The sequence below is a fragment of the Hyla sarda genome, chromosome 1, assembly GCF_029499605.1.
Source record: "Hyla sarda isolate aHylSar1 chromosome 1, aHylSar1.hap1, whole genome shotgun sequence".
Lineage (NCBI taxonomy): Eukaryota > Metazoa > Chordata > Amphibia > Anura > Hylidae > Hyla > Hyla sarda.
Genome location: NC_079189.1, coordinates 474,065,550 through 474,137,638, shown reverse-complemented (window position 1 = coordinate 474,137,638; position 72,089 = coordinate 474,065,550).

The window sequence follows — 72,089 nt, the reverse complement described above, 5'->3', positions numbered from 1 at the left end:
TGCTGATCGCAGCCAGGGACCCGTCGGCAATGGCCGACGCCCGCGATCTCGCGGGCGTCCGCCATTAACCCCTCAGGTGCCAGGATCAATACAGATCCCGGCATCTGCGGCAGTGCGCGATTTGAATGAATGATCGGATCGCCCGCAGCGCTGCTGCGGGGATCCGATCATTCATAACGCCGCACGGAGGTCCCCTCTCCTTCCTCCGTCCGGCTCCCGGCGTCTCCTGCTCTGGTCTGTGATCGAGCAGACCAGAGCAGAAGATCGCCAATAACACTGATCTGTTCTATGTCCTATACATAGAACAGATCAATATTAGCAATCATGGTATTGCTATGAATAGTCCTCTATGGGGACTATTCAAATGTAAAATAAAATTAAAAAAAATGTAAAAGTAAAAAAAAAGTGAAAAATCCCCTCCCCCAATAAAAAAGTAAAACATCCGTTTTTTCCTATTTTACCCCCAAAAAGCGTAAAAATTGTTTTTTATAGACATATTTGGTATCGCAGCGTGCGTAAATGTCCGAACTATTAAAATAAAATGTTAATGATCCCGTACGGTTAACAGCGTGAACGAAAAAAAAAATAAAAGTCCAAAATTCCTACTTTTTTAATACATTTTATTAAAAAAAAAAATATACAAAATGTATTAAAAGTTTTTTATATGCATATGTGGTATCAAAAGAAAGTACAGATCATGGCGCAAAAAATGAGCCCCCATACCGCCGCTTATACGGAAAAATAAAAAAGTTATAGGTCATCAAAATAAAGGGATTATAAACGTACTAATTTGGTTAAAAAGTTTGTGATTTTTTTTAAGCGCAACAATAATATAAAAGTATGTAATAATGGGTAACATTTTAATCGTATTGACCCTCAGAATAAAGAACACATGTCATTTTTACCATAAATTGTACGGCGTGAAAACGAAACCTTCCAAAATTAGCAAAATTGCGTTTTTCGTTTTAATTTCCCCACAAAAATAGTGTTTTTTGGTTGCGCCATACATTTTATGATATAATGAGTTATGTCATTACAAAGGTCAACTGGTCGCGCAAAAAACAAGCCCTCATACTAGTCTGTGGATGAAAATATAAAAGAGTTATGATTTTTAGAAGGCGAGGAGGAAAAAATTAAAACGTAAAAATTTAATTGTCTGAGTCCTTAAGGCCAAAATGGGCTGAGTCCTTAAGGGGTTAAAATGGTTTTGTTGGCCAAAATTTTTTTTTATTTTTTCACAATTTGCCAATTGCTATATCTATGCGGTATATTAATGAATTGCAAAGATTATTTTTACAGTTTTTGTGGATTGGAATGAATGCTCAGTTGTTATATCATTCAGTGGAAGATGGGAAATGGGGGTACCCTGTTTACGTTTGTATCACTATGCAGTAATACTGGATCAGTTGAAAAAATGGTGGTGGCAGGAGGATCCACCACATTGGGCAGAGATAGAATCTGACTTATTGGGTTTTTCATCTTTACAAAATTTCTTATGTGCTTTATGGTTTAATCCAGGTTGCTCGGTGCCCATTATGTATCCCACACTTACAGCAGCCCAAAGAGTTTGGAATAAATTGGAATGTATTAAAGATATATGTCCACTGCGAGTATCAGATATTCCTCTTTCTGCAATAAGCGACTTTGTAGCTGACTTAGACTTTACCTCGTGGATAAAACTACGGATAACCCATTTATCCCAGATCATGGATCAGATAGGGCTGCTTTCATTCTCGGCCATAAGGAATAAGTATCTATTTCCTAATAAGGAATTTTATAAATATTTAAGAATACGCCACTTTATGAGCTCTCTTAGGTTGCCTCAGAGTGAAAGTAGAACAAGATACGAGAGGTTTTTTTTAATGGTAAGAGGTTTAATTAAGGAATTTCTATAGCTTATAGGGAGAGGGTCCGAATTAAAAAAAAACCTTTGTACTACCTATTCCCAACACGCTGGGAAGAGAATTTGGGGAAAATATTTACAGAGGAGCAGTGGAGGTTCACCTTTGAAATCCATAAGAAGTTGTCTAGGTGTGTTAACCATTTTGAATCTTCTCGTAAACTACTCCACAGGTGGTATTACACACCTGACAAGTTAGCGAAAATGTATCCATTAGCTCCAAGACATTGTTGGAGGTGTAGTAAGGCAGCTGGTACATTACTCCATATTTGGTGGGAATGTGAACTTAATCACCCTTTTTGGTCCAATGTCAGGGCTTACTTGGAATACCTGGTCCCTTCTCCTTTGAGTTGGGGGCCAGAAGTGGCTTTACTTTTCTTAAATATAGATAGGATACCAATATCGCATCTCACTATTATATATCATGTTTTAACAGTAGCTAGAATCTCCATTGCTCAGCGGTGGAAATCCGCTGAGGTGCCCGATCTATCAGTTATAAAGATTATTGTACACCATAACCTCATGATGGAGCAGCATATAAACAGACGATTAGGAGTTCGAGAGAAGCAATTTGAAAAATGGAGTATTGAAATAGAGGAGCATAATTAACTTTGGATATATTTTGGTGTTCAGTATGTACTAATTATGAACTAAATTAATTACGGTTCTGAAGAATCTTGGTAAACGATGGATCTGTGCTTAGGTGTTTGTGTGTGTTTGTGAGTGTTCGTGCTTGTCTATATAGAAATGGGTATGATGGGGAGTGTTTGAAGATACGGTTATTGTGATTATTATAATTATTATGATTATACTGATAGAATGAGGATAAGCTCCTGGTTAGGAGCAAAAGTATATGGTATTTTCTTTTTTTTCTGTATGTATGAAAAATTGAATGAAGATTTTAAAAAAATGGTACACTTATTAGATGTACGTATGTGGTATGCATGTATGAGGGCAAAAAAATGCGCAACAATACGGGTAAAAAACTCTGTATTTTTGTAAAACACCAGCCGGTGAGTGCTATTGCTTGGACTTTCACAGTATGTAGGCCCTTGACAGATTAACAGGTACAAAATGGTACACTTATGAAATGTACGTATGCGTTATGCCCTTAGGAGGGCAGAAAAATGCCGTACAATGAGCTTAAAAACTCTGTAATTTTTCTAAAACAGCAGTCGGTGAGTACTATTGTTTGGACTTTCACAGTATGTAGGCCCTTGACAGTTTAACAGGTACAAAATGGTACACTACTTAGATGTACGTATGTGGTATGCACGTATGAGGGCAAAATAATGCGCAACAATACGCAGAAAAACTCAGTATTTTTGTAAAACACCAGCCAGTGAGCACTATTGTTTGGACTTTCACAGTATGTAGGCCCTTGACAGATTAACCGGTACAAAATGGTACACTTATTTGATGTACATATGCGTTATGCCCTTAGGAGGGCAGAAAAATGCCGTACAATGAGCCTAAAAACTCTGTAATTTTTGTAAAACACCAGCCGGTGAGTACTATTATTTGGACTTTCACAGTATGTAGGCCCTTGACAGATTAACAGGTACGAAATGGTACACTTATCAGATGTACGTATGTGGTATGCACGTATGAGGGGAAAAAATGTGCAACAATACGCAAAAAAACTCTATTTTTGTAAAACAACAGCTGGTGAGTACTGTTGCTTGGACTTTCACAGTATGTAGGCCCTTGAGAGATTAACAGGTACAAAATGGTACACTACTTAGATGTACGTATGCAGTATGCACTGTTGAGGGCAGACAAATGTGCTACAATGATCCTAAAAACGATGTCATTTTTGTAAAACACCAGCCGGTGACTACTGTTGCTTGGACTTTCATAGTATTTAGGCCCTTGACAGATTAACAGGTACAAAGTGGTACACTGCTTAGATGTATGTATGCGTTATGCCCTTAGGATGGCAAAAAAAATGCCCTACAATGAGCCTAGAAACTCTGTAATTTTTGTAAAACACCAGCCGGTGAGTACTATTGTTTGGACTTTCACAGTATGTAGCCCTTGACAGATTATCAGGTACAAAAGGGTACACTACTTAGATGTGCATATGTGGTATGCACTTATGAGGGCAAAAGAATGCGCAACAATATGCAGAAAAACTTTGTATTTTTTAAAACACCAGCCGGTGAGTACTATTGCTTGGACTTTCACAGTATGTAGGCCCATGACAGATTAACAGGTACAAAATGGTATACTTATCACGTATGTGGTATGCACGTATGAGGGAAAAAAATGCGAAACAATACGCAAAATAACTCTATTTTTGGAAAACAACAGCTGGTGAGTACTATTGTTTGGACTTTCACAGTATTTCACAGTATTTAGGCCCTTGACAGATTAACAGGTACAAAATGGTACACTTATTAGATGTACGTATGTGGTATGCACGTATGAGGGCAAAAAATGTGCAACAATACGCAAAAAAAATCAGTATTTTTGTAAAACACCAGCCGGTGAGTACTATTGCTTGAACTTTCACAGTATGTAGGCTCTTGACAGATTAAGAGGTACAAAATGGTACACTTATTAAATGTACGTAGGCGTTATGCCCTTAGGAGGGCAGAAAAATGCCCTACAATGAGCCTAAAAACTCTGTAATTTTTGCAAAACAACAGCCAGTGAGTACTATTGCTTGGACTTTCACAGTATGTAGGCCCTTGACAGATTAACAGGTTCAAAATGGTACACTACTTACATGTACGTATGTGGTATGCACGTATGAGGGCAAAAAAATGTGCAACAATACGCAGAAAAACTCTGTATTTTTGTAAAACACCAGCCGGTGAGTACTATTGTTTGGACTTTCACAGTATGTAGGCCCTTGACAGATTAACAGGTACAAAATGGTACACTAATTAGATGTACGTATGTGGTAGGCACGTAAGAGGGCAAAAAAATATGCAACAATACGCCAAAAAACTCAGTATTTTTGTAAAACTAAAGTATTACTTTTGCCAGGACTTTCCCTGTATCTAGACTTGTTACAGATACAAAATAGTAGACTGCTTTGATGTAGGTATGTGGTATGCACGTATGAGGGCAGACAAATGCACTACAGTCCGCTGAAAAAACGTATTTTTGCACAGCAGCAGGACACAACAGTGCAGCACCACAAAAAAAAAAAAAACAAACAGGGATTAAATCCAAAATTGCACTCTGTCACAGAGTGTTAAGAATGGTGTCTACACACAATTATAAGCAGCACATGATTTCATGTGGAAATAAAGCATAGAATTGCGCTGAAAAATAAAGTGATAAAGTGGTTCAGAAAGTTCAGGCAGCTTGTTGATATGTATGAGGCAACGAAAAGCTATCTGCCCCTCTCTGATGAAATGCTCAATAACGTGAATAGGAGGTTTATGACATAAGATCCTTCTCAGTGAGAACAAGCAAAGCACTGCACTTCTGTCTGTCCACAATGCTGATGTGACTAGCAGTTGCCAGTGGTACGCTATGGTATAAGCAATTCACACACACGCAGTCCGTCCTCTCTCTCTGAGTGCATGGATGAAATTAGCAGCAGCAAGATGGCTGCCGATTATATAGGGCTGTGACATCACAGGGGTCAATGAATGCTGATAGGCTGCATCTCGCATGTGATTCAGGGTCATCCTGCCTACCTCCCTTCCCGCCGTACTTTCCTGCTCTCCCATAATCCCCTGCCCCATGTAGTGACATGTGGATCCGCCATTTTAGGTCTACTTTAGCCTGGAACACTGTAAAATGGAGTTTAATGAAGCAATTTGTGCGATAGAATCGTGGCGATATTCGCATTCGTTGCAAATCGAATATTTCATGAATTCGGGTTTGTCAACTTCGATTCGCTCATCTCTAATGACAATTTTAAAGGAATAAATTTTCCTGCATGTATGATTTTTTCCAGAAGTACAACAAAATCAAACCTATATAAGTATGGGCCTGTTACGCCGAGCGCTCCGGGTCCCCGCTCCTCCCCGGAGCGCTCGCTTCACTCTCCCCGCGGCAGCGCTCCGGTCACGTCCTCTGACCCGGGGCGCTGCGATTCCGCTGCCAGCCGGGATGCGATTCGCGATGCGGGTAGCGCCCGCTCGCGATGCGCACCCCGGCTCCCCTACCTGACTCGCTCTCCGTCTGTTCTGTCCCGGCGCGCGCGGCCCCGCTCCCTAGGGCGCGCGCGCGCCGGGTCTCTGCGATTTAAAGGGCCACTGCGCCGCTGATTGGCGCAGTGGTTCCAATCAGTGTGTTCACCTGTGCACTTCCCTATATCACCTCACTTCCCCTGCACTCCCTTGCCGGATCTTGTTGCCTTAGTGCCAGTGAAAGCGTTCCTTGTGTGTTCCTTGCCTGTGTTTCCAGACCTTCTGCTGTTGCCCCTGACTACGATCCTTGCTGCCTGCCCCGACCTTCTGCTACGTCCGACCTTGCTTTTGCCTACTCCCTTGTACCGCGCCTATCTTCAGCAGCCAGAGAGGTGAGCCGTTGCTAGTGGATACGACCTGGTCACTACCGCCGCAGCAAGACCATCCCGCTTTGCGGCGGGCTCTGGTGAAAACCAGTAGTGGCTTAGAACCGGTCCACTAGCACGGTCCACGCCAATCCCTCTCTGGCACAGAGGATCCACTACCTGCCAGCCGGCATCGTGACAGTAGATCCGGCCATGGATCCCGCTGAAGTTCCTCTGCCAGTTGTCGCTGACCTCACCACGGTGGTCGCCCAGCAGTCACAACAGATAGCGCAACAAGGCCAACAGCTGTCTCAACTGACCGTTATGCTACAACAGTTACTACCACAGCTTCAGCAGTCATCTCCTCCGCCAGTTCCTGCACCTCCTCCGCAGCGAGTGGCCGCTCCTGGGATACGCTTATCCTTGCCGGATAAATTTGATGGGGACTCTAAGTTTTGCCGTGGCTTTCTTTCCCAATGTTCCCTGCATCTGGAGATGATGTCGGACCTGTTTCCCACTGAAAGGTCTAAGGTGGCTTTCGTAGTCAGCCTTCTGTCCGGAAAAGCCCTGTCATGGGCCACACCGCTCTGGGACCGCAATGACCCCGTCACTGCCTCTGTACACTCCTTCTTCTCGGAAATCCGAAGTGTCTTTGAGGAACCTGCCCGAGCCTCTTCTGCTGAGACTGCCCTGTTGAACCTGGTCCAGGGTAATTCTTCCGTTGGCGAGTATGCCGTACAATTCCGTACTCTTGCTTCAGAATTGTCCTGGAATAATGAGGCCCTCTGCGCGACCTTCAAAAAAGGCCTATCCAGCAACATTAAAGATGTTCTGGCCGCACGAGAAATTCCTGCTAATCTACATGAACTTATTCACCTAGCCACTCGCATTGACATGCGTTTTTCCGAAAGGCGTCAGGAACTCCGCCAAGATACGGACTCTGTTCGCACGAGGCGTTTCTTCTCCTCGGCTCCTCTCTCCTCTGGTCCCCTGCAATCTGTTCCTGTGCCTCCCGCCGTGGAGGCTATGCAGGTCGACCGGTCTCGCCTGACACCTCAAGAGAGGACACGACGCCGTATGGAGAACCTCTGCCTGTACTGTGCTAGTACCGAACACTTCCTGAGAGATTGTCCTATCCGTCCTCCCCGCCTGGAAAGACGTACGCTGACTCCGCACAAAGGTGAGACAGTCCTTGATGTCTACTCTGCTTCTCCACGTCTTACTGTGCCTGTGCGGATGTCTGCCTCTGCCTTCTCCTTCTCTACAGTGGCCTTCTTGGACTCTGGATCTGCAGGAAATTTTATTTTGGCCTCTCTCGTCAACAGGTTCAACATCCCGGTGACCAGTCTCGCCAGACCCCTCTACATCAATTGTGTAAATAATGAAAGATTGGACTGTACCATACGTTTCCGCACGGAGCCCCTTCTTATGAGCATCGGATCTCATCATGAGAGGATTGAACTTTTGGTCCTCCCCAATTGCACCTCGGAAATTCTCCTTGGACTTCCCTGGCTTCAACTTCATTCCCCTACCCTGGATTGGTCCACTGGGGAGATCAAGAGTTGGGGGTCCTCTTGTTCCAAGAACTGTCTAAAACCGGTTCCCAGTAACCCTTGCCGTAACTCTGTGGTTCCTCCAGTAACCGGTCTCCCTAAGGCCTATATGGACTTCGCGGATGTTTTCTGCAAAAAACAAGCTGAGACTCTACCTCCTCACAGGCCTTATGATTGCCCTATCGACCTCCTCCCGGGCACTACTCCACCCCGGGGCAGAATTTATCCTCTCTCTGCCCCAGAGACTCTTGCCATGTCCGAATACGTCCAGGAGAATCTAAAAAAGGGCTTTATCCGTAAATCCTCCTCTCCTGCCGGAGCCGGATTTTTCTTTGTGTCCAAAAAAGATGGCTCCCTACGTCCTTGCATTGACTACCGCGGTCTTAATAAAATCACGGTTAAGAACCGCTACCCCTTACCCCTCATCTCTGAACTCTTTGATCGCCTCCAAGGTGCCCACATCTTCACTAAATTGGACTTAAGAGGCGCCTATAACCTCATCCGCATCAGAGAGGGGGACGAGTGGAAAACGGCATTTAACACCAGAGATGGACACTTTGAGTATCTGGTCATGCCCTTTGGACTGTGCAACGCCCCTGCCGTCTTCCAAGACTTTGTCAATGAAATTTTTCGTGATCTGTTATACTCCTGTGTTGTTGTATATCTGGACGATATCCTAATTTTTTCTGCCAATCTAGAAGAACACCGCCAGCATGTCCGTATGGTTCTTCAGAGACTTCGTGACAACCAACTCTATGCCAAGATTGAGAAATGTCTGTTTGAATGCCAATCTCTTCCTTTTCTAGGATATTTGGTCTCTGGCCAGGGACTACAGATGGATCCAGACAAACTCTCTGCCGTCTTAGATTGGCCACGCCCCTCCGGACTCCGTGCTATCCAACGCTTTTTGGGGTTCGCCAATTATTACAGGCAATTTATTCCACATTTTTCTACCATTGTGGCTCCTATCGTGGCTTTAACCAAAAAAAATGCTGATCCCAAGTCCTGGCCTCCTCAAGCAGAAGACGCCTTTAAACGACTCAAGTCTGCCTTTTCTTCGGCTCCCGTCCTCTCCAGACCTGACCCTTCCAAACCCTTCCTGTTGGAGGTTGATGCCTCCTCAGTGGGAGCTGGAGCTGTTCTTCTACAAAAAAATTCTTCCGGGCATGCTGTCACTTGTGGTTTTTTCTCTAGGACCTTCTCTCCAGCGGAGAGGAACTACTCCATCGGGGATCGAGAGCTTCTAGCCATTAAATTAGCACTTGAGGAATGGAGGCATCTGCTGGAGGGATCAAGTTCTCCTGTTATTATCTACACCGACCACAAGAACCTCTCCTACCTCCAGTCTGCCCAACGGCTGAATCCTCGCCAGGCCCGGTGGTCTCTGTTCTTTGCCCGATTTAATTTTGAGATTCACTTTCGTCCTGCCGATAAGAACATTAGGGCCGATGCTCTCTCTCGTTCCTCGGATGCCTCAGAAGTTGAACTCTCTCCGCAACACATCATTCCACCTGACTGCCTGATCTCCACTTCTCCTGCCTCCATCAGGCAGACTCCTCCAGGAAAGACCTTTGTTTCTCCTCGCCAACGCCTCGGAATCCTCAAATGGGGTCACTCCTCCCATCTCGCAGGTCATGCGGGTATCAAGAAATCTGTGCAACTCATCTCCCGCTTCTATTGGTGGCCGACTCTGGAGACGGATGTTGTGGACTTTGTGCGAGCCTGCACTATCTGTGCCCGGGATAAGACTCCTCGCCAGAAGCCCGCTGGTTTTCTTCATCCTCTGCCTGTCCCCGAACAGCCTTGGTCTCTGATTGGTATGGATTTTATTACTGATTTACCCCCTTCCCGTGGCAACACTGTTATTTGGGTGGTCGTTGATCGATTCTCCAAAATGGCACATTTCATCCCTCTTCCTGGTCTTCCTTCTGCGCCTCAGTTGGCTAAACAATTTTTTGTACACATTTTTCGCCTTCACGGGTTGCCTACGCAGATTGTCTCGGATAGAGGCGTCCAATTCGTGTCTAAATTCTGGAGGGCTCTCTGTAAACAACTCAAGATTAAATTAAATTTTTCTTCTGCATATCATCCCCAGTCCAATGGACAAGTAGAAAGGATTAACCAGATCTTGGGTGATTATTTGCGACATTTTGTTTCCTCCCGCCAGGATGACTGGGCAGATCTCCTCCCATGGGCCGAATTCTCGTATAACTTCAGGGTCTCTGAGTCTTCCTCCAAATCCCCATTTTTCGTGGTGTACGGCCGTCACCCTCTTCCCCCCCTCCCTACTCCCTTGCCCTCTGGTCTGCCCGCTGTGGATGAAATTTCTCGTGACCTTTCCATCATATGGAGAGAGACCCAAAATTCTCTCTTACAGGCTTCATCACGCATGAAGAAGTTCGCGGATAAGAAAAGAAGAGCTCCCCCCGTTTTTTCCCCTGGAGACAAGGTATGGCTCTCCGCTAAATATGTCCGCTTCCGTGTCCCTAGCTACAAGTTGGGACCACGCTATCTTGGTCCTTTCAAAATTTTGTGTCAAATTAATCCTGTCTCTTATAAACTTCTTCTTCCTCCCTCTCTTCGTATCCCTAATGCCTTTCACGTCTCTCTTCTCAAACCACTCATCCTCAACCGTTTTTCTCCCAAATCTGTTCCTCCCACTCCTGTTTCCGGCTCCTCGGACATCTTCTCGGTCAAAGAAATTTTAGCTGCCAAAAAGGTCAGAGGGAAAAATTTTTTTTTAGTGGACTGGGAGGGTTGTGGTCCTGAAGAGAGATCCTGGGAACCTGAGGACAACATCCTAGACAAAAGTCTGCTCCTCAGGTTCTCAGGCTCTAAGAAGAGGGGGAGACCCAAGGGGGGGGGTACTGTTACGCCGAGCGCTCCGGGTCCCCGCTCCTCCCCGGAGCGCTCGCTTCACTCTCCCCGCGGCAGCGCTCCGGTCACGTTCTCTGACCCGGGGCGCTGCGATTCCGCTGCCAGCCGGGATGCGATTCGCGATGCGGGTAGCGCCCGCTCGCGATGCGCACCCCGGCTCCCCTACCTGACTCGCTCTCCGTCTGTTCTGTCCCGGCGCGCGCGGCCCCGCTCCCTAGGGCGCGCGCGCGCCGGGTCTCTGCGATTTAAAGGGCCACTGCGCCGCTGATTGGCGCAGTGGTTCCAATCAGTGTGTTCACCTGTGCACTTCCCTATATCACCTCACTTCCCCTGCACTCCCTTGCCGGATCTTGTTGCCTTAGTGCCAGTGAAAGCGTTCCTTGTGTGTTCCTTGCCTGTGTTTCCAGACCTTCTGCCGTTGCCCCTGACTACGATCCTTGCTGCCTGCCCCGACCTTCTGCTACGTCCGACCTTGCTTTTGCCTACTCCCTTGTACCGCGCCTATCTTCAGCAGCCAGAGAGGTGAGCCGTTGCTAGTGGATACGACCTGGTCACTACCGCCGCAGCAAGACCATCCCGCTTTGCGGCGGGCTCTGGTGAAAACCAGTAGTGGCTTAGAACCGGTCCACTAGCACGGTCCACGCCAATCCCTCTCTGGCACAGAGGATCCACTACCTGCCAGCCGGCATCGTGACAGGGCCTACAGAATAAAGATAAGGTGATATTTTTATGAAAATGTACTTCGTAGAAACAGAAGCCCCCAAAAGTAAAAATTTTTTATTTTTTCTTCAATTTTGTTGCACAATGATGTTTTTTTCTGTTTTGCCACAGATTTTTGGGTAAAATGACTGATGTCATTACAAAGTAGAATTGGTGGCGCAAAAAATAAGCCATCATGTGGATTTTTAAGTGCAAAATTAAAAGGGTTATGGTTTTTCAAAGGTAAAGTGCAAAGGTAAAACGGAAGTGCAAAAACAGAAAAACGCTTAGTACTTAAGGGGTTCATTTATGATCTTATTTGTTTTGGTTTCTTTGTATGTATGGATTACTTGATTGTTACCAGCATCTGGTTATATCACTTGCACCTTTAGAAATATATTTAGTAAGAAAAATGGTGACATGGTCAATACTCCTTTCACCTGCTGTGAAAGGATAATAAAAACACGGGATAATAAAACTTTCTGTAAACAAACTTGAGTTGGAATGAAGAAACATTTTGGCAGCCTAAAACAATCAGTGCAAATTCAAAAAGCAAACACTAATGATATACTAATATAACCGATGAAGAAGAAATACATAAAATTGCTTTAAAAGAGTCAGAACACAAGTCCAGGAAAGTTTTAAATAAGGAAGAAAGGATAAGTTAGTATACATATGGCATGAGAAAATGTGACACAAATCAAATAAACCCTGTGTTGTTTCACAGTAATCCTTACAAGCATGTATTCTTAAGAACAATTACCCATCCTGATTGTAACATAAACAAGCAGCTGGAGGTAAGGCGTTGAGGACATGGAGAGCTAGCACCGAGTTGGTGGCAAGACAAATGACACTCATTTGAATGAAGAATTTGTCCTTATCTAGAGCAAATGCAACAAATTACTACAGGCTGTGCTCTGATATCGAATGTCTCCAAATCTCTGTTGCTGATGTGGATCTTTTCGGGCATGATAAACATTCTCTATCAGAGGGACATGATTTATTTTGCTGTTATTACCTTCTTGGGATGTCCAGATGTTGCTAGAGTATCTTTTATCAAGCCCTCTGAGGCTTTTCCCCTGACTACAGTCCCATCTGGTTGTCAGAATGAATGGCCTCCAGTACCTGCATTCCCAATCCCTCTTCAATAGCTCTGGAATATATAGGCCGATCACTACAAGACAGCAAATAAATAGGCTGCTCGTGTTAAAGAAACCATAGTGCTGGATTCGGCACATCCATCTATTTTCTCTGTCTACTATTTGAGACCACAGGCAATGTTCTTTGTTTTGAACTGTCTCAGAATGCTCATTTCTTAGAACATGTTATGCTATGTTTTACTTTCTAGCTACATCCATGGAGGGAAACCACACCTAACACTATATTCCAATTAACCATACAGGACATCGATATCGATTGTATATGTTTACTTAACCTGATAACGACCATGGACGAGTATAGATGTCCAGTTTGGCGGCCGTTCCTGCAAATGGACGTCTATACTCGTCCATTATTCTCGTGGGTGCTGCCCAGTGCACCCACGAGATCGCGGCAGGGACTCGGCTGTATCACACAGCTGGGTCCCTGCTGCAAACTTCAGTCCCGGCAGTTTTAACCCTTACAGCCGCGGTCGGAAGTGACCGCGGGCTGTAAGTGTTATGACAGAGGGAGGGGGCTCCCTCTGTCTCCTCTGCAGCACCCGGCATCGCGATCGTGGGGTGCTGTGTGTAATACGCGGCTGGCCGAGGCCTGCCGCACTGCCGGGAGTGAAGTTCACTCCCGACAGTTTAACCCTTACAGCCGCGGTCAGAAGTGACCGCGCGCTGTAAGGAGTTCTGACAGAGGGAGGGGGCTCCCTCTGTCTCTCCTGCAGCACCCTGGAGCATCGCGGGGTGCTGCTGCATACCTGGGCAGCCGGGGGTCCTAAAAAGACCCCCAGGTCTGCCCTGGGTATTGCCTGTAGGACATGCTAGTGAAAACTGGCAGGCAGCATATAACTGCAATGCTTTGGAATACTAAGTATTCCAAAGCATTAAAAAGTGTAAAAATAAATAAATAAAATAAAAGTGTAAAAATAAATAAAAATTTGATAAAAGTGTAAAAAAAAGTATAAAAAAAAAGAAAAATAAAGAATAAAAATACATTTATTAAATTAATCTAATAAAAAAAATGCATAATGTGTAGGATCGCATTGGCGGACATCCGCAGCATGTAATATGCTGCGGATGTCCACCATGTGATCCTACACATTATGCAGCAGTCACGGTAATGAGCTCCCTGCTGCGGCTGGGTAGCTTTGTGTGTCCACTCATAGCGGCGGATTTCCCGCCGGCAGTCATGAGCGGACACACTGAGCTACCCAGCCGCAGCAGTGATAGATATATCCGCCATGAACGGGTGCTTATTCCCACAACATGGCGGATATATCCACCAGGAGCCTTAACTGTCACAGACAGACGTGTTATACTGCTAGCCGACCAAGGACCAATCAGAGAGGTCCAGCCAATAACTTGTAGGGATGCGGTATATAAATGGGGTCACTTGTGGGGGTGGGGGTACTGTTCTGCCCTGAAAGCCAAATGGCGCTCCTCTCCTTCTGAGTCCTACCACGCGGCCAGGGAACCATATATGGCCTAAGCGGGGGTATTTCCGAACATGGGACAAGCAGCTAAATAAAATATAGGGTGCATTTCTTTCAATATCAGAAGTGATGTACAAAAAAAATGTCCTACAAATGATGCATTTGTAAAAAAAAAAAAAAAAGATAGTTTCGATTTTTTAACACTGATTTTGTAATAATTCCTGCCAAAAAACTCACTGTAGCCCCTAGCGAATACTCACTGTACCCCCTAGCGAATACCTTGAGAGGTCTAGTTTTTAAAATGGTGTCATTCGGGGGGGGGAGGGGGGTTCCCATGTTCTATTACTTCTCAGTTGCTGCAATCCTTGCTTAGCACATAAAAATAAGATGTACTTTTCAAATTTTCAAAAAGTCAAGTAAATTTGTTAGGCCTCTAATACATCTAAAATGTGAATAATAATTTTAAAAAAGTTGAGAAAATAAAGTAGACATATGAAATTATAATTTTTGATAAAAAAAACATTATGTATAAATATATGCAACCTATTAACGTCAAAATAGCAAAAAATCGTCTTTTTTTCAAAAATTTCATGGTTTCTTGCATTGTAAATAAAAAAAATACAAATGATATCGATTAACTTTTACTATTTTCATGTAGTACAACTTGTGACAAAAAAACAATGTCAGAATTGTTTTCATTGGCAAAACATTACAGAGTTATTCTCAAATAAAGACATACATCCCAGATTTGAAAAAACAGGCCTGGTCTTTGAGGGGCATACAGGCTTAATTAGCTTGGTCCTTAACCCCGTATATTTACGTCCTGCGCCGGCTCCCGCCATATGTCCCGGCGCTCATCAAATGCCGGGACCTGTGGCTAATACCACACATCGCCGATCGCGGCAATGTGCGGTATTAACCCTTTAGAAGCGGCGGTCAAAGCTGACCGCCGCTTCTAAAGTGAAACTATCCCGGCTAGTCAGTCGGGCTGTTTGGGACCGTAGCGGTGAAATTGCAGCATACCGAACAGCTGACTGGACACCGGGAGGGCCCTTACCTGCCTCCTCAGTGTCCGATCGGCAAATGACTGCTCCGTGCCTGAGATCCAGGCAGGAGCAGTCAAGCGCCGATAACACTGATCACAGGCGTGTTAATACACGCCAGTGATCTGCGTAAGAGATCAGTGTGCGCAGTGTAATGGGTCCCTATGGGATCTATAACACTGCAAAAAAAAGATTTAAAAAAGTGTTAATAAAGGTAATTTAACCCCTTCCCTAATAAAATTTTGAATCACCCCCCCTTTCCCATAAAAAAATAAAACAGTGTAAATAAAAATAAACGTATGTCGTATCACCGCGTGCGTAAATGTCCGAAATATAAAAATATATAATTAATTAAACCGCACGGTCAATGGCGTACACGTAAAAAAAAAAAAGTCCAAAAAAGCGTATTTTGGTCACTTTTTAAACCATTAAAAATTAATAAAAAGTGATCAAAACATCCGATCAAAACAAAAATCATACTGATAAAAACTTCAGAACACGGCGCAAAAAATGAGTCCTCATACTGCCCTGTACGGGGAAAAATAAAAAAGTTATAGGGGTCAGAAGATCGCATTTTTAAACGTATAAATTTTACTGCATGTAGTTATGATTTTTTCCAGAAGTACGACAAAATCAAACCTATATAAGTAGGGTATTATTTTAACCGTATGGACCTACAGAATAATGATAAGGTGTCATTTTTACCGAAATATGCACTGCGTAGAAACGAAAGCCCCCAAAAGTTACAAAATGGCGTTTTTTCTTCGATTTTGTCGCACAATGATTTTTTTTTTCGTTTCGCCGTGATCGAAAGCATAGGGGATAAGATGTCTGATCTTGGGGGGCCTGCCGCTGGCCCCGATCTCCCTGCAGCAGCCCATATTCTATGCGTAGCTGCGTCTGAAGTATCAGAAACCTCCGGGCTTCCGAGACGGGGACATGATGTCACACCGCACCCCCTCCATTCCTGTCTGCAGGGAGATCGCGGGGGGTCCCAGCGGCAGGCCCCCCGCGATCAGACATCTTTCGATAGGGGATAAGATGTTTTTGCCCGGAATACCCCATTAACCCCTTCCCGCTATTGGACGTATGCATACGTCCAGGCGAATTACACGTTCGCGCAAATGGACGTATGCATACGTCCAAGCGATCTCCTGCTCTGCCGCGGGCAGCGCAGGAGATCGCGGGTGGGACTCAGCTGTCAATCACAGCCGGAGTCCCACCGCAGCTGCCGGGGCCGCGATCACGCCGGTCCCGGCAGCATTAACCCCATAGATGCCGTGATCAGTCTGATCACGGCATCTATGGTGTTTGCAGGGGGAGCGCTCTCCCCCTGCCCATCAACGGCGGCGCCGCGATAAAATAAGGGGGATCGGGGGTGTCCAAGACACCCTCGATCCCCCTTGAAGAGATAGGAGTGAGGTGGCAGGGTTGCCACCCCTCCTATCCCTGCTATTGATCGGCGGAGCGGCCGACCAATAGCAGACTGGGGGCGGGGGGGTTAAAGTTCGGTTCCCCGCGCTATGCCCGCCCATCAGTGTCCGGGCACAGCGGGGGGAACCGTGTAGTAGCGGCGGCAGCGGCGGTCACTTACCCGGCGGCGGAGCTCCAGATGACGGCGGCGGCTGTGATCACGGCGGCGGTGGAGGTGAGTATGACGCCGCGTGTCCAGGAGTCTGTTGCCTAGCAACATCTACAGGGCGACAGTTTAGAGAGTGGTCTCTAAACTGTCGCCCTCCAGATGTTGCAAAACTACAACTCCCACCATGCCTTGACAGCTGTTTGCTGTGTTGGCATGCTGGGAGTTGTAGTTTTGCAAGATTTAGAGGGGTTCAGGCTAGAGATCACTGACAGTGGTCTCTAAACTGTAGCCCTCCAGATATTACAAAACTACAACTCCCAGCATGCTCAGACAGCAGTTTGCTGTCTTAGCATGCTGAGATTTGTAGTTTTGCAACATCTGGAGGGCCACAGTTTAGAGACCACTGTCAGTGATCTCCAGCCTGAACCCCTCTAAATCTTGCAAAACTACAACTCCCAGCATTCAGGAACAGCAAATGGCTGTCTCGGCATGCTGGGAGTTGTACTTGCGTGCCTCCAGCTGTTGCATAACTACATCTCCCAGCATTCCCTTTGGCAATCAGTAAATGCTGAGAGTTGTAGTTCTGCAACAGCTGGAGGCACACTGGTTGGGAAATACCGAGTTAGGTTCTATTACCTAACTCAGTATTTTCCAACCAGTGTGCCTCCAGCTGTTGCAAAACTACAACTCCCAGCATGCACGTTCTGTCAGTGCATGCTGGGAGTTGTAGTTTTGCCCCCCCCCCCCCCTCCCATGTGAATGTACAGGTTACATTCACACTGGCGGCGGATTACAGTGAATTCCCTGCTTCAGGTTTGAGCTGCAGCAGCCGCAGCTCAAACTCCTAGCGGGGGACTCAGTGTAATCCGCCGTCAGTGTGAATGTAACCTAAAAACACTACACTAACATAAAATAAAGAGTAAAACACTACATATACACACGTACACTGCCCCCCCCCCACCCCTTCCCCCCCAATAAAAATGAAAAACGTATCCTACAGCAGTGTTTCCAAAACGGAGCCTCCAGCTGTTGCAAAACAAAAACTCCCAGCATTTCCGGACAGCCATTGACTGTCCAAGCATGCTGGGAGTTTAGCAACAGCTGGAGGCACCCTGTTTGAGAATCACTGGTGTAAAATACCCCTATGTCCACCCCTATGCAAATCCCTAATTTAGGCCTAAAATGCGCATGGCGCTCTCACTTTGGAGCCCTGTCGTATTTCAAGGCAAAGTTTAGGGCCACATATGGGGTATCGCCGTACTCGGGAGAAATTGCCTAACAAATTTTGGGGGGCTTTTTCTCCTTTTACCCCTTATGAAAAGGTAAAGTTGGGGTCTACACCAGCATGTTAGTGTAAAAAAAAAACATTTTTGTACACTAACATACTGGTGTTGCCCCATACTTTAAAATTTCACAAGCGGTAAAAGAAAAAAAGCCTCCAAAATTTGTAACGCAATTTCTCCTGAGGACGGAGATACCCCATATGTGGACGCAAAGTGTTCTGGGGACGCACAACAAGGCTCAGAAGGGAGAGTGCACCATGTAAATTTGAGGTCTAAATTGGTGATTTGCACAGGGGTGGCTGATTTTACAGCGGTTCTGACATAAGTGCAAAACAATAAATACCCACATGTGACCCCATTTTGGAAACTACACCCCTCACGGAATGTAACAAGGTGTACAGTGAGCATTTACGCCTCACAGGTGTCTGACAGATCTTTGAAACAGGGGTCTGTGAAAATGAAAAATAAAATTTTTAATTTGCACAGCCCACTGTTCCAAAGATCCGTCAAATGCCAGTGGGGTGTAAATTCTCCCTGCACCCCTTATTACCTTCCGTGAGGGGTGTAGTTTTAAAAATGGGGTCACATGTGGGGGGTCCACTGTTCTGGCACCACGGGGGGCTTTGGAAATGCACATGGCCAAATTCTCTCTCCAAAAGCTCAATGATGCTCCTTCTCTTCTGAGCATTGTAGTTCGCCCCCAGTGCACTTCACGTCCACTTATTGGGTATTTCCATACTCAGAAGAGATGGGGTTACAAATTTTTGGGGGTATTTTCTGCTATTATCCCTTGTAAAAATGTAAAATTTGGGGGAAAACAAGCATTTTAGTGTAAAAAAAATATATTTTTTTTTACATATGCAAAAGTCGTGAAACACCTGTGGGGTATTAAGGTTCACTTTACCCCTTGTTACGTTCCCCAAGGGGTCTAGTTTCCAAAATGGTATGCCATGTGGTTTTTTTTTTCTGTCCTAGCACCATAGGTGCTTCCTAAATGCGGCATGCCCCCAGAGCAAAATTTGCTTCCAAAAAGCCAAATGTGACTCCTTCTCTTCTGAGACCTGTAGTGCGCCAGCAGAGCACTTTTCATCCCCATATTGGGTGTCTTCTGAATCGGGAGAAATTGGGCTTCAAATGTTGGGGGGTATTTTCTGCTATTACCTTTTTTAAAAATGTAAAATTTTTGCTAAACCAAGCATTTTTGGTAAAAATTTTTTTTTTTTTTACATATGCAAAAGTCGTGAAACACCAGTGGGGTATTAAGGTTCACTTTATCCCTTGTTACGTTCCTCAAGGAGTCTAGTTTCCAAAATGGTATGCCATGTCATTTTTTTTTGCTGTCCTGGCACCATAGGGGCTTCCTAAATGCGACATGCCCCCCGAGCAAAATTTGCTCTCAAAAAGCCAAATATGACTCCTTCTCTTCTGAGCATTGTAGTTCGCCCGTAATGCACTTCAGGTCAACTTATGGGGTACCTCCATACTCAGAAGAGATGGGGTTACAAATTTTGGGGGGTATTTTCTGCTATTAACCCTTGCAAAAATGTGAAATTTGGGGGGAAACACACATTTTAGTGACATTTTTTTTTTTTTTTTACATATGCAAAAGTCATGAAACACCTGTGGGGTATTAAGGCTCACTTAATTCCTTTTTACGTTCCTCAAGGGGTCTAGTTTCCAAAATGGTATGCCATGTTTTTTTTATTTGCTGTTTTGGCACCATAGGGGCTTCCTAAAGGCAACATGCCCCCAAAAAACCATTTCAGAAAAACGTTCTCTCCAAAATCCCCTTGTCGCTCCTTCGCTTCTGAGCCCTCTACTGCGCCCGCCGAACAATTTACATAGACATATGAGGTATGTGCTTACTCGAGAGAAATTGGGCTACAAAAGCAAGTATAAATTTTATCCTTTTACCCCTTGTAAAAATTCAAAAATTGGGTCTACAAGAACATGCAAGTGTAAAAAATGAAGATTTTGAATTTTCTCCTTCACTTTGCTGCTTTTCCTGTGAAACACCTAAAGGGTTAAAACACTTACTGAATGTCATTTTGAATACTTTGGGGGGTGCAGTTTTTGTAATGGGGTCATTTATGGGGTATTTCTAATTTGAAGACCTTTCAAATCCACTTCAAACCTGAACTGGTCCATGAAAAATAGCGAGTTTGAAAATTTTGTGAAAAATTGTAAAATTGCTGCTGAACTTTGAAGCCCTCTGGTGTCTTCCAAAAGTAAACACTTGTCAATTTTATGATGAAAATATAAAGTAGACATATTGTATATGTGAATCCAAAAAAAATAATATTTGGAATATCCATTTTCCTTACAAACAGAGAGCTTCAAAGTTAGAAAAATGCTAAATTTTCAATTTTTTCATCAAATTTTGGGATTTTTCACCAAGAAAGGATGCAAGTTACCACCAAAATTTACCACTATGTTAAAGTAGAATATGTCACGAAAAAACAATCTCGGAATCAGATTGATAAGTAAAAGCATTCCAGAGTTATTAATGTTTAAAGTGACAGTGGTCAGATGTGCAAAAAAGGGCTGCGTCCTAGAGGTGAAAATGGGCTGTGTCCTTAAGGGGTTAAGTGAGAGAGGTGTGGTGATCACAATAATATTTGTAGGTCATGGCCATGGAATGGGAAGTAGATGCTGGGCAATAAGAGGCATTATAACTTTAGACTCTTCAATATTTCACTTGTTTAAAGTAAATATGACATCATATTGGGTTTTTATTCTATCTATGGATAATCTTACATTAAAGGGGTACTCCGGTGGAAATTTTTTTTTTTTTTAAATAACTGGTGCCAGAAAGTTAAACAGCTTTGCAAATTACTTCTATTTAAAAATCTTAATCCTTTCAGTCGTTATTAGCAGCTGTATGCTACTGAGGAAATTCTTTTCTTTTTGAATTTCTTTTTTTTCTGTCCACAGTGCTCTCTGCTGACACCTCTGTCCATGTCAGGAACTGTCCAGAGCAGCATAGGTTTGCTATAGGGATTTTCTCCTGCTCTGGACAGTTCCTGATATGGGCATGAGGTGTCAGCAGAGAGCACTATGGACAAGACAAAAAAGAAATTCAAAACATAAAATACTTTCCTCTGTAGCATGCTAATAAGTACTGGAAGGACAAATATTTTTTTACAGAAGTAATTTACAATTCTGTTTAATTTTCTGGCACCAGTTGATTAAAAAAAATTTTTATACACCGGAGTACCCCTCTAAGGAAGTAGATACTATGCAGAAACATCATTACACTGATCATGAGCCATTGCTGCAACCAAGTCAACATAGATCAGTGGGAGACAATAAAACAGTCAGGGTAGAAGTGGTAGTGGATTTGTTAACCTGTGCATATTTGTCCTTTTTGTCTATATGCTGCTATTTCTGAGGTTTTGATAGGAATATCACATTAACTGTAGTTACACTTGCACATACTCCAAATTCTATGTGAGTAATGCTACATGCTGTGCAGTCATCCATTTGTTACTCTTCCCATTTTACATGTGGTAGGCTTCAGTTTTGGTCCTAAACCTTCAAAGTCTTTAGCCACGCCATCCCAACTATGTCTAAAAATCTATGTCTGATTTCCATTCTTATAAAAATTTAGGAGACAGGCCTTCTACCACCGGCATTTAATGGTCCTAACTGGACTGGTTTATATCACTCTCCTGGTTTGTATCACAGCTTATACCACTGACTGGTTTGTATCTCAGCTATAGAAAACATTGGGTTTGGGCACCACAGTGACCACTTACCTATTGTACTCAGATTTGGTCAGCTATTCCAAAAGCTTACCAGACTTTCTGAATGTAACTATTGAGGCTGATGATACACACCAGCTGCACTGCATCAGTCACAGCCTACATAATACTACCATAGACTTTCCCCAACTATGGCTAAACCCTGTCAGCTCCAGGCCTTAGATACATGATCTCACCAATCATTGTGACATATGACAAGGCCTCATTCAGGAAGAGCAAGCACACTGCCCCCCACTTCCAATGGTCCTCACCAGTCAACCAGTAGGACGGAAAAATATCTATAAGCTCCAACCCAACATTTATATACATGCTATCTCTCGCAACTTTATAAGCTGTGGTACCAGCTTATCCCTTCCTGAACAAAAGGGTCAGTCAGCAAAAATCCAGCTCACCCAACCCTTTTTTCTACCGACATTGGGGGGCATTTATCAAGTTTTTTCTGCTAAGTTTGTCGCATAATTGTCGCAGTTGCGCATGCGCGATTTCGCGTGCGACTTTTTTTACAGACAGCGAGAAAAGCTAATTTTCTTTCCCGCCTTTTTTTTAGTAGAAAAAAGAAATTGACTTGCAGTGGTCAGAAATTTATGAAGTGCGACAGTCGCAAAAAAGTCGCAAACACCAGAAACATGACTATATTTACCCCAGCAAACTCATGGTTTACAAACTAGGCAGATGTAGTGAACTATTGGAAAGCCAGGGTTTGTAATGTTTATAGGTGTGTTTCAGTTACTTTTTAAGGCATAATGGTTAATTTATCCTGGTTTAATGTCTCCCACTATAAATTGAAATTTTTAATTAAAAAATTTTCCTATAATTATGGAATTTTTAAGGTGATGCCTTTGAGAGACACGTGGCTACTTTTATAGTGGTACAATATAGTATGTGTTATATGTAGTTTGATGTGCATGTTGATTGGGATTTGGTGGCCCAACTAATTTCCAAACGCTAGCTACTCTCTTGGCTGGTTTGCAGGTGTTTTTTTTTTTTCATTTTGCTGACGATGTAGGTTTAACAATGGTGAGCGCATGTAGTGTCCGCAGCCAGCCGGCTGAGCAGGAGGTATATGGAGGCATCTGCCTGATGAAGCTGCTGTTGCAGTGAAACGCGTTGCATGCTGGGAGAATAAACTACCCTTGCTTTTACCTATCCATGCTTCTTCTGTGACCTGCGCCATTGAAAGCCGGCACCTTTGTCTGAAGTCTGCCTCCATATTTTTCACTAAAAGGCTTTGGCTGACATAAATATAATATAGCCTGACAACAAAGGTCAACGGAAACGTACCCAAACAGCTGGTTGTTACGTTTTCCTACAATTCCGCAATTTCGCAATTTTGTTGTTTAAATCAAGTTATTTTTTTAAATTTGGATATGCATTTGGCAAACCAAGAACATTTTAACAAAATAACAAAGCCCTGGCCATTCTTGCAATGGATTAAAGGGGTTGTATGGGCCCAGCGTCCCGAACCTACACTTCTGAACGCTGGGATCCGAACGATGGGATCGGGATTCCGGGGTCTGTCCCACCCCCGGGTGATGTCATGGCCGCACCTGTGACATCGCGCCCGGCCCCTCACACGGAAAGTCTATGGGAACGGGCGTGTCAGCCATTACGCCCCCTTCCCATACACTTTCATTGAGAGGGCCGGGTGCAACTTCCCAGGGGCGGGCATGAGGTCACACGGGGGTGGGACGGACCATGGAAGCCCGATCCCCACGTTTGGATCCCAGTGTTTGGAAGGGTAGCTTCCAGGACCTGGTAACTAACAACCCCTTTTACCAAGCGTTATGTTTGGGATTTGGGAAACCTTGCTACAAATGAACAAACCTATAGCCACAATGTTGAATTAAATAGGAAACTTGTCAACAAGATTGCCAAATATACCACTCAACACCTTAGGCTGCTTTCACACTATGAAGTTCACCCGTTAATAAACGCATGTTATTATATATTATTAACAGACGTTTAATAACGGGTGAATTAAGAGATGTTACAGAACATCCATCATGTACCGGACGTTTTAACACCTCTGCCTACAGACTCCCACAGCCAGAACTACTAGTATTCCCATCAAGGAGCAGACTTGATGCCATGATGGGATTAGTAAATCCCTAGCAGCGGGAGTCGGCAGACAGCTTGGGAGGCTACATTAGTGTTTGTACTACTACTCCCATCATTGAACAGAGTCTGTTCCATGATGGGGGATGTAGTACAGGGGCTGAGGGATTGATCACACCGGGTCTCACTTCTGACACCCGATGCGATCAGAAGTTATTAAGCAGGGGAGCGGGCGGCAAACTCCTCAACCCTGCGATCACGATCTATTTTTTACTTTCATTTTTAAATTCCCTGCGGGGATCCCTGAATGGCCGGTACTGAGGAGCCAATCAAGGATCCCCCTGGGTTTTAAAAAATGGACAATGTGAGGGGACATATGTATAATAAAAGTGTTTATTGGGGGGGCATAGAGCGCTATATATTTAGCCCCCGATAGCAATAAAAATATGACCCCCCGCTAGCCCATTTATAAGTATATATCTAGCCCCCGCCAGCGCGTTTATAAGTATATAACTATACCCCCCGCCAGCGCATACTGTGACCCCGCCAGCGCATTTGTCCTAATTTTCTATTGCAGCGCTATATGTGACAACCATACCTATCAGAACGTATTCAGCAGCCGCCCCGCCAGATGATCCTGATAGATATACCATTCATTCATAGCGCCGGCAGCTGTATATGTATATAGATGTGCTGGGGGCAGACATATAGGGTTATCTGCCCCCCACAGCGCTTCTATATGCATATACAGCTGCCGGCAATATGAATGAATAGTATATTGTCACGATGCCGGCTGGCAGGTAGTGGATCCTCTGTGCCAGAGAGGGATGGCGAGGACCGCGCTAGTGGACCGGTTCTAAGCCACTACAGGTTTTCACCAGAGCCCGCCGCAAAGCGGGATGGTCTTGCTGCGGCGGTAGTGACCAGGTCGTATCCACTAGCAACGGCTCACCTCTCTGGCTGCTGAAGATAGGCGCGGTACAAGGGAGTAGGCAGAAGCAAGGTCAGACGTAGCAGAAGGTCGGGGGCAGGCGGCAAGGATCGTAGTCAGGGGCAACGGCAGGAGGTCAGGAACACGGACTAGGAACAGACAAGGGAACGCTTTCACTAGGCACAAGTGCAACAAGATCCGGCAAGGGAGTGCAGGGGAAGTGAGGTGATATAGGGAAGTGCACAGGTGGGAGCCAATTAAGCTAATTGGGAAGATTGGGCCAGGCACCATCATTGGTGCACTGGCCCTTTAAATCGCAGAGACCCGGCGCGCGCGCGCCCTAGGGAGCGGGGCCGCGCGCGCCGGGACAGGACCGAGGGAGAGCGAGTCAGGTACGGGGGCCGGGGTGCGCATCGCGAGCGGGCGCTATCCGCATCGCGAATCGCATCCCGGCTGAAGGCGGGACCGCAGCGCACCCGGTCAGTAGATCTGACCGGGGCGCTGCAACAACGAAGATGAGGCGAGCGCTCCGGGGAGGAACGGGGACCCGGAGCGCTCGGCGTAACAGTACCCCCCCCCCTTGGGTCTCCCCCTCTTCTTGGGGCCAAAGAACCTGAGGAAAAAAAACTCAATTTTTCCGTGATGAGGTCCGATGCAAATTAGGAGGGGTTCTGTGTGGAAACGTACGAGACAGTCCAATCTTTTATTGCACAAACAATAGATGTAGAGGGGTCTGGCGAGACTGGTCACAGGAACGTAGAACCTGTTGATGAGAGAGGCCAAAAAAAATTTTCCTGCAGATCCGGAATCCAAGAAGAGCATAGTAGAGAAGGAGAAGGTAGAGGCAGATATCCGCACAGGCACAGTAAGGCGTGGAGAAGCAGAGTTGACATCAAGAACTGTGTCACCTTTGTGCGGAGTCAGCGTACGTCTTCCCAGGCGGGGAGGACGGATAGGACAATCCTTCAGGAAGTGTTCGGTACCGGCATAGTACAGGCAAAGATTCTCCATGCGGCGTCGTGTCCTCTCTTGAGGTGTCAAGCAAGACCGGTCAACTTGCATAGCCTCCGCGGCGGGAAGCACAGGAACAGATTGCAGAGGACCAGAGGAGAGAGGAGCCGGAGAGAAAAAACGCTTCGTGCGAACAAAGTCCATATCCAGGCGGAGCTCCAGACGCCATCCGGAAGAACGCATGTCAATGCGAGTGGCTAGATGAATGAGTTCATGTAGGTCAGCAGGAGTCTCTCGTGCGGCCAGAACATCTTTAATGTTGCTGGATAGGCCTTTTTTAAAGGTCGCGCAGAGAACCTCACTATTCCAGGACAACTCGTAAGCAAGAGCACGGAACTGAATGGCGTACTCGCCAACGGAAGAAACACCCTGGGCCAGGTTCAGCAGGGCAATCTCGGCTGAAGAAGCTCGGGCAGGTTCCTCAAAGACACTTCGAATTTCCGAGAAGAAGGAGTGTACAGAGGCAGTGACGGGGTCCTTGCGGTCCCAGAGCGGTGCGGCCCATGACAGGGCTTTTCCAGACAGAAGGCAGAACACGAAAGCCACCTTAGACCTTTCAGTAGGAAACTGGTCCGACATCATCTCCAAGTGCTGGGAACATTGCGAAAGAAAGCCACGGCAATACTTAGAGTCCCCATTAAATTTGTCCGGCAAGGACAGGCGGAGGCTAGGAGTGGCCACTCGCTGCGGAGGAGGTGCAGGAGCTGGCGGAGGAGAAGATTGCTGGAGAAGTTGCGACTGAAGTTGGTGCGAAATGGTGGACATTTCCGACAGCTGACGGGTTAGAAGGGCGATCTGTCGGGCTTGCTGGGCGGCCACCGTGGTGAGGTCAGCGACAACTGGCAGAGGAACTTCAGCGGGATCCATGGCCGGATCTACTGTCACGATGCCGGCTGGCAGGTAGTGGATCCTCTGTGCCAGAGAGGGATGGCGAGGACCGCGCTAGTGGACCGGTTCTAAGCCACTACAGGTTTTCACCAGAGCCCGCCGCAAAGCGGGATGGTCTTGCTGCGGCGGTAGTGACCAGGTCGTATCCACTAGCAACGGCTCACCTCTCTGGCTGCTGAAGATAGGCGCGGTACAAGGGAGTAGGCAGAAGCAAGGTCGGACGTAGCAGAAGGTCGGGGGCAGGCGGCAAGGATCGTAGTCAGGGGCAACGGCAGGAGGTCAGGAACACGGACTAGGAACAGACAAGGGAACGCTTTCACTAGGCACAAGTGCAACAAGATCCGGCAAGGGAGTGCAGGGGAAGTGAGGTGATATAGGGAAGTGCACAGGTGGGAGCCAATTAAGCTAATTGGGAAGATTGGGCCAGGCACCATCATTGGTGCACTGGCCCTTTAAATCGCAGAGACCCGGCGCGCGCGCGCCCTAGGGAGCGGGGCCGCGCGCGCCGGGACAGGACCGAGGGAGAGCGAGTCAGGTACGGGGGCCGGGGTGCGCATCGCGAGCGGGCGCTATCCGCATCGCGAATCGCATCCCGGCTGAAGGCGGGACCGCAGCGCACCCGGTCAGTAGATCTGACCGGGGCGCTGCAACAACGAAGATGAGGCGAGCGCTCCGGGGAGGAACGGGGACCCGGAGCGCTCGGCGTAACATATATCTGTCAGGATCATCGGCCGAGCGGCTGCTGAATGCACTCCTGACATGTATACTTGTATTATATAGCGCATTTGTACAGCGTTATATATGACAAGTATATATGAGCGCATCCAGCAGCCACTCGGTCGATGATCCTGACAGATATGCAGCTGCCTCTCTATGAATGAATAGTATATCTGTCAGGATCATCGGCCGAGCGGCTGCTGGATGCGCTCCTGACATATATACTTATATACTTGTCATATATAACGCTGTACAAATGCGCTATATATGACAAGTATATATGTCAGGAGCGCATCCAGCAGCCGCCCGGCCGATGATCCTGACAGGTATACAATTCATTCATATCGTGGCAGCTGCATATGTATATATAAAGCGCTGTGGGGGGTAGATAACGCTATATGTCTGCCCCCCAGCACATCTATATAAATATACAGCTGCCGGCGCTATGAATGAATAGTATATCTATCAGGATCATCTGGCGGGGCGGCTGCTGCATACGGGGTCACAGTATGCACTGGTGGGGGGGTATAGATACATACTTATAAATACGCTGGTGGGGTCACAGTATGCGCTGGCAGGGGGGTATAGATATATACTTATAAATGCGCTGGCAGGGTCATAGTATGCGCTGGCGGGGGGTATAGATATATACTTATAAACGCGCTGGCAGGGTCACAGTATGCGCTGGCGGAGGGTATAGATATATACTTATAAACGTGCTGGCGGGGGCTAGATATATACTTATAAATGGGCTGGAGGGGGTCATATTTTTATTAATGCACTGGTGGGGCTAGATGTATAGCGCTCTATGCTTCCCCAATAAACACTTTTATTATACATATGTCGCCTCACATTGTCCGTTTTTAAAACCCCAGGGGGATCCCTGATTGGCTCCTCAGTACCGGCCATTCAGGGATCCCCGCAGGGAATTTAAAAATGAAAGTAAAAAAATACATCGTGATCGCAGGGTTGCGGAGTCTGTTCCATGATGGGGGTAGTAGTTCAAACACAAATGTAACCTCCCCAGCCACCTGCAGACTCCTGCAGTGGGGAATTACTACTCCCAGCATGGAAACAAGTCTGTTCCATGATGGGAGTAGTAGTAGTCCCTCAGCACTGCAGGAGTCTACTGATGTCATCTCTTCTGAGCATGCTCAGTAAAAATAATGTCCGTTATAATAAGGGGCATTAACGGGTGTATTTTCTAACGTATGTCGGCCATAGACTTCAATGTTAAAAATAACATACGTTAATATACCGTTTCTTGGGACGTGCAAAAAATTTGTGCATGTCACGTTATTTCTCCTGTCACAACTAACGTACGTTAGTCATGACGGGCTATAACGTGTGACAAAGGGTAAACGAAAAAACCCATTGACTTGAATGGGGTTGTTTAACGTGTGTTAATAATTATGTTTCAAACGTATGTGTATTAACGGGAGAACCTCATAGTGTGAAAGCAGCCTTACATCTTAATGGCACGACTACGCCTCATTGAAGGGACCCCAGAGGCTTCTCCATCTGACAAATCAGAAGAAGGTGGAATGGAGGATCCTGCATCCTGATCCAGAGTAGCTGTGGCCGCAGACATACTCTCCAATATTTGGACAACAGCAGATGGAGTAGCTTGCTGGTTATTAGTTTTAGCCTTTCTTTTTGAGCCAACCTGCGCCATGCTAGCCCTCCAAAATAAAATATTACCCTAAAAAAAACTCAAAAGACAGCGTCTGCAAAGCCAAGGCTGCTCACAAAGCCAGGAAAAAAAGCTGACTATTTAAACTACTACCTGAAGTAATTTTCCCGCTTTTGCCTACGAGCGACAAATTTACTAACATTGTGCGACAATGTAGTAAATTTGTCGCATGCACGCAAAAAGAAAGTTAAAAAAAAAGTGTAGAAAAGAGACTTCATAGTCAAAGTTTAGTAAATGCCCCCCTTTATCATCGGTGAAAAGTCAGGAGATTGCCATACACCATAGTTGACAACAGTTGACCAAACTATGACATGTGGTGGGTGCGACTGTGTTTAGTATACAGTAGGGGCACTTCTTGTTAGAAGTAAGCAAAATCCTCTACTAACAACTCATGCATAGGAAAAAGGCTGCAGATACATTTAATGTTAAAAAATAGGCTTATTTTACTGCTTAATTCTTGGATCTAAAGACAGAATCTGACTGCATGTATTCAATTGTAATCTGCAACTTAAATGAATGTGCATTTATAGTATATAGTTTATGCACCATAAAACCGCTTTAATGGTGTAGTGAGATGCTGTTATGAGACTTACTGCTTTCAGTATTCTCCAACAGGACCCTGGACATGATGTCACTTTGTATATTTCAAGAAATATACAGTATTCTCCCACTACTAATAGATATATATATATATATATATTGCTCAAAAACATAAAGGGAACACTTAAACAACACAAAGTAACTGCAAGTCAATGACACTTCTGTGAAATCACACTGTCCACTCAGGAAGCAACACTGATTGACAATCAATTTCACATGCTGTTGTGCAAATGGAACAGACAACAGGTGGAAATTATAGGAAATTAGCAAGATACCCCAATAAAGGAGTGGTTCTGCAGGTGGTGACCACAGGCCACCTCTCAGTTCCTATGCTTCCTGGCTGATGTTTCAGTCACTTTTGAATGCTGGCGATGCTTTCACTCTAGTGGTAGCATGAGTCTACAACGCACACAAGTGGCTCAGGTAGTGTAGCTCATCCAGAATGGCGCATCAATGCTAGCTGTGGCAAGAAGGTTTGCTGTGTCTGTCAGCATAGTGTCCAGAGCATGGAGGCGCTACCAGGAGACAGGCTAGTACATCAGGAAACATGGAGGAGGCAACAACCCACCAGCAGGACCGCTACCTCCACCATTGTGCAGGGAGGAACCGGAGGAGCACTGCCAGAGCTCTGCAAAATGACCTCTAGCAGGCCACAAATGTGCATGTGTCCACTCAAACGGTCAGAAACAGACTCCATGAGGGTGGCATGAGTGCCTGACGTCCACAGGTGGGGGTCCTGTTTACAGCCCAACACCATGCAGGACATTTGGCATTTGCTAGAAAACACCAAGATTGGCAAAATCGCCACTGGTGTCCTGTGCTCTTCACAGATGAAAGCAGGTTCACACTGAGCACATGTGACAGACATGACAGAGTCTGGAGACGCCATGGAAAACATTCTGCTGCGTGCAACATCCTCCAGCAGATCGGTTTGGGGGTGGATCAGTAATGGTGTGGGGTAGCATTTCTTTTGGGGGCCGCACATCCGTTTATGTGCTTGCCAGAGGTAGCCTGACTGCCATTAGGTCCCGAGATGAGATCCTCAGACCCATATGCTGGTGCGATTGGCCTTGGGTTCCTCCAAATGCAAGACAACGCTAGACCTCATGTGGCTGAAGTGTGTCAGCAGTTCCTGCAAAAGTAAGGCATTGATGCTATGGACTGGCCCGCCCGTTCCCCAGACCTGAAATTGGTGGCTTTGGAGACAATAGATTGATATAACAAAACAACAATCGTGCCCCATTTGTTTTTGTTTAATACATTTTGTCATTCAGTGAATTCACAATAATTAATATATTCGTAGAAGTTATTAGCTGGGAAAAAGCATGGCGTAAATTTATATTTTCCTTTAAGTGGGAGTAAGAATACCCAGATACATACAAAAGAATAAAAGAAGTTTTGAAATGCTTACTCATGTAAAATTCATTATGCTATGGTAATGTCTTTAATCTGCATTAAATAATGCTATCATATGTCTCACATTAGTTCTCTTCAGCACCACATTTAATTTGTAGCCATTCTAATTAAGGGCACCTTGGAAAATAACAAGCCCCAGCCAGCATTTCCCCAGTCAGCAGTGGTTGCTGTCCTTGGTGCTAAAGTTATTCGAGAGGCTTCCCGCAGTGCAGTATTTTCAATGCTGACATTGTTACTGGTTGACAGTGGAGAAAGGAAAAAAGCTGATATATTGTAAAAAAGGGAAGCAAGTTTCTTAAGAAAACTATTGTTTCTATCATTTTTGAGCAAACATTGTATATACAAGACGTATTCGAGAGAGGCAGGAGCCTAGCATGAGTCCTTGATCTTTTGCACAGCTAATTTGAATACTGCATTTTAAAATCCAACTTGGATTGCTTAAATTATTCTTGGAAATGTAATAAAACTATGACAGTGACAGTATGACGGGTGTACTGTGACATTCATTTCATTGGACGCCACACATCATTTATTTTCAATCAAAAGGCAAAGGGTGGCTTTTTTTCAGGCTTCCATCCTGGTACTAACACTAGTATTGGATGGAAAGGAAGCTGTATGAGCAGGGAAGTGGATAATGACTTGGAAACATCTGTCCATTGCATTTCCACATACCCTTAGAAATGTCATCAGGCATTTGTTATGTTCACATATGGCGAAAGACCAGGCTGGAGTACGTTCTTATCAATTTCTAAATGAAGCTTTGGTTTTCTTCAAGATTGATACCAAACATAAAATTATTGAATTAAAGCTGTCAAGTGTTGCAGTCACTATCTAACAACTGTAATTCCAGTACTTTACAGCGGTATAATTAATAAGGCTATTAATAAAGACTAGGCTTAGCTAGCTTTGACATTTATATAATTATAAATCATTTTTTCAAGCATTATTAACAATGCTGGGTGTTTTTATCTCATCCCAAGCTCTGAGTGTGCTGTCCTACATTATTACTCTGAAAGATTTAATGCCAATGGTGCATGTATAAGCAAATTAAAGCAGCAGGTAAGCTATGTTCATTGTTTCCTATGGCCTGCACTTTAGTTCTGCATGAGATTGAAATGTCATCTACCTGTGATATGAAAGCAAAACTATCATGACAAAAAATAATAATAATAATAATAATAATAATAAAAAAAAAATAAATAAATAAATAAATATATATATATATATATATATATATATATATATACCTATGTATATATATATATATATATATATATATATATATATATATATATATATATTAGGGATGAGCTAATCGAATCTGATGAATCCAAATTCGTTATGAATTTCAGGAAAAATTTGATTGGCAACCAATATCGCCACAATTCGATTGCTTGAATCGCTTAATTAAACTCCATTTAGTGCGGTCCAGGCTCCAGCGCATCTAAAATGGTGGATCCACATGGGGCAAGGAATCCTGGGAAGGCGGGAACAAGGGTCAGCAGGATGACCCTGAATCACAAGTATACCAGCAAACAGATGCATGTAGTCCCTGATTAACAATACTGTGGCACAATATAGAAATAGCATATTAGCATATTACATCCAAGCCCCACAAGTAAGGTATTCCCAAATAAGTCTATACTCATATATTGAACCAGAGACGTCACCAATGAGGCCCGAACAAATACACACTAGTGAGAAAAGAACTAGTGACCTAATAAGAAATAATTATAAAGTGCTAGAACCAAACCAAGAATGTGCAACATATGCATCATATACCAATTGTGATAAATAACAGGCCTGGGTGATGTGTGTGCTGTCAATGGGAAAGTCGGGACTGCATGCACCTAAGTACGGGGGAAGCTGACCCCACGCGTTCTGCCTCCAACCACGGAGGCTTCCTCAGGAGTCTGTTGGAGGCGTGGTTAGAGGCAGAACGCGTGGGGTCAGCTTCCCCGTACTTAGGTGCATGCAGTCCTGGCTTTCCCATTGACAGCACACACATCACCCAGGCCTGTTATTTATCACAATTGGTATATGATGCATATGTTGCACATTCTTAGTTTGGTTTCAGCACTTTATAATTATTTCTTACTGGGTCACTAGTTCTTTTCTCACTAGTGTGTATTTTTTCGGGTCTCATTGGTGACGTCTCTGGTTCAATATATGAGTATAGACTTATTTGGGTATCCCTTACTTGTGGGGCTTGGATGTAATATACATGCTATTTCTATATTGTGCCACAGTATTGTTAATCAGGGACTTCATGCATCTGTTTGCTGGTATACTTGTCTGCTAGTACGGGGTAGGCGTTGTAGGACTACAATCCTCCGCCTGGTCATTATATGTGTTTTAAATGTTTGTGCACTCTTGTTTGTTTTGTGTGTCCAGGATTATGAATAAAGTATATTTATATTTTTTTATTTATATTTTTTATACGTACATTTTGTCAGATATATATTTATTTCTTGGTGTGCATTCCTCCATAGTTGCTAGCTTGGTTCTTCCCCCCCCCCCCCCCTTTTTTTTCGGTCTACTTATTCTAGCACTGGTTTGCACCCGGTACGTTGAATTATTTGAGTGGTGCCCGTCTTTTTCTTTCAGCCACCCGTATGATGTCACAGCCCAATCTAATCAGAAGCCATCTTGCAGCCAGTCACTTCAGCCTTTTATTGCAGAGAGAGAGAGGGACAGACAGCAGTGTGTGTTGCACAGAAAAGCATTTTTACAGCAGCGATTCACTCCCAGTCACATCAGCGTTCTATTATAGGGAGGGACTGAGAGCAGTGTGTTGCACAGAAAAGTTTTTTACAGCAGCGATTCATCTCAAGCCCAAATCAAGCCTAGAAGCACTGATAGGGAAGGGAGTGAGATTGAGAGAGAATGTGCAATTTTGGGTGTAGTACACAGCGACAGTGTGCTGCAGCACTGGTGTGTACAACAACTGAAAAGCTAATAGTAGCCAGCCAGCAGAGCACTAAAAGCATATTGTCCTCTATTAAGTGCAACTTGTGCTTACATCTAAGTGGTGTACCATTTTGTTCCTGTTAACCCCTTAAGGACACATGACGTACTGGAACGTCATGTGCCGGCTCCTGATCTATAACGCGGGGCCACAGCGTCATAGCGGGTCGGGCCCGGCCTCTAACAATGGCCGGGACCCGTGGCAAATAGCGCGCGGCGTTGATCGCGGTGCCGTGCGCTAGTAAACCTTTAGACGCGGTGTTCAAAGTTGAACGCTGCATCTAAAGTGAAAGTGAAAGTATGCCGGTTAGTTCAGTGGGCTGTTCGGGATAGCCTCCTCGCTGTCCGATTGCCGAATGACTGCTCAGTGCCTGAGATCCAGGCATGAGCAGTCAAGCGGCAGAATCATCGATCACTGGTTTATTATGAGAAACCAGTGATCAATGTAAAAGATCAGTGTGTGCAGTGTTATAGGTTCCTATGGGAGCTATAACACAGCAAAAAAAAAGTGGGAAAAAAAAGTGAATAAAGATCATTTAACCCCTCCCCTATTAAAAGTTTGAATCACCCCCCTTTTCCCATAAAAAAAAAACACAGTGTAAATAAAAATAAAAATAAACATATATGGTATCACCACGTGTGGAAATGTCCGAATTATAAAAATATATTGTTAATTAAACCGCACGGTCAATGGCGTACGCGCAAAAAAATTCCAAAATCCAAAATAGTGTCATTTCTGATTTATAGGGGTCAGAAATGACAATTTTAAACGTATTAATTTTCCTGCATGAAGTTATGATTTTTTCCAGAAGTACGACAAAATCAAACCTATATAAGTAGGGTATCATTTTAATCGTTTGAACCTACAGAATAAAGATAAGGTGTCATTTTTACCGAAAAATTTACTACGTAGAAACGGAAGCCCCCAAAATTTACAAAACAGCGGGTTTTTTTTCAGTTTTGTCTCACAATGATTTCCTTTTCCATTTCACCGTAGATTTTTGGGCAAAATGACTGACGTCATTACAAAGTAGAATTGGTGGCGCAAAATATAAGCCATAATATGGATTTTTAGGTGCAAAATTGAAAGAGTTATGATTTTTTAAATGCAAGGAGCAAAAAACGAAAATGCAAAAACGGAAAAAACCCCGGTCCTTAAGGGGTTAAAGTCGTAAGGACCTAGATACTGTGAAAGGCTAGCCAAAAGTACACACCTGCTGGTGTTGTAGGCAAATACTGTTTTAAGCATACTGGAGAGCATTATCCTCCCCTCATAAGTGAATACCATATTCGTACATCTAAGTGGTGTACCATTTTGTTCCTGTTAAAGTCTTAAGGGCCTAGATACTGTGAAAGGCCAGATAAAAGTACACACCTGCTGGTGTTGTGTACAAATACTGTTTAAAGCGTAGTGGAGCGTATTGTACTCCCCTCGCCCTAAGTATGTCAGGCAGAGAAGTGCCAGAACATGCACAGAGGAGTGTCAGAAGCCTATATTCATCAGGCAGGGGTCGCAGCAGACTAGGGGTGAGTGGCAGCAGGAGTTGCAGCGAGAGGCCTAAGCTCCCGGTATCAGCTAGTGGTCGTGTCTCAACCCGCAACCCATCTGCCGTCATCAATTGGTTAAAACATTCATCCACTTTATCAGAAGTGACATCTGACATCCTTAGTCAATAGTTGGTGAGTTCCTCAGACACAACCCTCAGTTGGCATGGCCTGGGAGCAGTTCCTGTCCCCCCATTGCCTCTGTCCTATACTGTTCCCTCCCCTACATAAGTATCTTATGCTGTGGGTTTAGCTCCACTATTTAGGGAGGACGATCTACTAGAGGACAGCCAGCAGCTACTGCCCAGCCAAGAAGTGGAGGAGACATTTGCCGCTTTCTCTGCTAGATGGGCAAGTAGTGATGAGGAGAGTGGCATGGGAGGTGGTGTTGTGAGAGTTCAGGCTCCTGAAGCAGACACTGTTGAGGAGAACATTAGTGACGTGCAGACACAACTCGATGATGATGAAGCCGATCACACTTTGGAGCTGGGTGCACAAGGGGCTTCATCATCATTAGGAGAAGAGGGTTGCAGGTTGCCCATGAGGCAGCAGCTGAGCCAGCAAGGTGGTAGCATGGCTAGCAGTCAGCATGGTGGCAGAAGTGGAAAGTCTGGAGCCAAACGTTCCCAGTGTAGACCACCTGCTTTGCGGCAGCCTACCTTCCCATAAGATAGTGGAATAGGGGTTCCGACATGTGGATCTGTAACTACGGTCAGGGACAATACATGTTCTTTACAGCCCACTGGGTAAATGTGGTTCCTGCACAGCCACAACAGCAACTTGGACAGGTCACGCCGCTTCTGCCTCCACGCTCTCAGGCCATTGGTCCTGTGACAGTGTGCGACTACGGCTCCTCATCCTCCACTGTGTCCTCAGCCTCCGCTGCATACCATGTTCAGGGCACTGCATTGTCACGCTGTTCTTTGCATGATTTGCCTTAGTGAACGGAGTCACACAGGGGAGGAACTGCTAAAAGTCATTCATCAAGAAATCGAATCATGGCTTACTCCACGAAAACCGGAAATGGGAACCCAGGTGACCAACAACGGGAAGAACATCTTGTCTGCACTGCGATAAGGAAGCCTGAGACATGCGCCCTGCAAGGCACATGTGTTCAATCTGATTGTCAAGCGGTTCCTGAAGTGTTCCCCCCCCATCTGCAAGACATCCTAACAATGGGAAGGAATCTATGCATGCACTTCAGTAACTCGTACACTGCAAAGCACATCCTCCTTGAGCTGCAGCATCAGAACGGTATCTCCCAACATAGTCTGATTTGCGAAGTTCCCACACATTGGAATTCCACCCTCAATATGTTGGACCGACTATACGAACAGAGAAAACCCATCACCGATTTCTTGATGATCCAAGCGGATAGGGGGACTCCCCTGTGTAACTTCAATGTTAACCAGTGCCATCTCATACATGACACCTTCCGTTTGCTCAGGCGCTTTAAGGAAGCCAGGATTACAGGATGAACAATGTAATTCCCCTGCTTCATCTACTACAACACGTGTTGGAAACAAGGGCTGGTCAGGGCACTGGAGACGTGACACCTACATCTCACGGCCACATGAGCCCTGTTGGGGCTGAACTGGAGGAGGAGGGGGAGGGGCACAGTGGAGGAGCTAGAAGAGCAAGAGGAAGGCGAGACAGAGGATCCGGACACACCATGGCAGTATGCAGTTGAGATGGAGGCAGGGAGTCCCTCCGAGTCACTTGCACAAATGGCATGATGCATGCTCACTTGCTTGCGTAGTGACTGCCGAATTGTCACCATTTGGCAGCGGGATGACTTCTGTCTCTCCACCTTATTGGACCCTCGCAACGGGCACAATATGGGTGCCTTTTTTACACCCACTAAGAGGGAGGACAAACTGACCTACTACAGAGACATCCTGCATAGTCAGTTGGCCGATGCCTATCTGCACCATCGTCCATCCTCTCGCAGGGGCCCTCTGCGCTCACCTTCCACTGCCATGGCTCCTAGGGTGGGGTGGGGTGACAGTAGCAGTACAAGCTCCATCAGCAGAAGCCTGAGTCTACAGTCGCTGGTGAGTAGCTTTCTTCACCCGCATAGTGAAGCAACTCATCAGCAGCAGGTAGACCTGGAGCAGGACCTGAACCAGCAGGTTGTGGTATACATGCAAAAAAATATGTTTATCGGCGCTATAACAACTACATAGCTGATAATCCACTTACTTTGTATCAGAAGGGATTATATGGTCTTAATGATATAGATGGGAAAAACATTCTGTATTCACTAAAAAGAAAAAAATTAACAATAGTAGACCCATATATTGTACTCCAAGTTGCACATGTCCACAATCATAAACACTCAATAGGAAGTGACAGATAGCTACTCTAATCAACACTGAGTATGCTGATGTCCGTACTACCTGTTTTCCCGTCGCTGTTACACGTGGCTCTGCTGTGAGGTATGTTGTTCTTTGGTTCTCACGTCCATTCCTGGTGACTTGGGGGGGCTTCAAAAGTAGAAATGCTCTGTTGAGCGATGTGATGTACCGTACCAGGGAGCCGAACGCCGGGAGATCTGCCCCGACCGAAAGCGGCTAAATGGCTGGCTTCCCTGGCGTAATAGCGCTTAGCCGTAACCCAGTTTCTGCTAGTCACGTCACTACTGCATGGGCCTGGGGCCAAAAAGGATCGGACGCATTTCAGAAAGTACGCTTTCCTTCCTCAGAGATCGTTAATGGTATAGGGTCATGGCTATTTCTACTTGAAGCTGTCCATCATCCATCTATCTCAGTGTCATCCCGGTTTTTAATGTATATTTTGCCAAAAAACTTTCCTCTTTTCTCCACATTTTATTTAGCATGTTCCTTGTGTAAAAATAGCAGCCCAGTTCTGAAGATCTCTGCTTGCAGTCATTGCAGCCCATTGCAGCAGAGAGCTTCAGAGATCAGCCAGCCTGTGAGACGCTTCCGGCCAGAGCAGATCTCTCTGCGTTCGGCTCCCTGGTACGGTACATCACATCGCTCAGCAGAGGATTTCTATTTTTGAAGCCCCCCAAGTCACCCAGAACAGACGTGAGAACCAAAGAGCAACATACCTCGCAGCAGAGTCACGTGTAACAGCGACGGGAAAACAGGTAGTACGGACTTCAGCATACTCATAGTTAGTACGGTTGAAAAAAAAGACATACGTCCATCACTCAGTGTTGATTAGAGTAGCTATCTGTCACTTCCTATTGAGTGTTTATGATTGTGGACATGTGCAACTTGGAGTACAATATATGGGTCTACTATTGTTGATTTTTTTCTTTTTAGTGAATACAGAATCTTTTTCCATCTCATATCATTAAGACCACATGATCCCTTCTGATACAAAGTAAGTGGATTATCAGCTATATAGTTGTTATAGCGCTGTTACACATATTTTCTTTGTATGTTTACCTTTGCTGAGTGGAAATACAGGGATCCACTTTTGTTGTATCTTGGCAGCTTAATCTTAATATCCTTTTGCGCCGGTACTATATCTCGATATATTTAGGTGGTAGTATACATTGACATGCGTGGTGTCCAGGTACCGTATTGCATCCAGTACCTAGTGTAGAGGTCCCCAAAGTCAGAGTAACTACGTTCAGTTAGGGTTCCTCAGGTGGGACAGCCCCTAGTCACCTCACCTTAATTCTAACTTTAATATTAATAAATGTATATATTTGATGATTATAGCTATATTCTATAGAAATGTATAGTACTTACCTTGTTCAGCGTCGCAGGACCTTTGGTCATGTGACCATGCTAGTAACCTCTATGGTATGTTGCAGGACCTTAGAAGGTCCTTGGGTCATGTGTTACCCACAAATCTCTGTAATGGTGATTGACATCCGTTTGGACCAATTAGCATTAGTCCAGCCCCTGCCCATATAAGGGAGCTGCGTCCAATTATCGCTCTCTTGGGTTGCTGCTCTCGTGGATGCCGGACTAACCGCAACTTTCAAAGACACGCTAGGCCTCAAAACCTACGGCCTCAGCAGAACCAAAATTGTGAGTTTAAACCTCATTCTTGCTAATGTTAGCGTGACTACTGGACCGCAACTAATTCCCCTAAATCCAGTGGAACAGCGCAATATCTTAAAAGACTCTTAAAGTTAAAGTCCCAACCATTGTCAATCTCCAAAGGAAGCTGTTGTTATGATAAGAGACTGTTGTGTTAATGAAGTGTAAGCTTTCCGGTTGTGGCCAATCCATTATTATCTACCTCAAACCTATTATTATCTACTTCCCTATCGTTCCTGGGAAGGGCGGCGGTAGGAAAAGCTTTGTTGAGGAGCCCTCACCCTGGCATCACGAATAGCAAGGGTTAACAAACACCCTTTGATTACAACTCCCCATACAGCTACACTCCCCATACCCGACACCCCCCAGGCTATCACACATAACCATGCCAACACACCTTGAAGATCAGCTGGACTTCTGGGCAGCCAAACTTGATTTGTGGCCGCAACTAGCAGAGTTTGCCCTGGTCCTGCCCGGCCAGTAGTGTGCCATCAGAGCGGGTGTTTAGTGCGGCCGGGGCCATAGTCACCCCAAGGAGAACTCGTCTGTCCACGAAAAATGTATTAAATTATAGACATATAAAACAATAAAAGATTTATTACAATTAATTCAGACAAAGCGTTTTAAGATGGAACTTATCTCTTCATCAGGTCTTGATATTGTTTTATCTGTATATATTTCGATCTTAGTAATTTAATACAGTTTTGGTCAGCACTTAAGGACATCCATTTTGCTTAGCTACTTTCCATTAGTGATCCTCTTTCTCTACCTCGCTGTTCTATGCTCCTTGCTGGACCTGTGACTGGATATCAGCTGCAACCACCATCCATGCTGTATGCTGTAAAGATACCTGTTTGATGTGTTTTTCGGTAGTGCGCTCGTAGCTAGTGTTGCACGCGAATATTCGCAATGCAAATTTTATTCGCAAATATTTTGTACATTTTTGTACATGCGAATTTTCGCATATGCGAAAATGAAACGCGAATATTACGAATATGCAAATTTGGCGAATATATGACGAATATTTGTCCATATATTCGCAAAATATCGCGAATTCGAATATGGACTATGCGACTCAACACTACTCGTAGCATAAGCACTAAAGGTGAGTTATGTGATCTACTGAAACTGCCTCCTGGTAACAGCACATAGAGTGCCCCTGTTCTTTTGTTCTGAGGTCAGCACTGCTGCCTTGCCAAGACTGTTCTGATGCAGTGCAGGCTAGGAAGCAGCAAACAATGAATGAATACAATTACCATACATAGCATAACAGTACAACATGCAGCCCAGATGTCCCTTCGCTATTCATAATATCACATACTTCACTAACATTCCTGCACATTATGACACAAAGTCAAACAATAAAGCATTACAGACAGTGATAGGGGTTGGGAAAGAAGGGAACAGTGTGGGGAGAAAGGGAAGAAAAAGGGGGGGGGGGTATTCCTATTTTCTCTTGATGTCAGACAGTCCCTGGTGTTTCTGAAAAGGCTACAGACCAGCCTACAGCAGTCCTGGATGGACACCATCTCCAAGTTTGTAATAAAGAGTTTTCTGGCAAACTTATATAGAACTGCTGGGAACAGAGTTTCTAAGTTTATATTCCAGGGCATTTACCAAGCCCTGGCAAATGGGCACTGCCAAAAGAGGTGCAAAGTTGTTTCCTCAGCGAATGGGAACCTCGGGAAGTACCTGGTATTGCAAAGTCTGCGGACATGAATTAAAGTTCTAAGGGGCAGAGCCTCCTAAACAGCCATCTATACCAGGGCCTTGTGAGTTGGTAAGCTTGCTAGAAGCCACAGATTTCCACACTGTTTCTGCTGTGGCTTCAGAAAGACCTGATATAGGCTGTTGGGTCCCTGTTCCCTCACACACTGGCCTTAGGACCTCACATGTAAGGATAATAATGTTCTAGTGTGATTCTGCAGAGAGCAGGTAATTAACTTTTTTGGCAGTAGTAGTGACTGGTTATATGCTTACATAGAGCAGGTACAGTTTTGTCTGCTGTGTCCTCTTCTGCCAATGAGGCTTGATTAACAGCTCAAGCTGTCAGTCATTATTGTCTAATTGGAAGGGGTTGTGGAAAGTGTGACTGTAATTGCTCACTGTGACTATAAAAACAGTCATGGCTGCTGCCAATTAAAGGGGACCTCCAGTGGAAACCAGGGAAAAATAAATGTTTTCAAATTAACTGGTGCCAGAAAGTTAAACAGATTTGTAAATTACTTCTATTAAAAAAAAAAAAATCTTAACCCTTCCAGTACTTATCAGCTGCTGTATACTACTGAGAAGATTGTGAAGTTCTTCCCGTCTTACCACAGTGCTCTCTGCTGAGACCTCAAGCCATGTCAGGAACTGTCCAGATTAGAAGCAAATCCTCACAGAAAACCTCTCCTGCTCTGGACAGTTTCTGACATGGACAGAGATGTCAGCAGAGAGCACTGTGGACAGACTGGAAAAAACTTCACAAATTTCTCTGTGGTATATCTGTAGTATACAGCAGCTGATAAGTACTGGAATGGTTGAGATTTTTAAATAGAAGTAATTTACAAATCTGTTTAACTTTGTTCCCCTTTACTTTCATTTTCTGCTCTCTGCGGCATCGCAGGAAGTGCATTGCCAGTGTGTATGGCTCTTGGAACCTGATAGGTTCTCTTTAACTTGGAATTTACATTATAAGCCCTAATGGGGACATGGACTCATCTCTGTACAGTGCTCAAGAATATGTAGGTCCTATATAAATGACTAAGATACAACTCATATACATTGGATAACTGTTGAGATAAAAGTACTGTCCAGTTGAGATAAACGTATTGTCCAGTCCCACAAAATTTTTTGTTATTATCTGGCTTGAAAATATAAAAGTCATACTTACCTGCCATGATCTCCCACTACAGCCATTCCGACAGTGCTCAGTTTAAACTGAGCAGGAGATTTTTATCAGGGCAGAGGAGAATAATTTTTTGTAGAATTAAATAAGGTAACCCAAGCCCATAACTAAACAATTAAAAAAAAAAAAAAACATACATACTCTACCGCCTGAATTATTCTAGTTTGAAATTCAAGATGGTTGATCAGAGCTCCAATGTTGCAGGACTGAGATTATAGGTCGAAGGTTGTGGAGGTATTTGTACCTCTTTTCCTCCCTTTAACCCCTTAAGGACCAAGGGCGTACCTGTACGCCCGTGGGAATTTCGGTCCCTGCCGCGCAATCAGCAGGCACCCCGCGCCAATGCCCAGGGGGGTCATCAGACCCCCCCATGTAGGCGATCGCCAAAAATCGCAAGTGAATTCACACTTGCGATTTTCAGCTATTCCGGTGATGCGGGTCACCTGTGACCCGCTGACCCGGAGATACAAGGTGATCGGGGGTGTAGGATACACCCCCTATCACCCTCTGTATCTATGGGGAGGTGGCAATTTCGTCACCCCCCCAGGATCGCTGCTATTGGCCGGCAGGGGAGGGGTTAACGGCCCCTTCTTGCGGCTCTGATTGCTCCCTGAGTTCATTCAGCGGCCAGAGCTGCGAGAAGGAGCCAGGGACCCTCCCTCTGTGAAGATCGGAGCCCCTCACAGAGGAAGACCCCCCTAGAACAGGGAGAGAGTACAGCCCCAGGGACAGGTAGGGTTAACCAGTAAAATAAAGTTAAAAAAAAAAGTGTAAAAAAAAGTTAAACATTCCCCCCCCCCCGACCCCCTAATAGGACCTAAAGGGTCCGCAACAATTTTTTTAGTGTGACCCGGGCCCTATTAAGGATTCAGGGCGCTGCATTTGGTCATTTTTTTTTTTTTTGCCGCAGCGCTTTTTTCCCCCCCATGCAGTTAGTTACACCAATCACACACACTACATACTCACCCCCACACACCCGCCACCCCCGCCACCAACCCCCCACCACCACCACCGTAGAAAAAAGGCGATGGCTCGCCAGGCATATTCGGCAGCGGAGGCATACGCTTTTCTTGCCTCCGACTCCGAATCTGTCAGTGAGGACGATGAAGATCCAACATTCCTTTGTTCTTCATCGACCTCCTCATCATCTAGTACTGATGATGAGTCACCTATACAGTGGCGGAGACGCCGCCAGGCGAGGCCACGCACCCCCATGATAGTGGCCCAGTGGCCGGCACTAGTGCGAGTGGTGATGCTGCTCGTACTAGGAGTACGACCCCCCAGACAAGTTTACCGGAGCCCCCTTCAGGTGAACCTGTCTGGAGACCCCCAGAGGCTTATCAGCCACGAATTCCGGAGTTTGTTGGTGACTCCGGAATCCGGATTGACAATTCTGGATTCACTGAAATTGACTATTTCAGTTATTTTTTCAGTGACAGTTTTGTCAATCTAATGGGGGAGCAGACAAATCTGTACGCCAGGCAGTTCATCGCCCACCACCCTGATTCTGTTTTGGCCAGGCCCAATGAATGGTATGCCATTGATGCAGCAGAGATGAGGACATTTTGGGGCCTCTTGCTACATATGGGCCTGGTCAAAAAACCAAGTGTCAGACAGTACTGGAGCGGGGACATCCTCTAACAGACCTTGCTTTACAGTATGGTCATGGCATGGAGGCGGTTCGAGGCCATTCGGAAATGCCTGCATTATGCAGATAATGCGGCATGTCCGCCCCGAGGTGATCCCGCCCATGACCGGCTTTACAAAGTGAGGCCGGTCATCGATCACTTTGGGGCCAAATTTTTGGAGGCCTACGTACCCCTCAGGGAGCTCTTAGTTCATGAGTCTCTTATCAGTTTTAAGGGGAGACTCATCTTCCGCCAGTATATTCCCTCGAAGCGGGCGCGGTATGGCGTGAAGCTATATAAACTTTGTGAGAGTACCTCCGGGTACACTCTCAAGTTTAGAGTGTATGAGGGACGAGATTCCCGTATTGAACCCCTAGATTGTTCCCCCACTCTGGGTGTTAGCGGGTAAATCGTTTGGGAGCTTGTGCACCCTTTGCTGGATAAGGGTTACCACGTGTACGCGGACAACTTTTATACCAGCATCCCTCTCTTCACATCCCTTGCTGCCAGATCCACGTCCGCTTGTGGGACCGTGCGGAAAAACCAGAGAGGCCTCCCTCTAAATTTTCTGCAGACATCTATGCCCAAGGGTGAGTCTCGTGCCCTTACCCATGAAAACCTGTTGTTGGTCAGGTATAAGGATAAGAGGGATGTCCTTATGCTGACCACTATTCATGGTAACGGCAGCTCACCTGTCCCTGTGCGAGGTACCACAACACCGGTCCTCAAGCCCGTTTTATATTCTGGACTACAATCGGTATATGGGCGAAGTTCATCTTTCTGATCAAGTCCTCAAGCCATACATGGCCATGCGAAAAACACGGGTATGGTACAAAAAAGTTGCGGTCTACTTGGTACAGGTTGCCATGTACAACGCTTTTGTACTGTCCCAGTATGCTGGCAACACAGGGACATTCCTCCAGTTCCAGGTAGAAGTCCTAAAGGTCCTGATCTTTGGCGACCAGGAAAGAGCAGGCCGGACTTCCCAAGGAACTGGAGTTATAGGTGCCAGGATCGTCCCAGGCAACACTTTCCAGGTGAAGTCCCCCATACTGGAAAGAAGGGACGATCCCAGAAAAAATGCAGAGTGTGTAACAGGAGGGGGATTCGGAAGGAAACCACCACTCAATGTGACACTTGCCCCAATCATCCGGGGGGCCTCTGCATTAAAAACTGCTTCAGGGAGTATCACACTTCCATGCAGTACTAAATTTTCCCTTTTCATTTAAATTTTCCATAATTTGACCCCAATGTACCATGTCCAGAGTACATTCCAAATTTTAACACCATAAAACCACTAAATTGCCCCAAAAAAACTCATCTAAAAAAAAAAAACTGATGAGACCTCTGGGGGTATTTTTTTCTCTGGGTCATGGGTTACTGACTCACTATCATCGGGGACTTTTTTTGTTGCCTCAAATGCGCAGCGCTCTCTCTCCACCTGAGTGGGGTGCGCATTTGAGGCAACAGGTTAGGGACGGCCACACACCTCACATTCCCAGAATGATGATTCAGAGCATAGGGTTTGGGGTGGGCATATTTTTGAGTTTTGGCTATGCTCTGGGTCATCATTCTGGGAACATAACCTGTTTTATAATTTTATGTCCCACTGTACCCCATTTTAGTTATTTAGTGTACCCCAGTTATTTACCCCATGTAATGCCCCTTGAGGGGTGGTCCCACTGTTCTGGCTCCATAGGCCGCAACGCAGAAGCTCAAGGCCCCTGAATGCGACCTGTTCCTCTCAGACCAGTGTGCAATCTGTTTACGCCCAGACTTGAGGTATGTCCTTACTCCAAAGAAATGTATTTACAAACTTATGGTGACATTTTCTCCTTTTACCACTTGTGAAAATGAAAAATTTGGTGTAACCCCAGCATTTTAGTGTAAAAAAATCAAATTTTTCATTTTCACATCCCACTTCATGAATATTTATCAAACACCTGTGGGGTGTGAAGACTCACTGTACCCCTTGTTATGTTCCTTGAGGGATGTAGTTTCCGAAATAGTCTGCCATGTGTTTTTTTTTTTTTTTGCTATCCTGGCACCATAGGGGCTTCCTAAATGTGACATGCCCCCCGAACAAAATTTGCTCTCAAAAAGCCAAATATGACTCCTTCTCTTCTGAGCATTGTAGTTCGCCCGTAGTGCACTTCAGGTCAACTTATGGGGTACCTCCATACTCAGAAGAGATGGGGTTACAAATTTTAGGGGGTATTTTCTGCTATTAACCCTTGCAAAAATGTGAAATTTGGGGGGAAACACACATTTTACTGAAAAAATAAAAATAAATTTTACATATGCAAAAGTTGTGAAACCCCTGTGGGGTATTAAGGCTCACTTTATTCCTTGTTACGTTCCTCAAGGGGTCTAGTTTCCAAAATGGTATGCCATGTGTTTTTTTTTTTTGTTGCTGTTCTGGCATCATAGGGGCTTCCTAAATGCGACATGCCCCCCGAGCAAAATTTGCTCTCAAAAATCCAAATATGACTCATTCTCTTCTGAGCATTGTAGCTCGCCCGTAGTGCACTTCAGGTCAACTTATGGGGTACTTCCATACTCATAAGAGATGGGGTTACAAATTTTGGGGGGTATTTTCTTGCAAAAATGTGAAATTTGGGGGAAAACACACATTTTAGTGAAAAAATAAAAAAATTTTTTTACATATGCAAAAGTTGCAAAATCCCTGTGGGGTATTAAGGCTCACTTTATTCCTTGTTATGTTCCTCAAGGGGTATAGTTTCCAAAATGGTATGCCATGTGGGGGGGTTTTGCTGTTCTGGCACCATAGGGGCTTCCTAAATGCGACATGCCCCCCGAGCAAAATTTGCGAAATATGACTCCTTCTCTTCTGAGCATTGTAGCTCGCCCGTAGTGCACTTCAGGTCAACTTATGGGGTACCTCCATATTCAGAAGAGATGGGGTTACAAATTTTGGGGGGTATTTTCTGCTATTAACTCTTGCAAAAATGTGAAATTTGGGGGGAAACACACATTTTAGTGAAAAAAAAAAAATTTTTTTTACATATGCAAAAATCGTGAAACCCCTTTATTCCTTGTTACGTTCCTCAAGGGGTCTAGTTTCCAAAATGGTATGCCATGTGGTTTTTTTTTTTGCTGTTCTGGCACCATAGGGGCTTCCTAATTGCAACATGCCCCCCAAAAACCATTTCAGAAAAACGTACTCTCCAAAATCCCCTTGTCGCTCCTTCCCTTCTGAGCCCTCTACTGCGCCCGCCGAACAATTTACATAGACATATGAGGTATGTGCTTACTCGAGAGAAATTGGGCTACAAATATAAGTATACATTTTCTCCTTTTTACCCCTTGTAAAAATTCAAAAATTGGGTCTACAAGAACATGCAAGTGTAAAAAATTAAGATTGTGAATTTTCTCCTTCACTTTGCTGCTATTCCTGTGAAACACCTAAAGGGTTAACACACTTACTGAATGTCATTTTGAATACTTTTGGGGATGTAGTTTTTATAATGGGGTCATTTATGGGGTATTTCTAATATGAAGACCCTTCAAATCCACTTCAAATCTGAACTGGTCCCTGAAAAATAGTGAGTTTGAAAATTTTGTGAAAAATTGGAAAATTGCTGCTGAACTTTAAAGCCCTCTGGTGTCTTCCAAAAGTAGAAACTTGTCAATTTTATGATGCAAACATAAAGTAGACATATTGGAAATGTGAATAAAAATTTTATTTATTTGGAATATCCATTTTCCTTACAAGCAGAGGGCTTCAAAGTTAGAAAAAAGCAAAATTTTAAATTTTTTCATCAAATTTGGGGATTTTTCACCAAGAAAGGATGCCAGTTACCACAAAAATTTACCACCATGTTAAAGTAGAATATGTCACGAAAAAACTATCTCAGAATCAGAATGATAAGTAAAAGCATTCCAGAGTTATTAATGTTTAAAGTGACAGTGGTCAGATGTTCAAAAAACGCTCTGGTCCCAAGGTGTAAAATGGCCTGGTCCTTAAGGGGTTAAACCATTCCTGATAACAAAACCTAATACTATCTTATTTGTTAGATTTCTATATTCTCTCACTTTTTTTTTCTTTGTCTTTTCGTTGGCTGTACAGAGAAATAATAAACAAGCCTCAATTAAGGCGTCCTTAACCATGAACAGGACTTTTAGCTTTAAGCCCTTGTGTTCCACTGTGACCTCAATAGCTGTGTAGAATCTGTATTTTATTAATATCTTTCCTTGAGTGTCCTCTGGTTGCTTTGTGAATGCAAAATCCTCTATACCAAAGATTATAATTGCTTCCAGATACAGTGTTCCCAGCTTATATGTAGAGGAAATAAACATTCCTAAAAATACTACAAACAATAAGTTTTCCAAACCAGACAAGCAAGACATTGCAGATTCTCTTATATACAAATGTTTTCTTATAGGCTATTGTTTAGTATACTATGATGACATGTAGCATAACGGTAGTGTGAAGGGGGCCTAAATAGTGAGACATAACTAGTGAGACGTCGCTGCCGGCTTCTCTGTCCCTGCCTGTCCTGGGGTCTAGAGCCCTGCTGCCGACTCTTCTCTCCCCCTGGCTATCGGTGCCGCTGCCCGTTCTCTCCCCCTGGCCAGGGGGAGAGAAGCGGCACGGGCAATGGGGCAGCGGCGCCGACAGACAGGGGGAGAGAAGGGGCAGCGGCACCCATTGCCGGCGCCGATGCCCCATTGCCTCCCCCATCCCCGGTTGTATAATTACCTGTTGCCGGGGTCGGGTCCGCGCTGCTTCAGGCCTCCGGTGTGCGTCCCCTGCGTCGTTGCTCTGCGCTGCGAGACGCAATGACGTCACTCGTTATTGCGCCGCGCTGTGCAGTGCAAAGCAACGACGCATGGGACGCACACCGGAGGCCTGAAGCAGCGCGGACCCGACCCCGGCAACAGGTAATTATACAACCGGGGATGGGGGAGGCAACAGAGCAGCGGCACCGATAGTCAGGGGGAAGCAGCGGCAGCAGGGCTCTAGACCCCAGGAAAGGCAGGGGGAGAGAAGCGGGCAGCGACGGCCTCTCTCCCCCTGCTTTTCCTGGGGGTGTATCGGGGTATACGCATGCACACACATGCACCCTCATTTTACCAAGGATATTTGGGTAAAAAACTTTTTTTTACCCAAATATTCTTGGTAAAATGAGGGTGCGTGTTATAGGCCCGTGCGTGGTATACCCCGATAAATACGGTATATAGCATTAGTCGCTTCACCTTTGCCTGCCATGTGGGCAAAAAACTGCATCACAAAACTGAAACAGTTTTTTACAGCCATGGTCATGTTCTGGGGGAAAAAAGTGTGCCCCCTTCAACCCCAAGCCCACAGCCCCTTATAAAGGACAGATTCTGTATCTTCCCTTCATCCTCCTCTTCCTTATCAGTGATATGTATTGCATGATAGATTTAAAGGAGAAATGCGGCAGAAATCTTTTAAAGCGTACCCGTCAGATCCAACAAAAAATTTTTTTTTTAATATATCACTCAGTACCGAATCCTGATCATGTACATCTAATTTTTATGTGTCCTTTAATTTTTTTATTACACTTTTAATTTAGCTAACTAGTCTGAATTCTTCTCAAAGGGAGGGGGTGCGGCCTCACTGTGCAGGTCTCCGACCCCTTCCTCAGTATGCTGTCTGCTCACATCTCCCCTAACATTAACAAAACTACAACTTCCAGCTTGTCCTCACTAACAGTATCAGGACACTAGCTCACAGATGTCAATCAAGAAAGTGTGTCCATGAGATAGGTGATGACGCATGGACACAGCAGGACTAGTATGTGTCCAAGCAGACAGGGGGGGGGCAGTTGTTTGGCTGGCTTTTTCAGTATGAAATACTGAATATTTTCTAATGAAGGCAATTGCAAAACATATTGGTTTTGCATTCTTTACAACATATCAAAAGCTGGGAACGTAGAAAGGTGAGTTAAAGTTATTTTTTTTAATGTTTTTGCAGCCTGGACACAGGGGAACTTAAAAGTTTTACGCATTTCTCCTTTAACTTGTACACTGCTTCTCTGACGAAATTGTTGTTCTGCCCCATTTACCCTTCTTTTTTTTTATAAACTGTCTCTGTAGTTTTTGAGCCAAAGTATATTCAAAAGTAGTGGCAAATATAAAGAAAGAACATATGCTTCTCCTTTCCTTTGGTCAACTTCTTGCTTTGGCTCAAAAACTGCAGTGGCAGCTTAAAAAAAAGAGCCTAACACTAGCTGCAGGAGGGCAGTGTAAGTGTTAAATCTAGTGACTGCTTCAATAAATATCACTGATATGGATACAGGGGTAGCCACAGAAGAAGAGAACAGAGCTGACTACCAACCACCACCACAAATATTCCCTATATACAGTTGTTCACAGGCGCTGAAGACCATGTAAGTGATTACATACAGTGACATCTGGTGACTCACATGTGATGTCTTCTCTGATCATTCACTTTTCTTTCTCTTCTCCACCCATGCTCAGATCGTCATGAAGATTTATTCCAGCCAGGACTCGTCTTCACAGAACCTGCTAGACAAACATTTTAGGCTCCACACTTTTCCAGCAAATCTTGCTAGCTCTGAAGTTTCTTTTATTTGCTTTGGTTGCTGAGTTGTCTGGGCTAGGTCAGCTGACTTTGATGGCTTTCCAGCTTGGCATTCTGACTGTTTTCCTGTATTTGTGACTTTGCAGGCCCTTTTACTACATCTGTACTCATCAGCGACTGTAGACTCAGGCTGCTGCTGATTGAGCTGGTACTATTCCTGCCACCCCTCCCCTCCCCAGCAGCCATGGCAGGGGAAGGTGAGCGCAGAGGGCCCCCCGAGTCAGACCTGCGAGTGGATGGACAATGTGGCCGAACTGACTAGGTAGAATCTCTCTGTAGTAGGTCAGTTTGTCCTCCCTCTCAGTGGGTGTAAAAAAGGCCCCCATTCTGGGACGGTAGTGAGGGTCTAATAAGGTGGAGATCCAGAAGTCATCCCGCTGGCGAATTTTGACAATTCAGGGGTCACTACGCAAGCAACTGAGCATGCATCGTGCCATTTGCGCCAGTGACTCGGAGGGACTACCTGCCTCCATCTCCACTGCATACTGCCATGGTGTGTCTGGGTCCTCTGTCTTGCCTTCCTCATAACCCTCCAGCTCCTCTGGCTGCTCCTGCTCCTCCTCTCTTGTCCGATGACTAGAAACACCGGCCATCTCATCCAACCTAAACTGTGCTCCGCTGTGTGCCTCATCATCCTCCTCCTCCAGTTCAGCCCCCACAGGGCTCATGTAGCCTTGAGATGTAGGCGCAACGTTTCCATTGCCGTGATCAGCCATGGTTTCAATCATATGTTGAGGAAATGTAGGAGTGGAATTACGTCGTTCATGGCGTAATCCAGGCGATTTACAAATAATGTATATAATGTATATTATAATTATAATATAATATTATAATATAATATAATGTATATTTTTGGTGTTTTTGAGGAGAAGGGGGGAGGGGGATGGTTAACTTTATCACTTTATATGTCACTAATATAATACTGTAATTAACAATTATTATTAGAAAAAATAAGGGTTTATGTAGGGTTTATAATAGCACACTATTGGATATAAAGGTATATATATAGTAATGTATATGATTAGAACACATAACAGCACTATCATAGTTATATTTATGTTTAGGTGATTTTAGTATTTAGTTTATGATATTATTGTTATAAAAAAACTTTTTTGCTAAAGTAGTTTGATGTACAAATGTACCATGTATAATGATTGATGTATAAAATGTGACGTAGTACTAATGTTAATATAAATGTTCTCATAACTTTAATGACTGATATTGTGTATTATAATGTATATCAAGGCTATCTGGGGACCAAGTTATATCCATAGTATGTGAGATTTTATCTAAATTGTAGATCATACCAATATCTGAGTCCGGTGCGCATGCGCTGGTCGTCTGGGCGGAGGCCCGGACCCAGAGTGTCAGTTTAGGGCGGAAACCGTCATGTTTACATGCCGGAGGAAGCCTGATGACGCCGCGGGTCCTGACTTCCGGCCCGGAGATCGGGGCATGCGCCGATTAGCGGGCTTTAGGTATAAATATCCCGGTGAGCAAGGGTAAACTACCTCCTGACGTAGTGGGTTAGCCCACAAAACAGACATCCGTTGAGGGTGCACGGGAGTCCCCAGATGGCCGCTAACAGTATGCAAGGAACAGGTAATGCGATTCCTTAATGTTATGATGCCGGTGATTGCACATGTTATATAATAATGGTACTAGCATTCCCTATATAGATATATGGAGGTATATTAAATAGGTTATTGTGCATACTGTTATACTGTGCTAGTGATCGGCCAGGGATACCCATGCAATTTTGGTGTGTGTGTTTTTTAGGGGTTAGGGGTTGCGTCCTTTTCTAATATTGTATACTTTGTATTTTTCTTGTGTTGAATAATAAAGATGTCTTTTGATACTACTTGATTGTGGTTATTGGTGGGGGATAGCAAGTGTAAGTGTATATAGACTTACAAATAATGTGGCTTCCTCAAAGGGCCTCAGCAAACGGCAGGTGTCACGTATGAGCTGCCACTGGTTCACATTGAAGTTACAAAGGGGAGTACTCCTATCTGTTTGGATCATCAAGAAATTGGTGATGGCTTTTCTTTGTTCGTATAGTCTGTCTAACATATGGAGGGTGGAACTCCAAAGTGTGGCAACGTCACAAATAAGACTATGTTGTGGGATACCGTTTTGACGCTGCAGCTCAAGGAAGGTGTGCTTGACGGTGTACGAGTGGCTGAAGTGCATGCACAGTTTCCTTGCCATTTTCAGGATGTTTTGCAAATGGGGTGAAGACTTGAGGAAGTGCTTGACAACCAGATTCAACATGTGTGCCATGCAGGGCGCATGTTTCACACTTCCTTGTCGCAGCGCGGACACGATGTTCTTCCCGTTGTCGGTCACCATGGTTCCCATTTCCAGATTTCGTGGAGTAAGCAATACGCGGATTTCTTTACAAATGAACTTTAGCAGTTCCTCCCCTGTGTGACTCTGTTCGCCAAGGCAAACCATGTGAAGAACAGCTTAACACCGCCGTGCCCTATACACATGGTACGATGAAGGGCCACCGAGATTTGGACGTGCAGTGGAGGCCGAGGACACGGTGGAGGATGAGGAGGCGGCGTCGCACACTGCAACAAGACCAACTGCCTGAGAGCGAGAGCGTGGAGGAGGAAACGGTGTGACCTGCTCAAGTTGCTGTTGTGGCTGTGAAGGAACCACATTTACCCAGTGGGCCGTAAAAGACAAGTATTGTCCCTGCCCGTAGTTACAGCTCCACACGTCGATGCTTCCGTGCACTTTTGAACACACCGACAGGCTCAAGGACTGGCCCACCTTCTCTTGCACAAACTTATGCAGGGCTGGTACTGCCTTCTTCGCAAAGAAATGACGGCTTGGGAGTCTCTACCTTGGCTCGGCACAAGCCATCAATTCTCTGAAAGGTGCAGAGTCCACCACTTGAAAAGGGAGGGACTGCAACACCAGCAACTTGGACAGGAGCATATTCAACTTCTGTGCCATTGGATGAGTGGGCGCAAACTGTTGTCTCTTGGACATGACTTCGCCAATGGATTGTTGGCGGAATGGCTGACTAAAAGCGGGAGAAGCAGGAGCGACAGAAGGAGGGTTTGACACACAGCTCCCTTCGGCTGAGGTGGTGGAGCCTTGGCTGGATGAAGGAGGGAGCGGCTGGCCACTGGGGGATGTAGCAGACTGGACCACTACATCGGAGACATGGTTCTCCCAGGCCGCTTTATAGGGACGAAGCATGTGTTGACGCAGGGCCGTAGTGCCAACATTGGGACCCTGGCCACGCTTCACCTTCTGCCGACAGATCTTGCACGTGGCTACGTGAACCTCCTCCGGATGCCTTATGAAAAACTTCCACACCGCCGAGTAGCTGATTTTCCCACCCGCAGTCCGCACTTATTGACTGCTACTGGCGCCGTCTCCAGGAACCCCTGTTCGACTACCTCCCGGCAAGGTAGGCTGCCGCAAAGCAGGTGGTCTCCCCCGGGCACGTTTGGCTCCAGAATTTCCACTCCTGCCACCACGCTGACTGCCAACCGTGCTACCGCCTTGCTGCCTCAAGGGCAACCTGCAACTCTCTTCTCCTGATGATGATAAAGCCCCATCTGCACCCGGCTCTCAATTGTGATCGGCTTCATCATCATCAACAGGTGTGTGCACGTCACTGATGTCCTCTTCAGGTTCCCCAACAGTATCTGCTTCAGGACCCTTAACCCTTGCAACACCGCCTCCCACGTCACTCTCCGCATCACTACTTGGCCGCCTAGCGGAGCAAGAGGCGCATGTCTCCTCCCCTTCTTGGCTGTCCAGTAGCTGCTGACTGTCCTCTATTAGATCGTCCTCAGTAAATAGTGGAGCTGAACCCACAGCATAAGATACTTCTTTAGGAGAGGGAACAGCATAGGACAAAGGCAATGGGACGACAGGGACTGCTCCCGTACCATGCCAACTGAGGGTTGTGACTGATAACCCCCCGACTGTTGACTGGGGGTGTCAGATGTCACTTGTGATGATGTGGATGAGGGTGTTAACCAATCAACAACGGCAGATGGGTTGCTGGTGGAGACACGACCGCTGGCTGATAACGGGAGCTCAGGCCTCTCGCTGCGACTCCTACTTCCACTCGCCCCAAGTCTGCTGCCAACTCTGCCTGAAGTATTTAGGCCTCTGCCACTCCTCTGTGCACATCCTGGCACTTCTCTGCCTGACATACTTAGTGCGTTTATGAGGGTATTACAATACGCTACACTACTCTTTAAACAGTATTTGTCTAGAACAGCAGCAGGTGATTACTTATGGCTGTCCTTTCACAGTATGTAGGCCCTTTACAGATTAACAGGTGCAAGATGGTACACTACTTGGATGTACCTATGCGGTATGCACTGATGAGGGCAGTAATATGCACAACTATAGGCAGAAAAAAACGTTTTTTTTTTTTTTTTTAAAACACCAGCCGTGAATACTATTGTTTGGACTTTGACAGTATGGAGCACCTTGATAGATTAACAGGTACTAAATGGTACAATACTTGGATGTAACTATGCGGTATGCACTGATGAGGGCAATAATATGCGCAACTATACGCAGAAAAAATAAGTATTTTTTAAAAACACCAGCAGGTGATTACTTTTGCCAGGAGTCACTTTCTCTGTATCTAGACTTGTTACAGACACAGAATAGTAGACTGCTTTGATGTAGGCATGTGTTATGCACGTATGAGGGCAGGCAAATGCAATACAGTATGCTGAAAAAGAATGTATTTGTGAACAGCAGCAGGACCCAATAGTGCAGCACCACAATAAAAAAAAAATACAGGGATTAAACCCTAAATTGCACTCTGTCACACAATTCTGAGCAGCAGAAAAACACTGAATTGCGCTGAAAAATGAGGTGGTAAGATGGTTGATAAAGTTCAGGCAGCTTGTTGATCTGTATGAGGCAGCTAACAGCTATCTGCCCCTCTCTGCTGCAATGCTCAATAACGTGAATAGGAGGTTTAGCTATCAATGATCCTTCTCAGTGTGAACAGCAAAGCACTCTGCACTCCTGTATTTTCCCAATGCTGATGTGACTAGCAGTTGCAGTGTAACGCTGTGGTATAAGCTAGTCAGACACACGCAGTCCCGTTCTCTCTATCTCTGAGTGCATAGATGAAATGAAGAGAGGAAAATAGGCTGCCGATTATATAGGGCTTTGACATCACAGGGGTCAATGAATGCTGATAGGGTGCATCTCACATGTGATTAAGGGTCATCCCGCCTACCTTCTTTCCCGCCGCTGTTTCCCGCCCTCCCATAATCCCCTGCCCCATGTACTCACATGTGGATCCGCCATTTTAGGTCTCCAATAGCCTGGAACGTTGTAAAATGAAGTTTAATGAAGCGGTTCGCGCGATTGAATCGCGGCGACATTCGCATTCGTTGCAAATCGAATTTTTCATGAAATTGATAACGAATTCAGGTTCGTCAACTTCGATTCGTTCATCTCTATTTCTGACTATTCTCCTGTATTTGTGACTAGGCACCTTTTGACAATTCCTGGTAAAGACTCGGCTAGTGGACTTTGACCATTGTGTGAGTGTGTGTTTAGTTTATTTATGTTAGTCTGTGTGATTTCATACAGTATCTCGACCTGTCACCATTGTTGTCAATCCGCTATTTAGGGGGGACACGCCACAGCATGTCACTGTGCGCTGCGTAATGACGAGTGACGTCCTCAACACAACGTCACTCGTCAGTCAGTGCGCGGTGCACAGTGATAGATCAGGAGACCACCGAAGCATGAAGGACCGCAGTGCCCAGGGCACATGTAACTATAAAACCGGGGATGGGGAGGGAATTGGGCAGTGGCGGCGGTGGGAATTGTGCCGTGGCGGGATATTTAACTATAAAACCGGGGACGGGGAGGGAATAGAGCAGCGGCCCCACTGTAGGTCAATGATTTAAAGCGCTTGCTTTAAATCATTGAACTGTAGAAGCCGCCAGAAACAGTTTATCGAGGTACACCTGCACACACACGCACCCTCATTTTTCCAAGGATATTTTGGTAAAAAAACTTTTTACCAAAATTTCCTTGGAAAAATGAGGGTGCGTGTTATAGGCCGGTGCGTGTTATACCCCGATAAATACGGTATATATATATATATATATATATATATATATATATTGAGTGACATAACACAGGTCCTAAACCTCCAGCATCTAGCGGGCCTGGTAGGGGGGAGGTGCTCCCTTCCTCTCTGCGGTGATCTGTGTGCAGACCGAGGAAGTAACTAGATGAAAACAGCCATGTTTTTCAAATCCTAAAGAACCTCATAAATTTTCATTTCTTAAATGTGCTGGCCAGTTTTCATTTCCAGTTTTATACCTCAAGTGTTTATAGAAACTATTGTTTTAACACTAACATATATCGGACCTAAGCTAGGCCCTTAGTCATAGGTATAAGGGTTTTGTTTAGGTCCAAAAATGTGCTAAGTGTTAACTGTCGCATGTTTACATTTTGGTAATGCATCAGAAGTGCTCCTTATAGTTTTAAACAAGATGGATAGGATATATTTTATGATATTCGTTGCCAATGTTCTCTCAGATGCTGGATTCCACCTTATTGGTAGTGTTGCTTGCGAATATTCACAATGCATATCGCACACTCGCAAATTCGTGAATATTCGCGAATATAGCACTATATATTCATAATTATGAATATTAGTTTCTTTTATTTTTTTCACAGTACACATCACAGATATCAACCCTCTCTGCTTCCAGCTTGTGTGGTGTAAAGAAGGCTCTAATACTACTGTGTGAGACTGGCGTGCGAATTTTCGCATATGCTAATTTTCACATATGCGAATTTTCGCTTATGCTAATTTTTGCATATGTTATTTTCACATATGCTAATTTTCGCATACGCTGATTTTCGCATATGCGAAAATAAAATGCGAATATTACGAATATGCGAATTTAGCAAATATATGACGAATATTCGTCCATATATTCGCAAAATATCGCGAATTCGAATATGGCCTATGCCGCTCAACACTACTTATTGGGACAATCTTCTTCAAGCATTTTGGAAATCCGACTGCTGTAAATTAGTCGTAAACTTTTTCACTTTCTGAGCTACTCTCGGAGGAAGAAATGTCATTATCTGCCAAGATACTGTATGCCTGAATTTAAAGGAGGTATAACATCATCAATTTGTTCCCCTATACAACCAGACTTGCATAAACCTATTTAAAAAAAAAGACTTTTAAGAATATGCAAGCCCTAATATAATCTACTGACCCCTCCCCCACCTATCAAGGAAAGAGTTAATGGCATTAGACACCACTCTTAGTCAGCCTATTGTTTCCGGAGTCAGTTACCAAACCAATCTTAAAACTTGTGGACTGGATTCTCTGACCAACTTTGGAAGCGGTCTTCACTTTTGCCAAAGAAACCAGTACATTTTTCTGTAGCCTTCAAGGACTTACCAGGCCTGAGTAGTTCCTTCTGGCCTTGATCAACATGGAGTCCCTCTACACTAGCATCCCCCAGAATTTGGGGGTTGGCTACAGGAGGGAACTCCTTGTTGATGTAGGCAAAAGTAAACTGTACATTGAACTTATATGTAATGCATTAACATTCATTTTGTCTTGAAACAGGTTTCAGTTCAAGGAGTGGTGGTATTCTTAAACTAGTGAAGTAAATATGGGCATATCAGTGGTCTGTACTTTTGCCAACATTTACGTTGATTTGTTTGAGAAACACTTCATCTTCAATGAAGAAAACATTGTTTTTGCACCATATAAACTATCACAGACGTTTTATAGATGATGTCTTTATACTATAAACTAAGACTGAGCATAACTTTTCAGAATTAATCCCATACCTAAACATGACCAACAATATGAGTCTATGTTTTATCTAAAACACACAACTTGAATTCCTACTGATAGGTAGTAAATACGGTCAAGTAACCACTACAGGATACCACAAACATATCACATGCAACTCATTGTTACATTCTAGTAGTTACCCCACAGCAGCATGATGCCACCGTCACCCCCCCCCCCCCCTCCCAAGGTGTTGGACCAAGCCCTGGCCAAAGTCCAGTTTGGAAGTTGCTGATAAGACGCTTAGAATTGAGGCCAAAAAGTTAAATCTTGATTTCATCAGACCAAGGAATTTTGTTTCTCACAGCCTGAGAGTCATTTTGGTCATTCTTTGCTAAGGTGGCCTTTTGCATGTCTTTTACTGAGGAGAGGCTTTTGTTCTGGTTACTTTGCCTTGCTTTCTTGGAGCTCAGCCAGATGGGCTATTACATAAGTTTAGCTTTGGTATCATAGTGATTACATTGTGATGAAGCATTCATTAGATCAACCAAACTACAAATACAACTTTATAGTGTTATGAAAACAAATAGCTGCCCTCAAAACCATTTACCACTAAACTCTGAATAACATTATAATGCCATAAGGTTGGCATCTGTTTGGCATGAGCAATAAAGTTACAAGTGCATACTTCCTGAAAATCATAAAGTAATTTAGCAAGCAGACAAAAGTGATGTATGAACAAAGGTTTAGGCTTTATTAAAGTAATATTTCAATCCAAAAAATATTCAGAAAGAAAAAATATGAAAAAGATGGTTCTGTAATTAAATGCTATAACTATGTTATACACAAGCAGTTCTGCAAGCACAGTTGGCCACAGAGGCACAAAGAAACAATTGCCATGTCTCTGCCCTGTCCTTAAATGAGGATTAACTGCCATGTCTTTGGATGGGCATGATGGGATTGAGCTTTGCAAATAAGTTTGTTTTAAAAAAAGACCTTGCTGTGCACTGATTCATAGCATTCAATGTTTACATAATCTACTTCTTTAAAAATAAGTAAATGGACAGTGGACTGACAAGACTCTTTGACTGTTTACATACATTTAAAAATATAATATGATAGAGCTGAGTATAGAGTAATGGAATAAACCACGTAAGAGTCTACAGTCACATTGGCTGTTGCCATGGAATTCCTGCAGAATCATCAAGTAATAGATTTTGTTGTATTAATCAATTAATAATAACAACAAACTGCTTTACACACAGACATCCATAAATTTATGGATTCATAACACTTTAATGTCATTCCATTGCCAAATGCATTTCATTATAAATCCTTGTGATTGTGTGGGTGGATATAACAAAAGATATACCGTATTTTTCGCCATATAAGACGCTCCGGCATATAAGACACACCCAATTTTAAAGGAGGAAAATCTAGAAAAAAAAGATTCTGAACCAAATACTGTAGTAAAACATTTTATATCAGTATAGTTCCCCCACAATAGTTGGCAGTATAGTTCCCCCACAATAGTTAGCAGTATAGTTCCCCCACAATGGTAGGCAGCTTCCCCCCCCCCCCCACAATGGTTGGCAGTATAGTTCCCCCACAATAGTTAGCAGAATAGTTCCCCCACAATGGTAGGCAGCTCCCCCCCCCACAATGGTTGGCAGTATAGCTCCCCCACAATAGTTGGCAGTATAGTTCCCCCACAATGGTAGGCAGCTACCCTCCCCCCAACAATGATTGGCAGTATAGTTCCCCCACAATAGTTGGCAGTATAGTTCCCCCACAATGGTAGGCAGCTCCCCTCCACAATAGTTGGCAGTATAGTTCCCCCACAATGGTAGGAAGCTCCCCCCCACAGACATACAGCTTCCAGCCATATACAGTGTACGGCCGGAGGCTGTATGTCTGTGTGCTGCCCCCACAGTGTTCTGGTCACCGCTCCTCTGGCCCGTTGTCACAATCTACTGCTATGGCCTATGGACCATAGCAGTAGGTGCCGGGACCAGAGGAGCGGTGACCGGAACACTAAAGATTACGCACCGCCGGTCACTCACCAGGCCCCGGCCAGCGCGCGTCTTCCTCCGGTCCTCCTGCGCCTCTATGGTTGTACGCACGGGACGTCACTGAGGTCTTGTGCGTACAACCATAGAGAGGCGGAGGATCGCAGGAAGACTGCAGGAGGACCGGAGGAGGAAGCGCATCAGCCGGGGAATGGTTAGTGACCCGCGGACATCCTTATGTCCCGAAAAGATTTTTCAGGACACAGGGATGTCTGGCATAGGAAAACTTATGATTATCTGCCCGGGCCGGCTCCTGTGTGCGGCTGCAGGCGGGGGTCCGGCCAGAGCAGGTAAAAACTAATTCATGTATACTAAAACCAGGGTGCCTCCAGCTGTTGTGAAACTACAACTACCAGCATGCCCGGACAGCCTTTGCCGGTCCGGGCATGCTGGGAGTTGTAGTTTCACAACAGCTGGAGACACCCTGGTTTTTAGTATACAGTCATTAGTAATTCACTTGCCGGCGCCTGGAACTGTATGTTCCAGGCGTAGGGCAATAAACATAGCCGGTGTGAGGTGAAAAATTCACCGGCGGTCATGAGGCTGCTGCGGGCGGGGAGCGGGTAGTCAGCGCTGTACGGCACCGCTGCAGCCTCTGTACTTACCGCTGACTTCCCGCTCTCGCCCGCAGCAGCCTCGGGCGTATATTCGGGATATAAGACGCACCAACTCCCCCCCCCCCCCCCCCGGGGAAGAAAAAGTGCGTCTTATACGGCGAAAAATACGGTAAAAACTACAAGGTTCAGGGATGAATTCTTCATGACATTTGTTAAAGAGAAACTGACAGCAGCATCGCCTGCACTTACCTTTCACAAAGCAAGTAGTGTCTGGTGAAGTCAAAGATGTATAAGGAAAAAATCCAAAAGGGTAAGGGGGAGTGCACTTTAACCCCTTCATGACCCAGCCCATTTTCACCTTCATGACCTGGGCATTTTTTGAAAATCTGACCACTGTCACTTTAAACATTAATAACTTTGGAATGCTTTTACTTATCATTCTGATTCCGAGATTGTTTTTTCGTGACATATTCTACTTTATTTTATCGGTAAAATTTCACTGATATTTGTATCCTTTCTTGGTAAAAAATCAAAAAATTTCATGAAAATTTTGAAAATTTAGCATTTTTCTAACTTTGAAAGTCTCTCCTTGAAAGGAAAATGGATATTCCAAATAAATTACATATTGATTCACATATACAATATGTCTACTTTGTGTTTGCATTAAAAAATTGACAAGTTTTTACTTTTGGAAGACATCAGAGGGCTTCAAAGTTCCGCAGCAATTTTCCAATTTTTCCCAAGATTTTCAAAATCTTAATTTTTCAGGGCCCAGTTCAGGTTGGAAGTGGATTTTAAGGATCTTCATATTAGAAATACCCCATAAATGACCCCATTATAAAAACTGCACCCCCCAAAGTATTCAAAATGACATTCAGTAAGTGTTTTAACCCTTTAGGTGTTTCACAGGAATAGCAGCAAAGTGAAGGAGAAAATTCTAAATCTTCATTTTTTACACTCGCATTTTCTTGTAGACCCAATTTTTTAATTTTTACAAGGGGTAAAAGGAGAGAAATCACCCTAAAATTTGTAACCCAATTTCTCTCGAGTAAGGAAATACCTCATATGCGTATGTAAAATGTTCGGTGGGCGCAGTAGAGGGCTCAGAAGGGAAGGAGCGACAATGGGATTTTGGAGAGTGAGTTTTTCTGAAAGGGTTTTTGGGGGGCATGTCCCATTTAGGAAGCCCCTATGGTGCCAGAACAGTGGACCCCCCCACATTTGACCCCATTTTGGAAACTATACCCCTCATGGAATGTAATAAGGGGTGCAGTGAGCATTTACACCCCACTGGCGTTTGACAGATATTTGAAACGGTGGACTGTGCAAATCAAAAATTTTATTTTTCATTTTCACAGACCACTGTTCCAAAAATCTGTCATACACCAGTGGGGTGTAAATGCTCACTGCACCCCTTATTACATTCCGTGAGGGGTGTAGTTTCCAAAATGGGGTCACATATGGATATTTATTGTTTTGCGTTTGTCAGAACTGCTGTAACAATCAGCCACCCCTGTGCAAATCGCCTCAAATGTACATGGTGCACTCTCCCTTCTGGGCCTTGTTGTGCGCCCCCAGAGCACTTTGCGCCCACATATGGGGTATCTCCGTACTCAGGAGAAATTGCGTTACAAATTTAGAGGGTCTTTTTTCCCTTTTACCTCTTGTGAAAATGAAAAGTATAGGGCAACACCAGCATGTCAGTGTAAAAAATTTATTTTTTTACACTAACATGCTGGTGTAGACCCCAACTTCCCCTTTTCATAAGGGGTTAAAGAAGAAAAAGCCCCCCAAAATTTGTAAGGCAATTTCTCCCGAGTACGGCGATACCCCATATGTGTCCCAAAACTGTTGCCCTGAAATACGACAGGGCTCCAAAGTGAGAGAGCGCCATGCGCATTTGAGGCCTGAATTAGGGATTTGCATAGGGGTGGACATAGGGGTATTCTACGCCAGTGACTCCCAAACAGGGTGCCTCCAGCTGTTACAAAACTCCCAGCATGCCTGGACAGTCAATGGCTGTCCGGCAATACTGGGAGTTATTATTTTGCAACAGCTGGAGGCTCCGTTTTGGAAACAGTAGCGTACCAGACGTTTTTCATTTTTTGGGGAGGGGGGGCTGTGTAGGGATATGTGTATATGTAGTGTTTTTTACTTTTTATTTTAGGTTAGTGTCAGTGTAGTGTAGTGTTTTTAGGGTACAGTCACATGGGCAGAGGTTCACAGCAAGTTTGCCGCTGGAAGTTTGAGCTGCAGCGCAAAATTTGCGCCATCTCAAACTTGCAGCACTCACTGTAAACCTCCGCCCATGTGAGTGTACCCTGTACATTCACATTGGGGGGAGGGGGCAAACATCCAGCTGTTGCAAACTCCGAGCATGCCCTTTGGCTGTCCGTGCATGCTGGGAGTTGTAGTTTTGCAACAGCTGGAGGAACACTGGTTTGGAAACACTAAGTTAAGTAATAAACTTTCAAGTGTTTTGCAACCAAACTTAGTGTTTCCAAACCAGTGTGCCTCCAGCTGTTGCAAAACTACAACTCCCAGCATGCATGGTCTGTCAGTGCATGCTGAGAGTTATAGTTTTGCAACAATTGCAACAGCTGGAGGCACTGAGGTAGGAAACGGACAATGTTTCCCAACTAGTGTGCCTCCAGATGTTGCAAAACTACAACTCCCAGCATGCCCAGACTGCCAAGGCATGCTGGAAGTTGTAGTTCGGCAATATCTGAAGGATCAGATGTTGCTGAACTACAACTTCCAGCATGCCTGGGCAGTCTGGGCATGCTGGGAGTTGTAGTTTTGCAACATGTGGAGGTCCACAGTTTGGAGACCACTGTATAATGGTCTCCAATCTGAGCTCTTCCAGATGTTAGAGAACTACAACTCCCAGCATGCCTGGACAGACTGAGCATGCTGAGATTTGTAGTTTTGCAACATCTGGAAGAGCACAGATTGGAGACCATTATACAGTGGTCTCCAAACTGTGGACCTCCAGATGTTGCAAAACTACAACTCCCAGCATGCCCAGAAAGCCAAAGGCTGTCTGGGCATGCTGGGAGTTGCAGTTTTGAAACTCTCAGAGGCAGCAGTGAGATCGCTTTACGGCGATCTCACTGCTGCCAATGAAGATGCTGCACTGCTGCCGGAAACTCACCTCCGGGACGCAGCGCAGCCAGGACCGCATGGAGGACGCCGGGACCGCACGGAGGACGCCGGGACCGCTCGGGACACCGCTCCGACGGGTAAGTGACGCCGGGGGACGGGACAGGGACACTTAGCAGAGCGGTGTGTGTCCCGATCCCCGTGATCGGGACTCACACACCGCGCTGCTAAGTATTTTCATAGCGAAACGCTGCTATCAGCTAGTCAGATTTGACCAGCTGATAGCAGCGATCGCTGGGGGGGGGGGGGGGACGAAACCCCCCGTGGTCGCACGGTAAGATGGCTGGTTATCAGTGATAGCCACCATCTTTCCGGGCGCTGCGGGATGCCGCGAGTAGCGGCAGTAATGTCCATGACGTACCTGTATGTCATGGGTCGGGAACACCTTGCCACCCATGACGTACAGGTATGTCATAGGTCGGGAAGGGGTTAATACATAACTTTTAATAAATCAAGTTAACCTCTTGGGGACGCAGGGCGTATGCATACGCCCTGCATCCCCGACCCTTAATGACTCAGGGCGTACTTGTAAGCCCTGAGCCTGATACCGGTGTTTAAAACACACCAGGTCGGTCCCAGCTGCTATTCATAGCCGGGACCCTGGGCTAACAGCGTGCGGCACCGATCGTTGTGCCGCGTGCCATTAACCCTTCAGACACGGCGGTCAAAGTTGACCACCGCGTCTGAAAGTGAAAGTAAACGGTTCCCGGCAGCTCAGTCGGTCTGATCGGGAAATCGCGATGTTCCGATCAGCTGGGACACAGGCGGATGTCTCCTTACCTCTCTCCACGGTGTCCGATCGGGGTTTGATTCCTCCAAGCCTGAGCTACAGGCTTGAACAACCGAGCCCCTGTCTCACTGATCCGTGCAAAGCTATGGCTTTGCAGGGATCAGCATAAGAGATCAGTGTGTGCAGTGTTATAGGTCCCATGTGAGCTATAGCACTGCAAAAAGAAAGTGAAAAAAAAAGTTAACAAAGGTCATTTAACCCCTTCCCTACTAAAAGTTTGAATCACCCCCCTTTTCCCATTAAAAAAAAAAATTAAAATTAAAATAAACATATGTGGTATTGCCGAATGCAGAAATGTCTGAACTATAAAAATATATCGTTAATTAAATTGCACGGTCAATGGCGTATGCGCAAAAAAATTCAAAAGTCCAAAATTGCGTTTTTTTGGTCCCTTTTAAATCATGAAAAAATGAATAAAAAGCGATCAAAAAGTCTGATCAATACAAAAATGGCACCGATAAAAACTTCAGAACACGGCGCAAAAAAATGAGCCCCCGTACCGGCCCTCACGCAGAAAAATAAAAAAGTTATAGGGGTTAGAAGATGAGAATTTTTAACATATAAATTTTCCTGCATTTAGTTATGATTTTTTTTCGAAGTACAACAATATCTAACCTATATAAGTAGGGTATCATTTTAACCGTATGGACCTACAGAATAAAGAGAAGGTGTTATTTTTACCGAACAAAAAACTGCGTAGAAACGGAAGCCCCCAAAAGTTAAAAAATGACATTTTTTCTTCAATTTTGTCGCACAATGAATTTTTTTCCGTTTCGCCGTGGATTCTTGGGTAAAATGACTAATGTCACTGCAAAGTAGAATTGGTGGCGCAAATAATACGCCATCATATGGATTTTTAGGTGCAAAATTGAAAGCGTTATGATTTTTAGAAGGTGATGAGGAAAAAATGAAAATGCAAAAACGGAAAAACGCTGAGTCCTTAAGGTGAAAATAGGCTGAGTCCCTAAGGGGTTAAAATAACACCACATAGTGAACCCAGCAATAAAACCCAGCTCAGAACGTGAGCAGCCTAGGAATATGGCTCCCTGCCACTGCAGGTTCGCTCCAACCCTGCCTGCTATTTGATATCTTGCCTCTCCTCTTGTAACGACCAGGATATACTGTAGAATAATATTCGTGGTTGTGGAGAGGACCGGTTAATGTGCTACTTTTTTTTTAGTGTCAGTGTTATTATTTATTGATTGACCCACCGTGGCATATACACCAATGTATATCCTACACTACACCCTGGGGACCACTCTCAGAAGGCATTTATCACCAATATGTGCTCTATATAATTAACTAGAGCTGAATAGGTGACATAGTGCTTTGAGAAGGGAGACTTCATTGTCCCCTATTTCAGTTGTATATACCTTGTGTGATTTCTGTTAAACATACCCCGTGCGATTGATCCCCTGAGGACGTTACCATATGCAATAGAAACATGTTGGGATACAGTTCTTTGTGTATGTGCATGTTCATAATACTGTAATTACCAATTATAATCTATAAGACCATGAAGACCAATTTTATTGCTAGGTTCACTATGTGGTGTTATTTTAATTTGATTTATTAAAAGGTATGTATTAAAGTGCACTTCCCCTTACCTTTTGGGTTTTTTCTGATACTATTTTGGCTGGGGCATTATGATTTGTGGAACAGCAGCCTTCTGTGGGGCACCTGAACATTAGTGTTGAGCGGCATAGGCCATATTCGAATTTGCGAATATTCGCGAATATATGGACGAATATTCGTCATATTCGCGAATATTCGCATTTTCGTAATATTCTCGTTTTATTTTCGCATATGCGAATATCCGCGTGTGCGAAAATTAAAATATGCGAAAATTAAAATATGCGAAAATTTGCATATACAAAAATTAGCATATGCGAAAATTAGCATATGCAACTTTTTCGCATATGCGAAATTTCGCACACCAGTCTCACACAGTAGTATTAGAGCCTTCTTACACCACATAAGCTGGAAGCAGAGAGGGATGATCACTGTGATTTTTACTGTGAAAAAAAATATATATTCGTAATTACGAATATATAGCGCTATATTCGCGAATATTCGCGAATTCGCGAATATGCGATATTCGCGAATAAAATTCGAATTGCGAATATTCGTGAGCAACACTACTGAACATAACCACAGTTTCATTGATATAATGAAGTCTAGTGTGAAAGTGGAGTATGCGTAGGGATGCTGCGGGCCAATTATATGCTTCTGGGAGCGTTATGAATATTTATTAAGGGGATGTTGTTTAAAAACCAGCGGGGCAAGTGTACCAGTGCACCACGGGGCTGGGTAACGCTTTAAGTGTACCAAAGTGACTAAATTATATATGTTTGTTTTAGCCATATCCCCGCAACAGCGCAATGTACACAAGAATCGCACTACCGGCATCATCAGGCAGTACAAGCAGGTTAGTGCAGTTGATGCTGCTGTCAGAATACCTTTAAGAATAACTTTATATGGACTGTAGCAACAGACAATAACATATTAGGTTACTGTATTAAAACATATTATTATATACTTTTTTATTTTGGTGTAGATTTTTATTTTTTTGGTTACTATCCCCATTAGAACTGTCTTGAAATATTTCTGTTTTTACAATGTCCACTAGATCAAGCAGAACAGGCCCATTTTTTGTAATTCATCAGCTTCGTTGTACAGACTGGGATGGAATGAGTATAGTCGACAACTCTATTGCACTCTTGGAGACTTTGATAAAATATTAAAGTTGGCCATAGATATTAGATTACAGGGAATCTGTCAGTTCTGTTTGCTGCTAAGAACTGCAGACACTGATGGGTATATGTTTGGGTATAAAGTAAATGTTACAATTCCTGATAATAATGCTTATTGCCAAACTTATAACATTGCCTTCCTACTTCTCAGCTAAGTGCCAAGAAGGTGTGGCCGAGCTGATTAAGTGTCACAGCTACGCAAGCCTCTTCGCTTGGTCTCAACTCCCTGCCCCTTCTTGACTGACATTAAAAGCTGTGTACATCATCCAAGGAGGGGTTAGGAGGTGAATGCAAATAAGGACGCATATCAGGCTGTGTGTTATGGTGATCAAATAATGCTATAAACACAGCTGAATATTGTTAAAAAAAGAGATTTAATAAATTACATAATACTTATCTGCCGTTACAAATGGGGGCACAGTTGTATTTAATGCACTAATATACACCTATCTCCTTCAATGACATAAGGGTGCTGAGTCTAACTAGTGTGACAACCCCCAAGCTTTTCATACTGACTTTGGGTGACATGCTTACAATACTGTTTGTTTGTCTAGCTATTTGCAAATATCAATTAAACAGAAGAAGTAAACAGTTTCAACAATTTAAAATATATAAATATATACACTACTCAAAAAAATAAAGGGAGCACTAAGATAACACATCCTAGATCGGAATGAATCAACTAATCGAATGAAATACTTTCGTCTTTACATAGTTGAATGTGCTGACAACAAAATCACACACAAATTATCAATAGAAATCAAATTTATCAACCCATGGAGGTCTGGATATGGAGTCACACTCAAAATCAAAGTGGAAAACCACACTTCAGTCTAATATAACTCTGATGTAATGTCCTTAAAACAAGTCAAAATGAGGCTCAGTAGTGAGTGTGGCCTCCATGTGCCTGTATAAGCTCCCTACAACGCCTGGGCATGCTCCTGATGAGGTGGCGGATGGTCTCCTGAGGGATGTCCTCCCAGACTTGGACTAAAGCATCCGCCAACTCCTGGACAGTCTGTGGTGCAACGTGGCGTTGGTGGATGGAGCGAGACACGATGTCCCAGATGTTACATAGTTACATAGTTACATAGTTAGTACGGTCGAAAAAAGACATATGTCCATCAAGTTCAACCAGGGAATTAAGGGGTAGGGGTGTGGCGGAATATTGGGGAAGGGATGGGATTTTATATTTCTTCATAAGCATTAATGTTATTTTGTTCCAGAAATGTATCTAATCCTGTTTTAAAGCTGTTAATTGTACCTGCTGTGACCAGTTCCTGAGGTAGACCGTTCCATAAATTCACAGTCCTCACGGTAAAGAAAGCGTGTCGCCCCTTGAGACTAAACTTTTTCTTCTCCAGACGGAGGGAGTGCCCCCTCGTCCTTTGGGGGGGTTTAACCTGGAACAGTTTTTCTCCATATTTTTTGTATGGGCCATTAATATACTTATATACGTTTATCATATCCCCCCTTAAACGTCTCTTCTCAAGACTAAACAATTGTAACTCCTTTAATCGCTCCTCATAGCTAAGAAGATCCATGCCCCATATTAGTTTAGTCGCGCTTCTCTGCACCATTTCCAACTCCGCAGTGTCCCTTTTATGGACAGGTGCCCAAAACTGAACAGCATATTCCAGGTGATGCCGTACCAATGCTTTATAAAGGGGGAGTATTATGTCCCTGTCCCTCGAGTCCATGCCTCTTTTGATACATGACAATATCCTGCCGGCTTTGGAAGCAGCAGCCTGACATTGCATGCTATTCTGTAGTCTGTGATCTACAAGTACACCCAGATCCTTCTCTACCAGTGACTCTGACAGTTTAATCCCCCCTAAGACATACGATGCATGCAGGTTATTAGTACCCAGATGCATAACTTTACATTTATCCACATTGAACCTCATTTGCCAAGTGGATGCCCAGACACTTAGTCTATCCAAGTCATCTTGTAACTTATGCACATCCTCTATAGACTGTACCGTGCTACAAAGCTTAGTGTCATCTGCAAAGATAGAAACAGAGCTGTTAATACCATCCTCTATATCATTGATAAATAAATTAAACAACAGCGGGCCCAGTACTGAACCTTGGGGTACACCACTAATAACCGGGGACCAATCAGAGTACGAATCATTGACCACCACTCTCTGGGTACGATCCATGAGCCAGTGTTCAATCCAGTTACAAACTAAAATTTCCAAACCCAAAGACCTTAACTTACCTGTCAGACGTCTATGAGGGACAGTATCAAATGCTTTAGCAAAATCCAGAAACACTATATCCACAGCCATTCCTCTGTCAAGGCTTCTACTCACCTCTTCATAAAAGCAAATTAGATTGGTTTGACAACTTCTATCCTTAGTAAACCCATGCTGGTTATCACTTATAATACAATTATCCCCTATGTATTCCTGTATGTAATCCCTTATAAGTCCTTCAAACAATTTACCCACAATGCACGTTAAACTTACCGGTCTATAGTTTCCTGGGGAAGACCTAGAGCGCGTTTTGAAGATTGGCACCACATTCGCCTTGCGCCAGTCCCTTGGCACAATACCAGACACCAGAGAATCTCTAAATATCATGAACAGGGGTACAGATATTACTGAACTTACCTCTCTAAGAACTCTTGGGTGCAATCCATCTGGCCCTGGAGATTTGCTTACATTTATATCACTTAACTTACCTTGTACCATCTCTACATTAAGCCAGTTCAGTACATTACATGATGTGTTACCTGCACTGACCTGGCCAATGTCAGCTCCTTTTTCCATAGTGTATACAGAACTAAAGAACCCATTCATAAAGAACTCCGCCTTCTCTTGATCGCCTGTGACAACCTCCCCATTATCATTATTAAGGGGTCCTACATGCTCTGTCCTTGGTTTTTTTGCATTTATATATCTAAAAAAATATTTAGGATTAGTTTGCTTTCTTTGGCCACTTGTCTCTCATTTTGAATTTTTGCTGTTTTTATTACATTTTTACAGATTTTATTAAGCTCTTTGTACTGTTTAAATGTTATCGCTGACCCATCAGATTTGTATTTTTTGAAAGCTATTTTTGTTGTTGTTTATTGCTCTTTTAACATCATTTGTCAGCCATGTAGGATTTAGTTTTAATCGTTTATATTTTTTCCCCTTTGGTATATATTTAGCTGTATAGTTATTTAGAGTTGATTTAAAGATGGCCCATTTACCGTCTGTATCAGTATTTGAGAACACCTCCCCCCAGTCTATGTCCTGTAGTGCAGCCCTCAGCCCAGGGAAGTTTGCCTTTTTAAAGTTATATGTTTTTGCCTTCCCCGCCTGTCTTTGTTTTCTACATTTTAAGTCAAAAGTAACTATATTGTGGTCGCTATTACCAAGGTTTTCCCGCACAGTTACATTACCAACCAGCTCTGCGTTGTTGGAAATGATCAGATCCAACAAGGCATCACTTCTTGTTGGGTCCTCCACAAACTGGCCCATAAAATTATCCTGCAATAAATTTAGGAATTGACGCCCCTTTGTAGTTTTAGCCAACCCCGGACCCCAATCTATATCTGGATAGTTAAAATCTCCCATTATTACCACTGTACCTGCCCGGGCGGCCCTCTCTATTTGTTTATGAAGCCAAACTTCTATCTCTTCAGTGATATTAGGGTGTCTGTAGATTACCCCAAATATTATTTTTTCAGTATTTCCCTCCTTTTGTAATTCTACCCACAATGATTCCACATCCTCAGAATCATCACACACTATGGCATCGTTCACACTGACTTTCATACCACTTCTTAAATACAGACAGACTCCACCACCTTTTCTGTTCATTCTATCCTTGCAAAACAATGTAAACCCCTGCAGATTGACAGCCCAGTCATGCGAGGAGTCCAGCCATGTCTCAGTGACCCCAACTATATCAATATGTTCCTTCAGTATCAAGGCCTCAAGCTCCCCCATTTTATTTGCTAGGCTTCTGGCATTTGTGAACATATACTTTACATTTCCATCCTTTATGTTATTGGGGTTAATGGGATTCAAGGGTGTAAGTTTTATTTTCCTATGAAGCCTATTCCTATTAACTATTCTAACCCCTCCCTCCGCTCCACCCCCAGGTACATTTATAATTCCCACCTCTCTATCTACACTATCTTCCCCCTCTTTTCTGTAGGTTCCCTCCCCCCAAGTCCCTAGTTTAAACACTCCACAAGCAAAGCTGCACCCTCCCCATTGAGGTGCAGCCCGTCCCTACGGTAGAGCCGGTAACCGACAGCGAAGTCAGCCCAGTTCTC